The sequence below is a fragment of the Gavia stellata genome, chromosome 2 (genome assembly GCF_030936135.1).
Source record: "Gavia stellata isolate bGavSte3 chromosome 2, bGavSte3.hap2, whole genome shotgun sequence".
Taxonomy (NCBI): domain Eukaryota; kingdom Metazoa; phylum Chordata; class Aves; order Gaviiformes; family Gaviidae; genus Gavia; species Gavia stellata.
Genome location: NC_082595.1, coordinates 107,821,267 through 107,892,257, shown reverse-complemented (window position 1 = coordinate 107,892,257; position 70,991 = coordinate 107,821,267). Strand labels below are relative to the sequence as shown.

General features: G+C 42.0%; 4 protein-coding genes across 4 annotated transcripts; 1 reads left to right on the top strand and 3 right to left on the bottom strand.

Moving 5' to 3' along the window:
- Window positions 1-4,418: 4,418 nt before the first annotated feature.
- On the bottom strand, window positions 4,419-10,033 carry GLYATL3 (glycine-N-acyltransferase like 3). Its single transcript, XM_059831943.1, is given in 5 exon segments — window positions 4,419-4,845; window positions 5,737-5,863; window positions 8,031-8,157; window positions 9,404-9,511; window positions 9,956-10,033. Coding segments are annotated over 5 exon segments (867 nt in total).
- A 6,475-nt stretch (window positions 10,034-16,508) lies between these two features.
- On the bottom strand, window positions 16,509-21,402 carry CENPQ (centromere protein Q). Its single transcript, XM_009816168.2, has 8 exons — window positions 21,250-21,402; window positions 20,462-20,519; window positions 19,620-19,734; window positions 19,287-19,355; window positions 17,929-18,058; window positions 17,533-17,652; window positions 17,197-17,274; window positions 16,509-16,743 (listed from the first exon to the last, which is right to left on the bottom strand). The coding sequence occupies exons 1-8, from the start codon at window positions 21,400-21,402 to the stop codon at window positions 16,615-16,617; spliced, it is 852 nt and encodes a 283-aa protein (XP_009814470.1). The 3' UTR covers window positions 16,509-16,614.
- A 1,222-nt stretch (window positions 21,403-22,624) lies between these two features.
- MMUT (methylmalonyl-CoA mutase) lies at window positions 22,625-45,732 on the top strand. The gene is made up of 13 exons (XM_059830994.1): window positions 22,625-22,649; window positions 24,095-24,506; window positions 26,650-27,017; window positions 27,776-27,933; window positions 29,317-29,488; window positions 31,123-31,371; window positions 32,618-32,729; window positions 34,107-34,222; window positions 34,890-35,005; window positions 41,184-41,315; window positions 43,576-43,723; window positions 43,839-44,006; window positions 45,310-45,732. Exons 2-13 carry the CDS (start codon window positions 24,128-24,130, stop codon window positions 45,436-45,438), a joined length of 2,247 nt encoding a protein of 748 aa, XP_059686977.1. The 5' UTR covers window positions 22,625-22,649; window positions 24,095-24,127; the 3' UTR covers window positions 45,439-45,732.
- Window positions 45,733-51,385: 5,653 nt separating this feature from the next.
- LOC104255625 (opsin-5) lies at window positions 51,386-57,086 on the bottom strand. Its single transcript, XM_009809744.2, has 4 exons — window positions 56,987-57,086; window positions 53,477-53,770; window positions 52,543-52,874; window positions 51,386-51,733 (listed from the first exon to the last, which is right to left on the bottom strand). The coding sequence occupies exons 1-4, from the start codon at window positions 57,057-57,059 to the stop codon at window positions 51,386-51,388; spliced, it is 1,047 nt and encodes a 348-aa protein (XP_009808046.2). The 5' UTR covers window positions 57,060-57,086.
- Between the last annotated feature and the right edge of the window lie 13,905 nt (window positions 57,087-70,991).

The window sequence follows — 70,991 nt, the reverse complement described above, 5'->3', positions numbered from 1 at the left end:
AATTCAAAATCCTTTGTGCCCTAAAAGGACATGGGCCTCCTACTCTGCTCCAGGCATGTATTTAGCAATGGGAGGTGCCTGCCATTAATATCTCCCCATCAGGTACACACTGCAAGTCAAATCACCCTGGAATTAGCCCATGAATGTGTGGAGCATCACCTCCTTGACGACCTGCAGGCATCCGTCCTTCCAATGGTCTATGCACATAAACTATTTACCCTTCTCACTCACCCGGGGTTGTTAGTTAACCCATTAGATTGCATTGTTAGTGATGCCAAAGGATGCAAGGAAGAAAACGAGCAAGCCAAACAGTTGGGTACTGTGTGAAGCTTTGAAACTAGGTGAAGCCAGAGCTCATATTATTTGACTTTTTAGCAGATTGACAGCTGCCGTTCAGAGGCTCCCTGGCAGCTGTTTGGCCAGCAATACGGCACTGCGATGCTTCTCGTCCGCATTGTCTGAATCAAAGGAGATCGGAGTGACAGTGTTGACATAAGTCAAGCCAGCAGCTTAGAGGACAGGCAAACCTTGGAGGAAGAAACAGCCTCTTGGGTATTAACCAATCTACTTTTTTACTTGCATCTGTGTAGAATGCATTTTTTCCTCTCTTACTTTCTATAATACATCTCCTGGGCATATGCTGTTTGCATTAAACCTTCACAGTAATGGAGCCAATTACTTAGCTTTCACATAGGACCAAGGACACCCTTGCTGTCAGTATCAGAAGAAATAGAAAACATAATAAACAGGCCTGTGGTTCCTTCCCAGTCCCTTCAGAGCCTTTCTGTAGGCTTGGTTCTCTAAGGTCCTTTCCCTGAAGCTCATAGCTCATTCTCTCAAGTAGAGACACTGACCTAACCTTGTTTCTCAAATGGGCTAACCCCTCAAATCTTCTTTCCCATCCCCCCACGGCTTGTCTCTCTCTTTCACTCTTTTGCTCTGTTTCCCAGACAAATCCAGGAATGAATCTGATACCAAAGACTTAAACAAATTAGTTAGCATACAAAAAACCCAGATGCCTTTGTGCAAACTTTGTACAGATGAGTTAAGATGATACTGCGTCGCACAAACTGAAATATGCATTAGTTTTCCCGGAAACAGGCTGGCTGTGGCGATTAGCTCTATTGGGTTATGTTAATGTTGTCTACCTGGAGACAAAAGTAGACCTAGCACCTGATATAGCCTCTGGGTCTCCTGATAATGGCCGATATGCAAACTTGAGACTTGGCCAAACAGCCAAGTCAGTGAAATGCCCCAAATGGGTGCCCTAAGGTTGACCTACCTCATTATACTGTTAAAACCCACACCTCCTAGCTAGAAAAGCCCCCAACCCAAATAAGCCCCCTACTCTCTGGACATGCGTAGTGAATTAAAAGAGAACTGTATCTTTAAGATGAAGTAAGAAAGATCCTAACCAATAGTTAGCTACGGGGTGGGACCAGAAGGCGTAACTAACTTTGTTAACTGTTTAAATACCTGTCATGATTTCAACTGGGTGTGCATGCTAGGAGAAAGGATCCCCCATGCACCCAGCGCTGCAATAAACCAATGTCGGCTTTCTAAACTATCATTTGGTTTGGAGAGTTTTCTTGGTTACGATTTTCGGTAACAAATCTGCACAGCTTTACAGGGTCCCCTTCCAGCACCTGCACTCTTTGTTCTGCCTCTGTCTGTCCTCCTTTCTGCTCTCCTTCCTTTGCCAGACAGGACTGCCCAAACTGGCTCTCACTCAGGCTTTAGTTAATCCCCTTTTCAAAAGGAAATAGGACTCCTTTTATTCTGGACCTGACTCCTGTGAGGTGCTGCAATCATGGCCCCTTTCAGTTCAGTAGATAAACACAAGCTTAAGGCTAAATCTTAATAGTCCTCATTAATTATTTAATTCAGGTCTGTGAGGGACCTTACCAGCAGTGCTGGGTACATGTTTGCATGGAGATATCTACAAAATACTAGATATGCACAGCAAATTCACCAGAAAGCAGTACCTGTAGACACACATCCCCTTCATAGCCACATCCCGCCTCCAGTCACACCCATTCAAATCCAAAAGGTGAAGTTGTGGTGCAAAACAGGAATGCCAGTCGATTCACAGGCTCACAGGACTGCAGGATAATTCACGTTGGAAGGGACTGCAGGAGGTCAATGCAGAGTCAGTCATGAGGTCAGACCAGACTGCGCAGGGCTTTATCCAATCTGATTTTGAATCCAGATGGATCCAAATACAGTTTTGGACCTACATAGGTGTAACAGAAAGTACAATACCTCTCTGGGTCAAAGTTAAATGCCAATAATATAATAAGCCTCCCACTGTTCTATTTTCCAGTGGCGATCTGATTTTGGTACACTTCTCAGGCTGAGATCCAGGCTCTTTAGATGAGCTTGCATGGCATGATGCTTACTGCTCTATTTTGCCATAAGCAGAAGGCACTGATGCATTGTTGTGGAAGTACTCTCCACAACAGTGACAAATTGCTCACAAGGCAAATTATCACTAGAAGGCCACCACTGCATTATCACTTTGCTTTTCTCTGGAGATATACTGGAAAATCTACATGCTGTAACATGGAAAACTAAGAAATACTGACTAAATAACAAAGTCTATTGATTCTTAAAATGTAAAAGAGAATCAGTGTACTGGCTCTGTGAAACAAAAGTCCTCCCATTTTAAACTATCTTCTGCAAGGTGCTGGAAGAGGTGGTCCAGACTAGTAATTTATACCAGCAACCAACAGAAATACTAAAAGTTATGAATGTCCTCTGGAATCAACTGCCTTGATTAGCAAAGGATGGTGACCTCCAGCAAGAAAAATTTTCAGAGCTGCTCTTCCCACACTACTGTGTTGGCAGTACCTCAAGACACATGCTGTTAGGTAAAAGCACATGCAATTGGCAGGATTCAGCTACACACTCAGACGTGTAAATTTAGATGTCTGACCATAATTGTCTATATGTGCCCTTGTGACTTAATTCAGTTGTCTAGATTTTGAGTGTTGTTTGAGATGCTTTATGACAGCTGATGTCCAGTGAGTAGCCCAGAAGAGTGTTAGTCTCCCATTGGGCCTCTGAACATCAGGAAGGTGTCTCAAATATTCTAAGATGCCTGAAGTTGGACTAGATGCCCATGCGTAGGCAAGTAAGCAGAGGTTTCATCTACATTGCTAGTATTCAATGGAGATCTCCTGAATACAGTCAGTGGAGCCTGGACAGTGATTTGAGTTAACCTAAACACTTAGGTCTGTTCAGCAGTAATTGAACCCTGCCTTTAGTGTCACTTCAGACACCGTGCAGCATTGCAGATACCTGCACAGAGTTAACAAATGTGACATATGGGAGATTTGTTACCTTCTGGATCAGCAGCTGCAGATCAGGAAGGGTACCCTAGGGCACTGATTGCCTTCAGCCAACCTAACAGAGCTCCTGTTGTATTTTGTATATCATAGGCAACCTGTCTTTGATAGCTGTGCTGCTCAAGGAACAACCTCTTAGTCATGTCATTGTTCTAGTGGGCTCCTGTGCAAAAGCCTTATCAGCTTTGGCATATACAAGACTTCCTCCCACGGCCTTCAGTGATAGCATCTTCATTGTTGCTGCCAATACGCATCTATACTTGGACACTTGACTGAGAGACAAGGTAGATAACTCACAGCTGCTGTCTGCCAAATTTTAAGTGAGGTTTAGACTGGTGTGAAAACAGGGAGACTTACTTCCACTCCCAGAAAGAACATTTGCAAAGCATTTGGAGTTATTTACTGATAGAATTGATGGAAATTACTTCTAGCAAGCCCTCCTGACTTGTGCTAAAACACCTATGTGTTGAAGTTAAAATCTGCAAGACTTTTTATCCAGCCTTCGCATGTTTAGCTCTACCATGAGTAGATGAAAGATAGACAGATTTATCTTGAGCATAAAGGAGACACACAGTAGAAAGGAAACAGACTTGTTTCTGTATTAGACATTAAAAGACTTCTTTATAAAGTTTTTCTTTAATTCAGGCTGCTCCTTGCAGGTTTCTCTACTTCTTAATTTCACATACTAATGTCTTCAGGCCACGTTAAAGAAAGGAGAGGCTTTAGGATTTACACCAAGACAGACAGACGGGGTTAGATATGTCCAAGGATCCTGCTGTAGATATCCCAGAAAATTATTATACAGAAGGAATAGTTCTTCAGTCAGAAGCAGTACAATTACAGTTGAATTACAACAAAGCTATTAAACTTACAACCATTCCTAAGTCTTCTGGATTTGCCATGAGCGGTTTTCCCTGAGCAGAGAAGTCATGAGCAGTTAATACCTTCAATTCTATGCTTACACAGGAAACTCCTGTATGATTTCTGATCTCACCTAAATTATTAAATTCCAACAAAGTGCTCCTGCAGTGCACAAAAGTTGATCTGAACGTAGAGGTTTGTGAGGTTTGGCTATAAGTGAGATTTAGCTAAAAAATGAAAAGGTGTATGAATCACTCTGAAAAATGAGCAGGGAAGAAATTGGGCATTCATGCTTTTCAGCAATTTTATTGATGGTATATTTGTCTCCAGGACATTACCCTGTGCTGGAAAGCCACAGCTATGTAATTTCTTCACTAAAGTGGTAGCCACAAGCCTGCCATAACCCTTCCTCCGATGCTCTGGAAGAGTATAACCATGAATCACGGTGGCAAACTGGTCTGTCAGGCTCCAAGAGAGGGGATACCCATTGTCATCCAAGACACAGACACTGGGGAAGCAGCAAACGAGCTTAGCAAGGTATTTCTGGCATCTTGGGTTGCCTCCCCGTGACCAGGTTTTGCTGAGCAGGCTGGCATGGGAGATGTCCCGGTAAGCCAACGTTAATTTAGGGTTCATCCTAAGAGACAGTACAGAAAGTGTATTAGGCAGAAAGCTGTGCCTCATTCTCCAAGCAACCGCACTAGATTTAAAGCTGTCTTCTCTAGCCAAATAGATTTCCCGGTCTATATCAGAGGGGGGAATCAAAGTGAGCTAAGTTCATTAGGCTGGAGGTTTGAGAATAATTACAGAGGGCAGCACCTCTCTGTTTTAGGTTTTTGTTTACATAAGCTCCTGAGTCCATACAACACACTCCAGAGGTGCCTTATTCCTTACAGGAAGGATGGAGAATACGTTAAGGAAGGCAAGGAGCCTCAGTGACATATTAGGTGGCATAGGGGAGTGGAAAGGATTTGATTTCCAGTCCCTCATCCTCCAAGACTGATAAGATTCTCTCTGGATTTCTAATCCTCTGTGGAGAAATATATTCCAGGAAAAATGGAGCCTTTGGTTCCCCCACTCTTCTGCTCTGATGTCAGATAGATATCTTGCCAGCAGAGGCATGTTAGAAAACTTAGAAGGCTTCAAGCAGCTGTGTAAAGCCTCCTTGTGAAAAACAAGCATTGCGGGAGTCTCAGATCCATCTATCAAATCTAAGGAGCTTTGACACAGGAAAGTCAAAGGAGATGGAAAGCAGACCTGTGGATCCCATGTACACAGGATGAGAGGAGGGGATGGAGACTATTTTGGAACACAAAAATACAAGTGTGATAAACTGATTAAAGAAAAATCTTGGTAAGTATTTAAGGTGATAATTCCTTCCTCAGCAAGTAATTCCTCAGTCAGGTTTTTGACACAGTCACAGAGAAAGCCTGGCAGTCTTCCTGATATTTTTGATTTAAATGTACTTTCAGGAAATATATTGCTATGGGAATGACATCAACAAATGACATGGAGTGCTTAGACATACTGAAGTTTGACATCTGGCAGTGTGTCCAGGTCTGAATGGATAACCATCTGGGAAGAGGATGTTTTCACATCTACCTGCTTAGATAAAGCCACAGTTCTGGATATTTCGTATATTCCATCCTGAAGCCCTGTGTATACAAAGATAAATACCAAGGCACTTTAAAAAGAAAGTTGGGTTTTTTGGAAAATAAAGTCCAATAGTACACCTGTAATGGAACTAACCAGGCATTTGAAATCTCAAAAATTATTAACTAGGTTCCCTCCACACTCTGGCTATAGTTTTACATACGTGAAGGTCAGAAGGCACCACACTTTTCAGCTAATCCAATCACCAGAACAATGAGGACACACTCTCTCCAGGTGACCTCCCCATCTAACTTCTACCCTCAGTTTGAGCCACAGTAAATTACCCAGTCCTAATACAAGGATTTCAATCATGGAGGAATCACCTATTCCATAAGCAAGTTCTTCTACTAATTGGTCACCTTCACCATTGAAAATGTGTATATTATTTCCCACTTAGGTCTTGTTCAGCTTTCAAACACTGGCACCCACTAAGCCCCTAATTACTGCATTAGGTCAGCAAACGTGACGCCCATCTTCAGGAAGGGCCAGAAGGAGGATCTGGGGAACTACAGACCTGTCAGCCTGACCTCGGTGCCAGGGAAGGTTATGGAGCAGATCATCTTGAGTGCCATTACATGGCATGTACAGGACAACCAGGCGATCAGGCCCAGTCAGCATGGGTTTATGAAAGGCAGGTCCTGCCTGGCTAACCTGATGTCCTTCTATGACCAGGTGACCTGCTTAGTGAATGAGGGAAGGGCTGTGGATATAGTCTACCTAGACTTTAGTAAAGCCTTTGACACTGTTTCCCACAGCATTCTCCTGGAGAAACTGACTGCTCATGGCTTGAACGGGCGCACTCTTTGCTGGGTGAAATCTGTCTGGATGGCCGGACCCAGAAAGTTGTGGTGAATGGGCTTAAATCCAATTGGTGGACAGTCACAAGCGGAGTCCCCCAGGGCTCAGCTTTGGGGCCGGTCTTGTTTAATATCTTTATTGATGATCTGGATGAGGGGGTTGAGTGCACCCTCAGCAAGTTTGCAGATGACACCAATTGGGCGGGAGTGTTGATCTGCTCGAGGGTAGGAAGGCTCTGCAGAGGGATCTGGACAGGCTGGATGGATGGGCCCAGGCCAATTGTATGAGGTTCAACAAGGCCAAGTGCCGGGTCCCGCACTTGGGTCACAACAACCCCGTGCAATGCTACAGGCTTGGGGACGAGTGGCTGGAAAGCTGCCCCGCAGAAAAGGACCTGGGGGTGTTGGTCGACAGCCGGCTGAAGATGAGCCAGCAGTGTGCCCAGGTGGCCAAGAAGGCCAACGGCATCCTGGCCTGTATCAGAAATAGTGTGGCCAGCAGGAGTAGGGAGGGGATCGTGCCCCTGTACTCGGCACTGGTGAGGCCGCACCTCGAATGCTGTGTTCAGTTTTGGGCCCCTCACTACAAGAAGGGCATTGAGGTGCTGGAGCGTGTCCAGAGAAGGGCGACGAAGCTGGTGAGGGGTCTGGAGCACAAGTCTGATGAGGAGCGGCTGAGGGAGCTGGGGTTGTTCAGTCTGGAGAAGAGGAGGCTGAGGGGAGACCTCATCGCTCTCTACAACTCCCTGAAAGGGGGTTGCAGAGAGGTGGGTGTTGGTCTCTTCTCCCAAGTGACTAGCGACAGGACAAGAGGAAATGGCCTCAAGTTGCACCAGGGGAGGTTTAGATTGGATATTAGGAAAAGTGTCTTCACTGAAAGTGTTGTCAGACACTGGAACAGGCTGCCCAGGGAAGTGGTGGAGTCACCAACCCCAGAGGTATTTAAAAGATGTGTGGACAAGGCTTTTAGGGACATGGTTCAGTGGTGGACTTAGCAGTGTTAGGTTTATGGTTGGACTTGATGATCTTAAAGGTCTTTTCCAACCTAAACCAGTCTATGATTCTATGATTAACTACTGCTTAGCTCAGTCTATGTGTTCTCTACAGGATCCTATGGCCAGTAGCAAAATTAAACATAAATAAACATGCCTTCCTGACAAGGTAATAGCTTCATCTAATTGAAAGCAGAAGTTGAAATGGTAACAGTGGATATGTTACGGATGAAATTCAAAAGCTAGAAAAGTCATATCCTAGATCTTGTGTTTTACTTAAGTATAAAAAAACCTTTCTACAGAGCAGAATGGCAGGGTCTACACTCCATGAAGACTTTATCTATTCTGTTTCCTCTAAAGCAAGTAAGGCTGGACTGTACCTTGTATCTGAAAAATTTGACCCCAGTTGATGACATTTGTGTTTTCCAGTAGCTCCCGGTAAGCCTGTAACTCCTTGTAGAAAACTGCATGTGCATTGGTATAAGGGTCAAAGTCATCCGTCTCATTCTGGGGAGAAAAAATATGGAAGAATTAAAAATTCTCCCCCTTCCCACTCACCCGTCTTTCACATTGGAATCAAAACTCCCTGAAAGGCAGTCCCAGATCTAGAAAATGTTTTGAGCTTCAGGGTGGCTTCTTTTAGGACATTTTCAGTAGCAACTCTCAAGCAAGACAGTAGAAATATCTGTTGCTTTCCACAGTGTCATATTAGCAGAAAGCAGCAATGGTAGCAAGTCCTCATGTACCAAAGGCACAGTATCCCAAACCTGCTGGCAGTTTCTTGAAACTCTTGCCTAATTCATTGTTCAAAGTTCACCTCTACTACTGGTTGTCCCAAAAACCATGCTGTGTTATTTGGTTGCCAAGGTCAACATGTTTAGACCGCATCTCTTCTGGTAAACAAAATAGTACCAATGCTTGTTCTCTGCCCCAGAGCTGAAATAGCAGCCTGGCCTCGTCAATACTATTAAACTCTCTCAGTCTCCAAAACAGGTTGGAAACATCCAGACTGCCAGTTGGGGATTGTCCATGTCCGGTGCCGACTCCTGCATTGCTGGCCTAGGAGAGCTGGTTGTCCCAGAGACCATGCCAAGGATTTAATTGTATCCCATATGAGCCTACACCAACAGGGGCTTGTCTCCTAGCCTGGAGTTGAGGAAGCACCCACAGATTCATGCAACTCAGAGACTGCTTTGTCAAGGTGGACAGAGGGGGTTAAGGCAATGCCCCCTCCCAGCTTCTCTTTAGCACTGCCTGTTAAGGACCAAAAGACTGCAGAAGGACCCTTCTTTCACCTTGTAGCCACATCTGCTCCATCACAAGATCGCTAAGGCTCTTTTTTCTGTCTGTCTATACAAAGGATAGAAAGACCAAAGAATCCTTGGAAAGTTAGGTCAAGTGGCATGAGTGCAGATAAAAAATGTGTCTCTGCACAAGCTATGCAAGTTAATCTTCAGTCGGTGCGATCAGTATAACTACAATCAGTTAGAGCATCTACTTCATAAATAGGTTTGGTTATGCTATAATCACTAGGCAGAATGTTTCAGGAAAGAGCAGCACTCCCTATAGCGGGTTTTGTGCCTGGCACCCACTGGGATGTCCTATTGCACTTTATGGTTCCCATCTACCCCCTGTTACACAATTCCCAGCTAAAGCTAGCCCCATCTGCAAAGCTCTCAGAAAGCTGACAGGAAGGCCCCGGTCACATTGAATCCACCTCTCAGAAACACAGATAAAAACCAAGTCAATCTACCTCCTTCTGCAGCCGAGTGACAACAGCTTTGAAGTCTGGCCATGAGTCCACCACCACTTCCTTCCTGAAGGGGTTCCCTCAGTTGATGTTCATCACAGCTCCATAAACCTGCAGGATGAAGAGCCAAGAGAAGACAGACAGTTTGAGACATGCTAACGTGGCACCTGTGTTACAAACCAGAGGCTGAACCAGCAACATGGAGCTGAAAGCACACATTTAGTTTTTCATAAACACACATACACACCACATAGGTTGATACCTACACACTCATCAGTAAGGCATATTACCATGAAGATAAACCATTGTCTAATTATGGCAACCCTAATTACTTTGGAAAGGTGGTGGAACGGTTTGCTTCTTTCTTTTCTTAAGTATGTGGATTTGGGTTAGTAAGAAGGGCCAAATGCATATCTCAGATGTAGTCATCTAAACAGCAAATATAAGTCAGTCCAGAAGAAGCACAACCCTCTCCTCACAGCTTTGATTCCCCGACAAACGTCCTGATTCACCAATAGAAATACCACAGAAAACAACAGGTCAGCACTGTGTTACCTTGAGGAACTCAGGGAAACTCCACCTTAACGTTTTCTCCAGCATCTGCAGCTTCACGGAGCAGTTGAGCACCAGCATCTTCCTTGCTGGGAACACAAACAATGAGAGTCACTCAGAAAAGCAATAACATGGAGGAACCGAGTGGCAAAATTGCTAATTTCATAAAATACAGTAAATCCCACAAATGCCCTGTTTCAGCATTTTCCTATGGAAAGCGTTTTGGGAATAATTTTTTTTTTTTTTTCAATAGATGGTTGCGCAGAGAACAGCAAGATGGGATGGTGTTTGGCAGACCAAGTTGGAGTCAGAAAATCCTGGGCTTAATTTGTTACTCTACACCAGGTTTCTTGCGCAACATCAGGCAGGTCACTTACAGATAGGTTCAAAAAGAGAGCTTTCTCATGTCTGCCCCAAAAAATCATGTTAGTTTTTGCTGGTAGAAACTGTAAAAATAAATTCTTCCCACCAAATTCTTTAAGCCTAGATACAACTGACCTCTCTTACTGGTTACTAACAAGTAATTTGTACTATGTTAATTCAGCCTTTAACTTTTTAGGCTATGATTTGGACAGTTCATCCCCCAGGGTAAATTCTTCATTTGAGAAAGTACTGCAAGAATGACAGACACAAATCTTATTTGTGAAACAGCTGCCTTGCCTTGGTTTTTTTTTTTTTTTCTTTCTTTCCACCTTCACTGTAAATCCAAACTATCCCATCCAAAACAACATAGCTATATTCTGTCAAAAAAAAAAAATTCAAAAAACCCCCACCCCAAATAAACAAAAAACCCCTGAGAAGCAATAAAAGCGTATCTTCATTTAAGAAGTCTACAGAAAGAATTCAAAACCTAAGGTTTCTCAGAAGTACCACGTCCTTCATCCTTTCTTTTACCTCTTAAATGTGCACCAATTAATCTTAAAAGCATTTCCCTTTGCTGCAGTTCATTATAAATCTTAACATACCTTACAAATTATGGCAGCCATCAAGTATCCACCTTACTACTAACAAACATGTTTAAGCAGCCACCTCTCAGGATCAGAGATGGAGCAATAAATCCTGTAGCAGGGGGCTAGGTGGTCCATCCATCCTCACCTCCCATGTCTGCTTATTAGACACTATATGGCTACTACAAAGGTACTGATCCAACAGACAGATCACAAGTATGACAACAATCAGATGTTACTCAATCTGATTTTCCTGTTTTTAAAGGAAATAAAAAGCACCTGCATCCTACAAATGTTGAAGGGTCTTAGCATTGATGACTTATCATGTCAGCACTATATATTAACCATATTGTTGTTGTTCTACTACAAGTTAGTCAAGGAGTCTTTCCAAGATCACTGCTCTGACTGATCTGTTACCCAGAGAAAAAGGCTTCTATTCACTTATTCTTAATACAATGTGACAATCTGGCCATTTTCTTATTTTGTTTAATTCTACAGATTGCATAGCATGTATTTTTTTCTAAAGGCTATTGCATCTCATAACTTGAATCTTCCTTCCAGGCTATGTTTAGGTTTCAAACATTTAGTCCAGTTTCCAAGTGAGGAGGCTTTGTTTAACAGAGACACAAGACAGCAGTCAGCACTAATTGCCTCTTGTTGTCCTCAGCAGACAGATTAGGGGTTGAATAAAGCACAGCATTAAGCAACACACTTACACAGGCAATTTGCTCCCAAGGTCAGGGTAGAGATACATGAACAGAGCAAGATGGTGAAGCTCAGGCTGCCCCACTAAGACACCTGTGCCTTAGATGAGAAAGTATCTTCCAGCATCCATGGGATCCACCATCAGCCTCAAGCCCTCCTGTTACAAATTTGTAATATAAAAACTCATCTACACAATGTATGTAGGTGAGCAGGCACTTGTTTATTGCAGCGCCGGACGCACAGGGAATCACTCCACCTGGTGTGCGTGCTTAGCTTCGCTGCTACAAAAGTTATATACAATCAAAGTATACATATTCATCATATTTCCAAGAAACAATTAACATAGTCATACAATTTCCGAGAACTCATTAATATATGTAAATGCTCGTGACGCATGAGCCTCCAGGTACACAGGTGGTCGTCTAAGGTCCTCTGGTGGTTGTCCATAGACTTCCTCATGGTGTCCTCTAGTTGAACCCAATCTTTGCGCATGCTCAGCTTAGTTGCAAAATTCCATTCTTGGAATCTTCTTAAGTTTTCCTCAGTCTACTGACCAGGCCTACAACTTATCATTCTCTTGACAAGCAAACTCTACCTATTCACAGTGCTACATTGTTCAACAGTTAGTTTATGATTAAATCACAGATAAATCATACCTAGTTACCTTCACACAGAATACATAGTTAAATTTTTCATTAATCGCTCTCTGGATTATACCATTCTATCAATATCCATACTTAAAATAATCAATGGTTATTTCTATTAATATCTATTGATTGGCATTCTTGATATTCGAATCAATGATGGGAAAGGTAAGGAATTTTCCAAGCAGCATCACTGGTGCATATCAGGTCACATTGTTACAGGACTCAAACAAAACTTCTCTATTCATTTCTTCATCATTCCATCTTGTTACGATTAGTTCCTCAATACGGAACAGTAACTACCTGGTGAGGTTCCTATGGTTATTGTTTCAAACTTAACAATCCTAACTTACGCATTTATATTTTATTATTTTATTTATTAATCAAACTTAACCTTTCTATATGATCAAGTCTTGATTATTTAAAAATCAGAGTATTTGCAACACTTCCCTTGCTTCACCAAACCTTTCTATGACCACATGTGCTATATTTGCCTTTCTTGAAGCTTATACTCCATTTTCTCACCATTTTCAAGCGGAAAATTGCCTCTGGGTCACAGCGCAGCAGTACACATGCAACTATATCTAAAGATGGCATTGATACGTGTTTGAACACACAGCTACTTTTACTTAAGGACAGTTCTTACACCTCTGTGCCTGGAAGTACTTTCAGATTGAAAACAAGTATTGCACCAATAGACCACTTGATCGCTTACCTGCTTTCAGTCTTGTAGCTCGTCCTTCCAAATTGCAATAAGCTTGAAGTTAGGAGACAATACAATGCATCCACTTTGTGGCTGCTTCTGCATGAGGAACGACGAGAGTCCTTGTCCAGAATCCTGAAATGATAAAATATAATTTTATTGATCAAAATTGTTCCAAACTGGTATATTGTTCCTAAAAGCTTTATTCTTTCTTTCCTTTGGGGAGTATGGAGATAAAAGCCAGAGCCAGCCACACCTTCGGAGGAGGAGGGACTCTGTAAGCAGAGTTAATGAAGTGTCAAAAGGCTTGTTCACGAGTATAGACTCTAGTAAGAACCTTTAATCTTTTCATTAAGACATTTAATCTCTTTGCATTCAGACCAGTGAGTGTTCTGCTTTGCCTATACTTACAATTACCCTTTTTCTTTTCAGTGGTAGTGAAATCAGCCAATTTTCATTCTCAGTGCCAAGCTTCATACCATGAGGGAATTAAGAGTCTGAGATAAACTGAGACATGTTCTGCCAAAGAGGAAACCAACCCAGCTAAGCAACCCTGAACATCGTTTTGAGGTAGCAGCCCTGTTCACCGTTTGCCTGATTTCTCAGTTGTCCCTGCCAGTCCAGTTTGATGATGCTAACCCATATTGTTCTTTTGATTTGCACTTGATATCCTACGCACAAGGCAGAAGAGTCAACAGAGAAGGAACGTCAAAGTGTTATCAGAGAGCACATGCCGCAAGATGCTTTATTTGAATGTGAGGAAGGGTTGGTACGGGATATGAATTGATATTCCTGCTATATCTTAAGAAATCTGTGGCCTGTAACTTACCTACTTTAAGCCAAGGTTTGTGAAACTGAAGAGTTTCAGATGCTCCCAGGTCAAATCACAGAAGTTCACAGCTCCCTGCACACTACTCAACAGTGAATCTTCTCCTAGAAGAGTCCTCTAATCTCATCAGAAACCAAAATCTGATCCTTCTGCAACTCTGCCCAAGGGTATCCATCATCAAATAACTTGAGCTAACACCACCTCCTGAAAGTCTGGATTTATGTCCATGTGTACATGACAACCCCAAAGTAACAACATCCACAGCCAGCCAGCTTACCATAAATCACCCAATGTCAGGAAAAAAAAAAAAAAGAAATTAAAATAATTACAGCTTGCTTCTGTGACTATCTAGCCCTGTAATGCAGTACCTCCACTGCCAGTGACAGCTTTGCACTGCATTTACAAGGCCTCATGACTGAGGCTTATCAGGTGCTCTTGGAGCGTTTTACTTAGTTGTGTAATTTAGCATTTCCTCTAATTGACCAGGTGTCTATGAATAATTATTTTATTTTTGTTATCTTTGTATGGTACAACCACAGTTTTATACAGAAAGCAGTAGAAAGCAGTTATTCTGTGTCAAATGAGATATTTACGACTAATATAATGACACAGATAGAGAAATATAGGCAGACTATGATAGCTGAGGCCTTGAAAAATGGAGGTAGCGGATGCAGTGCAGAGAAGTACAGGGAAGGGGTGATAAGTGATGGGGCACGGCAAAACCGTGAGGATGATAAGAGATGAGGCTTTGTATGGGAGACCCCTCAGCTACAAACAGCTCACCAACAATCAGCTCAGGAAATACAGACCCGGAGCTGGACAAAGCTGGTTTCAGGAGTAACAAAGGAATAGCACCTAACATACATAAAAGGTATTATATGCTCCGCCCCAAGGACTGCTTCCTCTTTGCATTCAAACACTATTTTGAGCATAACACACTACAATCTAAACAACTAGATTTGGAAGGAAGGGAAGAGGCCACAAAACTCAAGTCTAGGAGCTGACTACATAGGAATAATTGAAAAAGGTCTTGTGATTACAGCCTTTCTTGGGGAAATATAGGAAATGCTGCAAATAGCTAAGCAAAAAAATCACCCTACTTCAGTACCCCTTCAGAGTGTCAGCATGTATGATCAAAAGTACATCAACAATGTATCGCTACCTTGTCCAAACCATTTAATTGTCTCCGATGGACACACGCTTCATAGATGTTTACTTCTTTTTCACACCTATTTATACACTTTGGCTTACACAGAATCTTCTGGCACTGTTACACAGAGTACATTACTTTAGGAACTTGCTGTCTACCACCACACTGGCTACTCCTTCATTCCTACATTGTAAAAAGCAGCGAGTAACCAATCCCTACTCAATGCTTTCATGAAACACTTTACATCTTTAATATTTGTTTCTTCAGTTACTGCTATTTCAACTTTCCCTGTATGGAAGCTATATCGTATCTCTGACACCTACTTACTGCCCTTCCCCACACATTCTTTTATTTAAAAAAAAAAAAAAAAAAAAAGAAAAAAGGTATCTATGTGGTTCATGAAATTCAAAACCCACACAGTAAATTGCTCACAAGTAGATCACCCTTAATGAAAGCAAAGGAGTGTATCTTTACATAACAAAAATTAAGATAACTGGCATGCAGAAAAATCATTAACCCATAAAATGGATTAAATTATTGACATAACCACTACCCCAAAGTAAGTGCTCCATTTGTCGAGTGATCAAAAATTTGAGAAATATTTCTGACTATTTATATACTTTTTCATGTGACTCAGTACAAAGCAAGCAAGTACTTAGTCTCATTTTCCTGATCTTACATGTAGCAACTACAGAGAGGCTTTTAGTCTCCCATAGGAGAAAGAGATAGTTAGCTCATGTCACATTAAGAATAGCACCAGCTTGTAAACAAAAGGACAAGTCAATGTAAAGAGCACTGCTGTCTTCTAGCTGATAATTTGACTGGAGAAGCACTTCATAACAACAATCTTAAGGGAGAAGCTTTATCACAGAAAAAAAAAATAGAGGAGAGATTGAAGTGCGTGGGAAAATAGACTTTTGCCTTCCTTTTCTTTCTCTAACCTGAATAATATCTGACACTTAATGAAATAAGGCGTGTATGCAACTCTGAGATTAGAGCTTTGCTCTACAATGTTCTTACCTGCTTTCCCCAACCATCTGGATAAACCAGGTGTGAATGTCTTCTTTTAAAATTTAAACAGTGAACGCGAAGATGTAAAAAAAGTCCTGTACATTTGATAAAAATTATTCAGTTTCCTGCCATGGAGGGTTTTTAATAAAAAATGGTAAGAAAGTTGAAAAGGGGACTTGGAACTGAACATTAGATAAGCATGTTTTTACCACATGTTTCAGGTTTAAAGAGGATTTAACTCCAAAACAAAAGTTAGTTTGGTAAGAGATACTGCTTTCCCTCATTTACAGATGATATAAGGGGATATAAAAGTCCAAATATAATGGGATAGGTTGCCTTATTCTATAAAAATGCCCAAATAAACCCAGGATTCATTTCCCTCCCTTCTCCTAAAACAGTATATATCATCATTAGAAGTCATCACAGGTCCAGAAAAAAAACCCAAAACCCACACCCAAAATACCTTGATTGATCCCTAGAGTCCCAGAATGAGTTTACAGATTTATATACCAATATTCATAGAAAATGTTTTAACAGAAATTCAGCAGTCACAACAGTAAAGCCATTAGGAAGAAAACTCCGTTTCCTTGACCAGCATCCTGCTGCTCTACATTAACACAGAGTGCGGGCCTAGGTTATCTTCTTCGAAGGAGACTCCCTAAATTTCAGTTTCTCAAAGCAAGTCCACCTTCTCATAGGTCTTTTCAATGAGGGTTAACATGTTCTTCAAGTCAGCTGACTGCTGAATAGTGTTCATATCCTTTAAAAGACCTTTCTGATTTTTTATCTTCAAAATTTCTTCCTAAAGAAGGAAAGAAAGAATAATAAACAACAAATAAAAAACAGCTTTCATTGAGACCAACAGAAATTTCACTTTCATGCAGCTTAGCTGTATCTAAATACAGCTAAAATAAAAAAGATTCAAAAAGACACAGAATGAGACAGTCTTCCTTCCATCAGTTACACAGAGAAACATTCCAGAAATGATTAAAGGTTCCCTAGGACCATAGGGTTCCTAGGAAAAGACATGTGATCCTTTAAATGGCAGGTTTTCCAGGGTTTTGTCATATTTTTAAAATGTAAGCATATAGTTCTCAATACAAAGAAAAAAAAAAAAAAAAGAAAAAAGAGAAAACTTTCAGATATTTCAGAATTACCCCCTCCGGCAGTGATAAAAGAGTTAAGTGATAAAAGCACATTTTGTTGCCTTCCTTCTTATAGCCAAGGTGTCTCTGAAAATATATTCCATGCTCACCTGCAAAGTGGGTGCCTGTAAACTGCGCTTGGGGAGTTCTGGAAGGTGGAGTGCTCCACTGCCATTTTCCTGGAATACCTAGAAGGCGAAAACAAGGGGGGGGGAAACAAACAAACATCAGGCACACAAATAGGAAAATAAACTGGCTGTCATTATCCAACTTCTGAAAACTAAATTTCTTAATTTTGCAACTGAAGTTGGAAAGATTGAAAAGATACATTCCCAAAGGCAAATAAGGGCTTCCTTATATGATGGTCTCTGCAGAAACAGCTTGGGTGCAGTAGCTCTGGAACCGCATTCTCCTTAGAGGAATGTAGCAACATCCGTTGGAAATACCTTCCTGGCCTTTTTTTCATCTTCCTCTAACTGGTTCTTCAGCACCTGGATTTTGTACTGCAGTTGCTGTATAGTTTCTTCAATGCGTTCTGCTGATCGCTCAGCTTCATTTATTTCTTCCTAAGACAAAATAGACGCAAAACTAGAACAAAATTTACTTTAGAACTGGTGAGCATTTTGCATAGCTGATGATGATTATCAGCATCAGCTGAGTCACTGAAAAACCATCCAAAGAGATACACTGCTTTGTAGCAAAGGTGGGTGACAATGATGAACAGTGGACAACTCCTCCACAACAGCACAGGCATAGACAGCAGTCTGTCTACTAAAAAGTTACAACACACTGAGCAGCAGCAGATGGCTAAGATATTTTCTTCTGTTCCTTGCCTTTCATACCTGCAATTGTACCAAAGACTCTTCATTTGTCTCAAGCATTTGTTTCTCTGCCATTTGAAGGCTCGGGACATTCTTCAGGTTGCCCAGCTTCCCTGGAGGCACCTTTAACGTCTTGAAAAATCTCAGCACCCTTTATTATAGAAAAAGGAAAGCATGACTTGCTTGGAGTTCTTTACAAAACAAGAAGAAAACTGACTAATGACTTCTCTGGGGAAAAACTAAACTCAGTTTAGCCCAATTGCTGCCAGTGAAGTAAAAGGATCCAGGCAGGAAGGAAAGCTGTCCTGAATTGTTTTCCAAAACCATGTGGAATAGATGTCTAAGGAAGGAACTGGGAACAAGAAATCCCACCATTCTAACCTTTGCTATTACACTGACGTTGTGTGGTGCCTATCCCCCAGGCTCCCTGCCTGTAAACTGACATTAACTAGTATTTCCCCAGTTCTAACCTTTCTGCTTTTCAAAGTAAAACTAAGTTCTAAATTCAGCATTTTTAACTGCTTCCAAACAAAGATCATTTTAGTAAAATCCATAAATGCTTTTTGTGAACCATGATATGTAGTTTTATGCCAGAGGCAGAGTTTTAGCTTGCTCTCAAAGGTCCTTCTGATTCTGAGGAAGACTTGAATTCTTCTAGGTTGGATCTGTCTGTTAGATACACTAAACTGCCACAACTTCCATGTATCTCAAATGAGATTGCAGGAGTTTGGCAACTCAGAAATGAAACATGTCACAAATTAAACATTAAAAAAACCCAACCAAACCATTTATGAAAAACTAGCTCCTAATGTTTTAATCTTGAGGTACTATAAGAACAAAGAAGGCAACATATAGGCTCAGGCTCGATGTTGATAAGAGCCTAGTATACCAACACACATGCATACAAAAATTCTCAGACACCCAAGCATACATAATTATTCCCACAATGACATAAAAAGGCTGCAAGTTATGCCCCAACAAAAAATTTTAATTCTCTTTGAAGCAACTTCAATGGTCAGAAAATTTAGCTATAACTACTCCTGCCACTGTCATAAAACAGTAACAAAATAAATAGCTGCCCACAAATTTAATCCCTGTATAAATACAAAGCTGATTAAAGGAGCTCTTAAGAATACCTCCTAGGTTGTTACTCATATAGAAGTAGTTAAAGTGGGTCTTCCAACAACACTTGCTTGTCCACTTCAGTCAATGTACCATCAAGATAATTCCCTCCTTGATTTTGCATCAACTCTCCCTTCCAAGATTTCCTAAATGTGATTGCTCCCAGGAGCAATTCTGTAAGCATGGTACAAAAAAACTGGGTAAACTAAATCCCTTCTCGCCCTCTTTTTTTTTTTTTTTTAATTATAACTTCTTACCTTCCTTTCAGTAAATTGAGGTGCTTCTGAACATCATCTTTTCTCTCACGTTGTTGGCACAAAACAGATCTGGAAAGAAAATAAAGGTAGAATTTTCATTGCAAAGCCTGCAAGCACAGAGCACACATCAAGTGAAGTGAACGCAGTCAGAACTTCTCTAGCTAAAAATTTCCAACTTCAGATAGAAAGTGTTACATTATACCAGACAAAATATACACAGTCAGCCATATTGCCCAAAAAAGCGCCAAAGCTTTTTCAGTTCAAGCAATATTATTATTTTTACTTTATTTCTTGTGGAAACAGAGAAGAATCACCAGGATATTTGGCACTTACAGTATTACTGAATCCATTACAGCTTCCAGAAACTGCCTGCTGCTCTCTGAGAGAGTCTGCCAAGATCCTACTTTAGCACTGGTTAGTTTCACCTTTTTTGAAGAACCTTTTTCTCCTGTTAACACAAAGGAAAAAAGGAAAAGATATGATTTGTCAAACCTTGATAGACAGCTTTGTGACTCAATTCAGTCAGATCATAGTCAAAGGTATAACAGTTAAGATTTTTCCATCTCTCAAAACTGTCAGGTCAAATCTATCCACATTCGGTGGTACTTATTATTTGCAAGTCACAAGTTGCTTAAAAAGCACAAAATAGAAAAGGTTCTTTCTTACAGCAGTTTCATTCTAAACAGATACTTTCCCAAAATCATTGGTGATCGAAGTGAGAAAACCCAGAATGAAATAAAAAAAAAAAAAAAAGAGTGGGAATAAACATAAGCACGAAACTTAACGCAGCAGGGCCCTCATCTCATTTGTATGTTCAACACAACGCATGCCAGTCTTAAGACAGAAGGTTAACAGAGAAGACAATGACCTGTGAAGAGGAAGTTAAAATGTTCTGGGTGCTTGTGGTGGAATTTTACAAGAGAACACTACTTGCAAACAAAAGCATATGATTAATAATATATGTGCATATACAACACATATGATACGAATGCAGACTGGTAAGACTGTATTGCAAATACTCACTGTTACTGTTCAGAAAGAAAACTTTGAAACTTGTTTCAGTGACATCTCAGACACATATGATTTCAACATAGCAGTTACTACTTTTACTTTCAGTGTTTTTTCAAAACACTGAATTTGCATGAGACAAACATGAGGAAAAAATACAATCCTACCTGCAGGGGAACAGTCCCCATGTTCCTTATCTTTCCTTCTGACCGTCTGCATGACCTGCTGAAAAGAAAAGTTTACAGCAAATATGGTAATTTGGAAACATCCTCTGCTGTGCAATCATTCATCTACTACTAGCAACCCACTATAAAAAGGCTGTGAAACCACTTCAGTGCTTGACAGAGGTCTGTTGTTATTGACCACGAAAAAGGCTTTTTGAATGGTGAAACAGTAATTCATCTCAAGCAAGTTAAGAAAAGCAATTGACTCTTGTTAGTTCCTCCCATCCAAAGAATGAGGTCATGAAATAAGAAATGCACAAGATGTTTGGCTATCCAGCTGCACCTTAAGATCATGCCATTCATAAGTTAAGTGGTTAAGCAAGCTCTCTTCAACAGAAAGCTGCCTAGGCCAATCCTGAGACATGCAGAGAATATTTTCCAGAACCGAATAAATGTCACCTGAGCTGCATGAACTCTCATTTTATCACTCTGTTCAAACAGATGCTATGCAGCTGTTCAAAACTGCACAGCCAGCTTGCCTTTTTATTAATCATCAGGCAATGTTTCCGTCTATTTGTCACAGGCACAGTAGCACGCCACTAGAAATTCTGGAAATCAGGGAACAGCTATGGCAGTGGGTCTCAAAAGAGCTGTGCACACTGGACATTTCCTCAAGAAGACTACATTTAGTTAATGAAATATTCTCTATAAATTCCAGTAAAAAATGGGCAAAAATGCCTCTTTTTTTCTTTGGTTCTGTCCTAATTTGTTTGATCCAAAATAATTATTACCTTTCTTTTTTGATCTTGTTTTCTTCCTTCTCCATCTGTTCCCTTCTTTTTGCTAGAAGGCCCTTGTTGATTTTGTGATTTAAACGGTTTTTTTGCTGATCCCCCACCAGTGGTCTCTCCCATTTTACTGGAAGATGCATGGCGGCGTTTCATTATCTGTAAACCAAATGGAAGAGGAGGAAACAAAACCAAAATTAAAATCCAGCAATCATAATCCATACAGTACAAACCACACATTAACAAGCAAAACAATGGAAATACCTAGTACTAAATGAGCCCAAACGTTTGCATATTTGCTAACCCAAAGCCTAAATCTTGTACATTTAAGTAAGTGCAGGACCACTAAAAAAGCATCCCCGTTTGCCTCTTAGAGAAGTCTTTGCATGTTCCACATGTCTTTCTAAACTTAAAAGCCAGCACACCTGAATACCAAAGAGCAGCAATGGCAATGCAAAGGTAACTGCACTGAGAACACTCTAATTTTGTTCTTAAAGGCTTCCGACAAGAGAAATCCTTTACCTTTCTAATGCAGTTCAGTGCAGTCATCCTATTACCAGAACTTTTTACCTCAGCACCTAACCATAATGTTCCTCGCTGCGGTTTAAACCTGTAGTTTCTTTTCTTACTCACTCCAGAGATAGAGGAAAAAGCAGTCACACAGAAGAGAGTAATCACTACACCCCACCAGCCTTCTCTTTTCTAAGCACAACGACTCAGACGTATTCAGTTTGTCTTACATCCCCTCAGACCACTTTTTCCCTCCCACAGAAGCCCCGTCACGGCTCGCCAGGCGACAGTCGCGCCCGACACCACATAAATAAGCCCTGCCTCTCCCCCCCCACCCGTACCATAATACGGAGGCCGTGGTCTGCTTCTCAGGGCGCACCTCAATGGGCAGTGCGACGCCTCGGCATGTCGCCGTGTCGCGACAGCGTCCGGACGCGACTCGGCTGGCACAGCATTAGCAGCATACCTCAGGGTGCGAGGCGCGGACTACAACTCCCGGCATGCAACACGGTGTACCACACTATGACACTGGCGCACTGAGCGAAGAGCATGCTGGGAGTTGTAGTTTCACTACCCGTGCCCCCCGTACCCCCAAACTCCTGCTCCCCGTTGCTGCCGGATAACACCTCGGGAACCTCCACAAAACCTCCCACCAGCTCAGCCCGCCCCGAGACTCACCGCCCCGGCGCCTACTCAACGCTCCGCCGATTCCGCGTTAGACAGCAGAGCCGTTAGCAAACCGTTTTCCCCGCGCGACCGGACGCATGCGCACTGCTAGTCCCCGCCTACTGAGCGGTTAGTGCGCGGCGTGGCCCTGTGCGCATGCGCTAGGCGTCAAGGTGCATGCGCACTGCTGCGCGGGTTTTGGGTGCCGGCGGAGGGGCCAACAGCAGGTAGCGGGGGGCCGGGGCCGGGGCCGGGGCCTATCCTAAGCCCGCAGCCCGCCCAGCGCTCCTGTCCCTCTGGCGGGCAGGGCCGCGACCCCCCGGGGCAGCCCCCATCCGGTGCCCCGTCCCTATTGGCCGCCGAGGGGGCGTGTTGGGGGCGGGCTGTGGCGGCGGGGGCTGCCGGCCGCTCGGCGCTGCGCACAGGCGGGCCTGTCAGGGCGGTGCGGAGCTGGCAGGCCAGGCCAGGCCGGACCGGACCGTGAACGGTGCTTTCTGGTCGCTGCCCTCCTCCGGCTGTGGGTGCTGTGGTGTGAGGGGTGGAGGGAGAGGTGCGGAGGGGGGTGACGGCACATTTCACAGAATCACTGCGGTTGGAAAAGACCTGTAAGATCGTCAAGTCCAAATTGTGGTTCCTTCGCGGTACGGGGCCGGGGGGATCGCGGTGGCACCCGTGCAGCAGCGGAGGCAGAGGTTGCCTCCCATCCTGGCTGCAGGATCACGTCTCTGCAGGGAACTCAGTGCTCCTCTGATGCTCCTTTGTGCTTATCAAATTATATGTGTACCACACGCAGCATATATATTATTAAACCACTTGTGTGGAGCGTGTTGCTGCAGCACAACAGTGATAGAGATGCTTTTAGTTTTATGCAGACTTTCTCGTAAAGGTGTGAGGGCAGTGTGTGTTTCCAGGGAGTTGTGAAGGAGATGAGGCAGACAGGAGGTGACTGGCCCTTGGAGCCAAGCTGCAAAGGTTTTGCCTTGGGGAGGAAGTGCAGGCACAGGGTACGGAGACCAGAAGCAGAGAAGCGTACAGCTTTCAGGAGTTACTGAACTTATCCACCATCTCAATCTCGTGCATGATGAGACGAGCTCTGCAGCTTGTATTATCGCTGTGTTCTTGCATACAGCATTTTTTGCTCCTTTCTTCCTTAGTACAGCTCTGATTTTCATCCAGCCCAAGCCACCTTTTCCAAAGTGTATGACGTATCAGCAGGTTTCTGACAGTCCGCTTCCTTCGGACTGTCTCTTTGATACTGAAGGTCCCTCTTTCACATAAAGGAATTTGTAGATGAGAGGGAGATGGGAAGATGAGAAGGTAGCTAGGCATGCCATCTTCATGCATAACACTGGCTTTTCAGTGACTGATAAATGATGGTGCTGCTTAGGGACTGAAATAAGTTCCACGTTTTATACACGGATGTAGATGAGTTGTAGGAATGTTTTCCTTAGCTAGACGAAAATGTGGAATTTTTCCTGAACTCTATTTTATGCATTGTCTGGTTGAAAGGCAAGGGGAGGGGGTGTCTGTCAAATGAGTGAGTGCTTAAATACACTTGTTTTTTTCCTGAGTAATTGTTTTGGCTTTAGCACTCTGCTTGACCTCTTCTTGCTCACCTCTCCCATGTCGGATTTATATGATAATGCAAAATACATGTTTTTATTTTCTTCAGCTTACCCCATACTCGCCAACCAGTGGAGCAGACATGCTAAGAGCCAAGGATGCTCTCCTGCGCCTGCGGCCCCACCACTGCGGATGCCTGGCCCAACTTCCAGCCTGCAGACTCGTGTGGCGTTCGCTGCATGGGCAGCCGCTGCACCCCGAGTGGGCTGCCCTTGCTGAAAAGCAGCTGAAGGGCAAGAATCCAAAGGATTTAATTTGGCACACCCCAGAGGGGATCGACATCAAGCCCTTGTACTCCAAAAGGGACACGAAAGACCTCGCTGAGGAGCTGCCAGGGGTGAAACCTTTCACTCGAGGACCCTACCCAACCATGTACACATACAGGCCGTGGACTATCCGCCAGTATGCTGGCTTCAGTACAGTGGAGGAGAGCAACAAGTTCTACAAGGACAACATTAAAGGTAAGACAGCTGATTTGGGAAACAACATTGCCTTGTGAAGCAATGGGGAGCGTTCATATGGTGAACTACATGCAAACGTGATTATTCTGCCGTGTGAGTTTTGATTGCTGATAGGCCTTTCCCAGTGATGCTGTATTTCTTTAGGACTGGGAAATTGGATCATTTCTGAAACTGTCCTTGCTTCATTTTGCTATTGAGGTGGGAAAATGAATGCCTTAAATGCTATTTTTAGTTATTCTGCCTTGACACTGACAGAGACAAAATTTGGCTGCATCTCAGGGTCCAACCAGCAGAGATCATAGAGCACTTTACACTCATTTTGTGACCATGAGGGAAGATTATAGTGGAAAAATCTGTTGAACTTTGTCACTTAGCACTCCTGGTGTTAGTGCATTCTGACATTTTGAGTTTCCATGTCACGTTATAAATTTTAAATGAACTCATATAAATACATATCAATAGTGTCGTTCATGGTGTACTAGTAAAGCCAGCTTCCTAAAAGTATTGGCATTTTCCTTATTTGAGAGTGGTTTTCCCAATATTTCTGCAGAGTATTGTGCTTCGCAGCAATTTGTTTAGCTAATAGCCAGAGTGTCATCATAATATATTATTGAGTTAGGCATTGTAAAACCAAACTAAAAAGTTGTTCTTGATAGACCGAAGCATTAGTTTTACACCAGCTGTACATCTTAGCAATTGTTTGAAGCTAATTATAACCTTACCAGTCAAAACAACAGACCACTGAAATTTGCCTTCAGAGTAATACATCTGTGATGCCTTTATTTCCCACTTTACAGGCCTTCCTACTCAACACATCACTGCTTAGGGCAGGGGAGAAGAGTTGTTTGGGGATTTTTACCTCTTGCTGTATCATGGTTAGCTAATATGAAGCAATATTAGCTGCTGCAGTGTTCTTGCAAGTATTCTTGATTCTTTCCATTTATAAAACTCTCAGTAAATTAAGAAATTATAAATACAGGGTATTAGAGGTTTGCAAACAAACATTTCAGTAGAAAGATTGTTCTGAATATACTCTGTGTTACTGCTGAACGTTGCTGCTGAAGCAGAAGTGCTAACACTTGGGTTAGCTGGTAGGACAGCTCAATTACTCAAGAATGTTTGCTGCCAGGAATTTTTCATCTTTATTCAAGTTTTGACATTGTGATATTGTAATTTTATCTCTGTTGTTGTGTTAGTGGTTGTATTAATATTATTTAGCATAGCTTCTGAATCTGACCTATTTGTAAAGCATTTTTAATAATTCAATTAAAATCTCTCTGTAATTTGAAGAATGCTGAAAAATTATTAATTATCAGTTCTCATAATTGCTGAAATTTCTATTGCTTGAACTAGGCAGAAATTTAAATTTTTGTCATTGTGCTTCAGAGCTAACACCTAGCTTTTTACATCAAAGACAATAGCTGGTATCTGACAATTAAGAGCTCTGCTGATGTTGAGAAGCAGACTTGCAAATGCAGTAGATATAATTACTTCAGGAACAGCAGTGCTGGTCAGAGGGTGAATGCCTGGGGTTAGCAGAGTTTCAGAGACTGCTTTCAGGTTGGAGCAGCAAGTCTGTCAAGAGCTCCAACTGTCCTGTTCCCTGCTTTATATAAGTAATTTTCTCTTACCGCAGATTTAGTAATACATCACTTCACTTTAGGAATAAAAAACGTATGTCAGTAGAGCCAGGATAACGATCAGTGTGTGTGTGTTTAATTTGTGATAAAGAGAAGGTAACGTGACGTAGTTTATCACACCTTTGTTTCCAGCTAAGCTAAGTAGAGTTTCTGTATATAAATGCTGATACTGTCTGACTATGCACATTTGTAACTTGTGGCTAAAGTGGTATGCACTAATTTGTTAAGCATGGTCAGCTGATTGTGTGGCTGAACTTAGAAGTATTACGATTTTTTTTTTCTCAGTTAAAAGCTTTTTCATTTAAAGTTTAAGACTAGAAGACCTTGGACAAGTTTCATGAGGGAACAGCATTTAACATCAAAAATTGGTTTGTCATCCAAACCTGGATGACTGGATGATGTAAAATAAAATTAATAAATTTAGATCCAGTCCTAATGCAAATTTTCTAACACTTCTGAGTCTCTCTCTTTGTTGTTTTGGTTTTTTTTCCTTGTTCATTTAGCTGGCCAGCAGGGATTATCTGTTGCTTTTGATTTAGCCACCCATCGTGGTTATGATTCAGACAATCCACGAGTTCGAGGAGACGTTGGAATGGCTGGAGTTGCCATTGATACAGTGGAAGACACCAAAATACTTTTTGATGGAATTCCTTTAGAGAAAATGTCGGTTTCTATGACAATGAACGGGGCAGTTATTCCTGTGTTGGCAACATTCATTGTAACTGGAGAAGAACAGGGAGTGCCTCAGGCCAAGCTGACAGGGACAATCCAAAATGACATCTTGAAGGAGTTCATGGTCCGAAATACGTACATTTTCCCCCCAGAACCATCCATGCGGATTATTGCTGACATCTTCCAGTACACCTCAAAGGTATTCATTGCTTAAATGTATTTACTTCTGCTATTACATCTAGTTAACTATTTATGAGGCACTTTGGAGAACAAAGCAGAAGACGGGGAGACCTGTTGTAGTGAAGAATGATGTGGTTGTGGAAAGGGCCAGGAGGAGAAGTTGAGATCCCAAATCACTCTATGGCATAAATTTTAAGATTTTTAAGTCAATCCAAATCAAAGTCAAATTAAGATGAGCCTAAGCCTGAAAGGATGGCAGGAAGATTGGAGACGAGGAACAGACAGGCTGTTCTTTGCATAGAAAGTAAGAAGCCACGTATTTAAGAAGCATTATACAGCTGTAAGCAGGAGTGAAGAGGTAAGAAATCTTGAAGGACTTCTGCTGTGAAATTGAGCATGAGAAGCAGATAATGAAAGGAGTGAAGTACTGAACTAATGAGTGGAAGTTCAGTACTACCAGTTGTTTTCTTAGCTGCATTTTCATTGGAGAGGTGGAACAGGCTGTGTTCCTGAGAAAGAGACTTATCATGGTGGGTGATAGTTTAAGCACAATGAACAGTGCAAAAAGGTAAAAGCATGTAAAGTTTAATAGAGATGGGTTGTATTCACAATCTACAAAGAATGGATTGTTTGTGAATGTTGGTAGAACAATTATCTGATCCTCCCCTCTTCTGCTGTCATAGAATCATAGAATGGTTTGGGTGGGAAGGGACCATTAAAGGTCATCTAGTCCAACCCCTCTGCAATGTCGTACCATATTGTGTTTTATTTTTGCAGTATATGCCAAAATTTAATTCCATTTCAATCAGCGGATACCATATGCAAGAGGCAGGAGCTGATACCATTCTGGAATTAGCTTATACTATAGCAGATGGCTTGGAGTACTGCAGAACTGGACTTAAAGCTGGCCTTACCATTGATGAATTTGCACCAAGGTAAGCTAAAGAAATTTTCAAGTATAAAACTCTTGGTAAAACCTCTAGTATCAAATTCAGTATTTTTACACATACAAGCAATATTAGCAATGCTCACATTGCAGATAGGTTTTGTTTTGTTTTTGTTACATAGTTTCAGCAGTAAGAAAATGTCTGGTCTGACAGACTCCTAGACTACATCTATGCTAATAAACTGAATAAAGCTCATGTACAAGCCCAAGCATTGTCAAGATCTGTTGTGACAGTTGGTCTCTGGGTCAGAGAAACGATCCCTAAGCTGTTACATCTAATACAGTTGTAGCGTTAGGACTGCAGAATGCAGCAAAAGCTCTCACAGTTCTTTTATACTGTAGTATTATTGAATTTTTGTCCATTACTTTTATTTTGAAATATTTGGGAAAGAATGCTTAACAAGGGGAAGTTCAGGTAGTTCAATTTTCAGTTGCAAATTTCCTAAAAATAAAATTTAATTTTAAGTAGAATATCATATTTGTGTATAGTTACTGCCAAACTAAGCAGAATCGCAGTTTCAGTGGTCTAGTTGATTTACAGATTCCCTAACTATATGGTGAGTCTAAAAAACAAAAGGCGTGGTTCACGTAGCTTGTTGCACATTCAAACTATAGGAGTCAGCTGAATTAACCTGTTCCCAAGATCTGTGGCAAAATCAAACTGCATCACACAGAAAAAGATACAGCCTTATTTTCAGATTTTCTAGTGATGGAGAATCTGTAAGAGCCTTTGGCAAATTGTTTTAGTAGCTAATTCACTGTTAAAAGGTGCATCTTTAGTGAGTTTTACTGGCTTTAACTATGCATGTTTACATTTATAAATCACAGAAGCTGTAAGTAGGAAAAAGTAGATCAATCAGTCTGTTCCCCGATACGCTATCCAGTATTGAACTGATGTTTGATTTGGATTTTCATTAAAATCGTCAGGAAAAGGATGAAAGCATGCTTATAATATGTAATGTCTTCTCATTATAAGTCGTTTGCGAGCATAACTACACTAGTAGATTGTGTCCAAGAGCGTTCCCTGGCACTAGAGTGTCACTGTCTTTATCAGTGACTTGCTGGAGCACTGCTTGACCTAGGGCTCCCCCAAAACAGTCCCTGGGGACAATTTAGCAGTTCCAGGGACCATCGTCACTGGCAGTTTGCCTGCAGTCACATTGTTTGGAGGCTGAGACAGTTTAGTGGTGTAAATGTGTATCATTCCGTAGCAGTTGGCATCAGTGTCCAGGAACATTCCCATCATCTTACGCCTGGGTTATATCTGTAAAAGTGCATTAATCAGACACCTTGCTGTAGGACTTCTCCTTTACTGAAACAGAGTTATTAGGATGGTTTAATGTTTTATCCTGTTCATGTGCTCTTATTACAGGCTTTCCTTCTTCTGGGGAATTGGCATGAACTTCTATATGGAAATAGCTAAGCTGAGAGCTGGGAGGCGGCTGTGGGCTCACTTGATAGAGAAAATGTTTAAGCCCAAGGATCCCAAATCCCTTCTGCTGAGAGCTCATTGTCAGACTTCGGGCTGGTCACTCACTGAGCAGGTTAGAAATTGGACTCTCATCAACTTCCTCATTTAAATACGTTCTCATGGTGTATATCTTACAGGGGGCTGCTGGTTTTACTCATTAAGATGCAGCTTTCTGAAGGAGACAACCTGTCCTACTCTCATTCTTTTTTTCAGAGCAAATGTAATGTGTACTTATATTACAGGAATGCAGTAAAACTAAAACAATGGCATTTTTTGAACTGCAGCCTTTGCGGGTCCTCCAATTTAAAGTATTGTATGAGTGCAAAATATTAATATTAGCAAAAAGATGATCAACTGTCTTCCAGTGTCCAGTGTAAATATATCTCTGGCTGGATCATAACCCCTTTTTCCTGTCTAAACATTGTTTATCTTCATATAGCTCCTCGGTGTGCAGTGTTTGCTCCTTATAGGTTTCAGAGGGCAAAAATATTTTCTGTTGGCCTGCCTTTAGATAGGTAGCCACTCATAAATTAGGTTTTACGTTCTTGTTCATCCAAGTCACATTTTTCTGTAGTTCTTTAAATGGAATACTTGAACCAGAGATAGATAGACTCCAGTGTGGGTAGAATTACCGTGTCCTTGTAAAATAGTAGTATTAATTCCATTTCTTTATGGAAAAAAATTTAATTCACAGATCTCATGATTCCTTTTGCCTTCTTGAAGGTCATATTACATTGGTAGCTCTTAATTATTTTGGATACGTTTCATCCCAACTAAGCATGTCAAGAATCAGGAATGCAATCTGAGCTGATTATTAAGTTCCCTCAATAGTCAAATAAAATAAGATGAGCAAATGCAGTGGGTGAATCTTCACTCCATCGCAAAACACAAGGCAAACCCTGGACATCATGGTAACTCTTCTTTGACTGTAAAGGCACATACACTCAACTACCTAGGTGTATTAAAAGAGCAGATAAATATTTTGACCTAAAGGCTGAGATTATATTCTGTAATACTGACTCTATTTCTATACCTTGTACTCCAGATTATCTGTTTGTTTTGGTTAATGTCCCAGTTCTTCCATAGATATCTTTCAATTTTATAGCACCAGGAAATTCCAACAGTAATTCCTACCTTTGTGTAACGCTGTCATTAATGAAAATGTTAAGCACATTTAGTTCCAAAATGCATCTTGACTAGTAACCTGTCTGCCAGATGTGCTGTTCACTGCTCTGAGACTGTATCCTCTCCAACTTGGATACATTAAGTTCTTTGAAACACCACTAAATGTCACACAGAATCACAGAATCATTAAGGTTGGAAAAGACCTGTAAGATGATCAAGTCCAACCATCAGCCCAACACCACCATGCCCACTAAACCATGTCCCGCAAGTCAGGCTTTGCTTTGTTACTCATACACTGATATTTTTGGCTTTCTTCATGGAAGAATATTTTTATGGATTAATCTTTCTACAGATTAATCTATTTCTTTATGGATTAATCTTTTTGTCCAAGATATTGATAAGTGATATATCAATTTGATTGGATGTTTATTATTGACTGTTTTCTTTTTCAGCTTTTGATATGATTACAGTATTTCTACTGGGAATCTTGCATTCATTTCATTGCAGTAGTATGTGTGTGACTAATCTGCCTCAGCCCCGTGGCAGAACCGCTGAGCTTCAGAGCTCTCCTTTTCCTTCCAGGATCCCTTTAACAATGTTATCCGTACTACAATTGAAGCAATGGCTGCAGTGTTTGGAGGTACACAGTCTTTGCATACAAATTCATTTGATGAAGCCTTGGGTTTGCCTACAGTGAAGAGTGCTCGCATTGCTCGGAACACACAGATCATAATTCAAGAGGAGTCAGGTATTCCTAAAGTGGCGGACCCCTGGGGAGGATCTTACCTCATGGAGTGCCTCACCAACGATGTCTATGAAGCTGCTTTAAAGGTCAGTTTGCATAACCGTTTATGTGTTGTGGGAAAATTTTAGGTGTAGGAGTTCTGAGAAATGTCTTTAAGGGACTATTTGATATGTTGGTAACTTTTAAAGAGGGAATGATTTTACACTTACGCTTCAGTGATTTCTTTGTAAATGAACTTTACTAAAATACAGTGTGTATTTAAAGAGAGACTTCAGCCTTCTAGTAGACTACATTCAAAAGGGAAATATCCCAGTGTGGAACAAATAATCAAGCCCTGCAAAGTACCTTGCACACTGAAGACTGCCAATTTGCTGGGATCGCTGTTTTATGTGTAGGAAAAAAAGGGTTCAACAGAAGAAAGAGTCAAAGCTTGAGACTTTAAAGCTAGGGGTTATTGAAATCAAAGTTTTATAGCCAAACATGTAGGCAGACAATTGTCTGGCCATACTTGAGTATTATGCGTAATTTAGGAGACATTTTTCTTTTGGATCAGAATAGTTTTTTAATAATGTTTTTAGCTGCCAGTCATTACTTGCATGTGAAAAGTACTGTGCAGGAGTAGTCTTACTGGTGGCAATCCTGCGTGAAGATATATGCCTACATGTCTACCCTACAGCTAAACCCAGTGATTCTCCTTTTGAGCAAATTATTCCTTTTATGCAGTCCCAAATTAATAAGCTAATAGAGGCCCAAACATTAGCCTGGGACTGTACAGACACTGTTAGCACGTTGTCTGACGTGTTTTTTAGGTCCTTGTCAACTAGGAGGCTTCTAGACAGTGCCAGGCATGGCCATTTTCAGTAGGCAGGTAGAATGCAGTCACCATGTTTTGGAGCCAAATAGGCTTCTGCTGTGTGAGGGCTGAATGATTCCATGCTACTTGTCTTCAGGATCAGAGAACTGACCCTGGCTTTTTTCAATTTACTTGTATTTGTATACATGTAACCATAAGAGCTGGTTGGCAGGCAGAAGTCAGTGCAGAGTCAAGGTCTCAAGTTTTAAGCCTTTCCATCCATGGGTGTTACCTGTTAAACAATATGCCATGCACTGCTATTGAATTCATGGATTTTTGGTAATAAAAATGCTCTTTTGTTTGAGATGTCCTTTAATTTATACCGAAACCTGTAGTCAGAGACACGGAGATAGGAGACACACTTTTAGAGCGCAAGACTGTATATATAGTTATAATGAAAATTTGGATGGTATACAGGAGCAAAACTCGTTTTGTGAACCTTGCTACTACTCACTTTCGCAATCCTCTTGATTTCTCAGCTTGTTGAGGAGATAGAAGAAATGGGTGGAATGGCCAAAGCTGTTGCTGAGGGGATTCCCAAACTTCGTATTGAAGAGTGTGCAGCTCGAAGACAAGCCAGGATTGACTCTGGTAGGGAGCAGGGAGATGAAGGAAAGGAAAACTGCCAATAGAATACCTTTGTATAAAGGTTTTTTACACACATTTTCATTGGGTTTTTTTCTTCTTAGTTTAGGAATAGCAGATTGTGAGTGATAAAATGGTATATAGTTTTATGTCAGTGAAAGCTTCTGAAAAGAGATATCAGTATGTATGAAATACAGTACCAGTATGAAAACAGTCTTGCTTGACATACTTAAGACTAGATTTTATGGTTGGACTTGATGATCTTACAGGTCTTTTCCAGCCTTAGTGATTCTGTGATTCTGTAAAGAAAGCACTCGGAAGACTATTTTAAAGGAGCATTTTGGGCCTTCAGTTGTTAATCGCTTAATTTCTGACAGTATCTTTGAACTGTGATTCCTGAATTTAAAAATGTGACCGTCAGCAGATGGCGATGTTGAATGTATCTGGCCAAATTCCTGGTTTTGCTTGAGAACTGCCCATCTTTCCTGAAGACCAGAAAAAATGCAGTCATCTCAGATTAGAGGATGATGCAGTTCTTTGGTTGTGATATATATGTATGTGTATAAGCATATGTACACATACAGTAAATATATGTGGAGATGCGTATACATGTGTGCTTATAGCTTTATTCAGCTTTTTGTAGTCTGCATTCCAGTAGCAGTCCAGTAACAGAAACTAGGGATAACTCGAACATGAAAGAAGTTATATGAACTTTTTTGTTTGGAGGATAAATTTGAAGCAGGTCTGTAATTAAGACCAATAAGGCATAATCACTAAAGTTCTGCGTTTTCTCTCCCAAGGTAAATTATTTCATGTTTCTTTGAAGAGTGTAGTAATGTTACCAGGCACTGCAAATAAAAATAGTTGTTAAGTCCATACTGGCTGAAAGCTAAAATAGTTTTCCAATGTGATAAATTGATTTTTATTCACATGGAGTAGTTTTAGGTAGGAATTTCACTTTCTTATTTATCTGGTAAATTAGAAAAGTAAATGCAGAGCACTGCAAGAGACCAGCACTTCTGCTTAATTCTGTAAGATTCAGTTATGTAAGCTTAAAAAGAGAAAAATAGCTAATGTATATTAGTGACTTATTACTAAATCAGTTTGTAAGATAAGTATTGTTCTATTTCAAATCTTTTTTTCTGGCCCAGTATTCACTGAGTTGAATGTTCATGCATCTAATTCATCTCTCATCCTAAAATATGGAAAATACAGACTTAAGTCCTTCCTATAACAACAAATTTTAAGTATTTGAAATGTATATAGTTGTAAAGCAAAGTACTGCATTACAATGCTCAAAATTTTCTTGTCCTATTAATATTGTGTCTTTTCACAGTAGTTTGCAAATGTATTCTGAGTTTCTGGTGTTTCCACTGGAAATAGGGTCTGAAGTAATTGTTGGAGTAAACAAGCATCAGCTAGAAAAAGAGGAGACAGTCGAAGTTCTGGCTATTGATAATACTTCAGTCCGTAGCAAGCAGATCGAAAAGATTAATAAGGTGAGAACTACCTTCTTAAGAATGAAAGTTCTTGTAATTGCAGATAGAGCTTGAGTAAAGGTGGCTTGCCAGGAACTTGACCCTCAAATTTCTGAGAATCCACTCTAGTCTTCAGCGTAGAAGCTAGATTTCTGTTCAACTTCAGGGGAGGCTGATGGAAAATCCCATGAAACACAGTGTTAGAATCCAAACGAAAACGTTTTTGTTACATTGATTTGGTTTTAATCATTGTATTTCAGATAGTCTCGTGAATATGTCTAAACTTTCAACATTGCGAACTTTACATTTTCTGAAAATAAGATAGAAAATAGCTATGCAATATTTTTCTCTAAAAGTATGTAACATTACTTAATCACTCAGACTATTTGGTGCACCTTGTCAGGTGCTATTAAGGGACAGGGTTATGGAACCAGGATCTGCATCCACTTTCATAATTAGTAAAAACGTAGATAAAATGGTTTTAGACTTATTTTATGGACTTGTACACATCGTTTAAGGTCTGAGATGCTTTTTTACTTCTAATCTTGTTGAAATATATAGCATATATTGACAATTGACAATTCCATGCCTCCAGAATTAATATTTGAAATCAGAAAGTCTTACACACTTGACTTCCCAGTTGACTTTGTAGTTTGTTTTAGCTTAATGTTCTTCTCCCCCACTTCAGGTGAAGGCTAGTAGAGATCAAGCAGCAGCCCAGCAATGTCTTGCTGCTCTAACACAGTGTGCTGCGACTGGGGAAGGCAACTTACTTGCACTTGCAGTGGAAGCAGCACGTTCAAGGTATTGGGGGTGGGGGTGAATATCCAACTGCTGTTTAAAAATCGATTGTTCATTTTCACCTTTTAGCTGTTTTTGGGTATGGTGTCAGTGAGGTTGTTGTCTTGAGATGTTTTGGGTTTTTCTTCAGAGGTGGAAGTAAAAGATGGCTGCAGTAAAAGATGGCTGCAGTTTGACATTGGAAGATAGACTATTACATTATATACATAAAGGCTATGCTTTAATTTCTCACAAAGAACAATACGGATTCAAAGAATCTCATATGAAATGATGTTGTTCATACACATTGTGTTGTTTACAACTCAGACTCTTACCAGTTTCAGGACGTAACTAGGTTTCTCTGTCACCCTGCTGTTTCATAGGTCAGGGAGCTGAAGAAGTGTGTGAGATGTGAAAATGGATATTCACAATCTCATCATGGTCTGTTGCTTCATCCTTCCTTGCACCACAGATTGGTGTGAAAACATTTTTTGATTGAAGGAGAAATAAGTTTGCTTAGTCAGGCAAAGATGGAAAAGATGATCTTGAGTAGAGCAGTGAGGCATCCTTTCGAGTCCAGTGGAACATTTACTTTTTTCACCTAAGGCGCTTTTAAGACTATTTTCATTCCTGCTTCAAAGTAAGCGTCAGTCTCCAGAATAGATCCTATTTGTCTGTTCGTTAATTGACTAAATGCCCCAAAAATGAGCAAATCAAATTCACTCCTAATTGGGGTGCTGTCCTATTTTTACTGTAATGTCTCAAATTCCTTCATTCCCTTTCCTTGAACACTTAAAAGCCGTATTTTGAATACATTTTCTCCCACAGAGAGCTTCTCACAATTCTCCAGCAATATGTCTACACTTGTCTTTGAACTGCAAAGGTCAGAGGAGGATAGTGTTGGATTTACCAGGGATTCATATCTTCTGTACCAAAATTGGCCAGTTAACTGCTAGTTTTTCTCCTTGGTGACCTTGTTTTTATTATTTGTAAAAGCATTAATGGGCTGCAGATCCACTTTGTAAGTTGCGAACACAAAACTTACCTCTGCCCCAAAACTACATATGCAATGTGTCCACAGAAAGAACTTGTCATGGCATCTGATGAAGAGTGTTTGAAGGAGGATTATGAGCTCTGTGAACATTTACGAGGAGCCCTTCTGTTAGGGGCAACATGGGAAAAGATTTTTCAAGTGATCATGTTCATCCTTTACAAGCAGTAGACAAGTAGGCCAGTATGACCAGCATGTTAGTGACAGATGCCTGTTTCCTACTGAACGGAAAATGACGGGTTTTGGTCATGAAGACAGGTAATGTAATTCAATTGGAATAAAAGGAGCAGCACAGAATTTTCAGCGTTGAACTATGGAAAAGAATCCATGGACTAATATGGAGATTTCAGTGCTGACAAGCACAAGTAGAAAAGTAATTTTATTACTGTAACCAAAGTAATAAGGCAGGCCAAAGGTGATAGGGAATGGGAGCAGTACTGCCTCTCTTCTGTGCCTCATTTCTCATGAGAAGCCATGTTACAGGAAAATGGGTGTAGTTAGGTAGGGCCATGAGACAGGTGGTGCTTAAATTCTTTCTCATCTCCTTCATCTGCGGTGCTGTTTTTCTGTCACTCTCCAGACATGCGGTTCCTCCTGTGCCAGCTATCAGTGATGGAAAAGAAAGACATGAAGTGCAGTGTAGCGTGTAGTGCTGCTTCTTTGTCTGCCCAGTCTGCGTCCTCATGGTCCTTTGTCACCTGATTACACAGTGCTGCCTCTCATTACTGGTGAAATGCAGAGAGGCAGCGGCAGTAGTGTGAGACTGAACAGACAGAAGGTGACAATCCTAACAGGCACATTACGGTCATTGACTTTCTTCAGATTCATATTTGTGCAGCATAGCCTCTACAGCTGGTTGTGAACCACTGGGAGAGACTCAGAGCACGAATTGCTAAATGAGGTAGATCCTGTGCCTGATAGGACTGAGTTGAACAATACCCTCTCTGGCCATCACAGTTGTGGTTGTATTTCATCCCATTGACCTTATTGAATTGTCCAAAAGCTTAGCGAAGAGCCAAGCTCCTCCTATTTGTAATCCTTTGCTTTTGAGGAGGCTCAGGGAATCTCTGAGCATTTGAGGGCTCTGATACGGCACAGTTGGTCAACAGTAATTCTGAGCAGTGCGGAAGTTCATAGGATGCAGGCTACACTTTAGCTACAAACATGCTGTCCTTGCCACAAGACACGTTGTAAAGGCTATAGGCTAATAAAACACAAAACGGAAAAAATAGCTATCTTTTGGTCTCCACTTCAAAATTTTAAGTTTACTTAAAACCGAAGATTAGATTGTAAATTACCTGCTATCCCAAAACAAAAGGGTGCTGCCAAAACATGCAGTTCCAGAGGAGGCAAATGTGAATGACAGTCATATGCAGGAAACACAAATTAATACAATAAAGGCAAAGTGACTTCTGTTCAGTCAGTTTTGCATAATTGTCTAGTAGGTTTTTATCAGCATGCATTGAAAAAACTGTAAATTAATAATAAGAATTGTTGCTTATTGTACTTAAATTTTATAATAGTGAGCTGAAAACAGTTGTCTCCAGAACAAAATTTTGCTGTAAAGATAAACAGAAATGGGAGGGGTTTTATACATCCAGACTGTAAAGAACTTGTCCGATGTTATGACTAGCTGATTAAAGAAAAGTGTAATCGTCATTAAAAATATGCTTTTCCTCTCCTGTTAAGAAGAGAGGCTGTATTCCTGGCTCCAGACAGAGCTATTCCACTGTGAATGCATAGATGGCACCCACCGATGCAGCAGGACTGAGAACTAAATAGAGATTTTTTTAAAAAATGTTCATTGGTAAATAGTAGGAAAACATTCCTGAGTAGTTTAAAAGCCAAACTACTATTATTACTTAGGAACTTCAGATTTAAAGTGTTGCAGAGCCTTGGGGCAGAATTTTCAAAATACTCTAAAGGGATTTCAGAAGCAGTATTTACAGAAAAAAGAAACGTATTTCATTTTTTTGTACAGTACACAAAAAACTTCGTCCCAGCTACCAGATTATACTTCAATAAAATTGATAGTCCAAACCATTTATTTTTCACTTGTTACAGGAAACTTTCATTCACACTTTCACACAGTAAGAACAGAAAAGCAGACCACAACTATATCTACACATTCTGTGCTTTGATTTAATACTGAAGTTATACTCAGATGCTGCCTCTGCAAAAGAGAAGGAGGAGAAAGATTTGTCTAAACTTACAGTTTTCTCTAGAAGAAAAGATGCGTGTTATGCCACTGTAAGTCTTCAGCAAACAGCCAGTGTTTACACAGGCATAAGTTGTCCATGTTTATGCATGGGATGTATCTGTATCAGGCTGCAATCTGTGGTGTCTAGCGCTCTGAGAGGGAGTCAGTATTTATAGGTACTATATACTGCAAACTTGCTTTTTAACCTTGGGGAAGTCACTTAATCCAGCGCTTATGCAGTTTACTTTTCAGTAATATTGATAAGATTATTTAGATGTCCTGAAAAACAAGAATATGATTATATAGTGAGTGAGGTCTGAGAACTATTGTAACTCCAGGAGGGCTTGCTAAGTTTTCTGAGATCTTACAGGTGCTGTAAAAATTTAAGACTATTAGATAGTGATCTCAATGGTTTCTGATGCAATTGTGGACAGTTTGCTTTATAACTAATGCTTTCTAAATCATTACTAATAAATAAATCCAAAGAAAATATCAGGCTAAGTCCCATTCACACATAGCCATACAGATACAAGAAAGACATTGAGGTGCTGGAGCGTGTCCAGAGAAGGGCGATGAAGCTGGTGAAGGGTCTGGAGCACAAGTCTGATGAGGAGCGGCTGAGGGAGCTGGGGTTGTTCAGTCTGGAGAAGAGGAGGCTGAGGGGAGACCTCATCGCTCTCTACAACTCCCTGAAAGGGGGTTGCAGAGAGGTGGGTGTTGGTCTCTTCTCCCAAGTGACTAGCGACAGGACAAGAGGAAGTGGCCACAAGTTGGACCAAGGGAGGTGTAGATTGGATATTAGGAAAAACTTCTTCAAAGGGTTGTCAGACACTGGAACAGGCTGCCCAGGGAGGTGGTTGAGTCACCATCCCTGGAGGTATTTAAAAGATGTGTGGATGAGGCGCTTAGGGACATGGTTTAGTGGTGGACTTGGCAGTATGAGGTTTATGGTTGGACTTGATGATCTTAAGGGTCTTTTCCAACCTAAACGATTCTATGATTCTATAAATTTGATATTACTTTGCATTAGCTGCTTTTCTAGACTATGATCCTCGTAAATCCAGATATGAACTCCTTAGTGTGCTGAGGAAGAAAATGGATAAAAGCAGAGAACTTCAAAAATACAATTCCAGAAAGCCGGGGGAGGGGAGATGACAAGAAGTGGCCAAGACTGTGTCAGTAACGTGGCACAGTCTTAAAAATTTGTGTTCGAGCATGATACAGTCTTCTAGACAAAGCAGGCCAGCTGTGAAGAGTGATACCTAGAGATAAGAGGCCAGCTTCGGGCATATGTATTATACAGATCTTGCCCATATGCTTGAGATAGGATTTCTGCCATTTTACATTAGCAAGGTTACGGTTTATATCTAGGGTTAATTTTGCTGAGTATAAAAACCAGGAGCTAGCAAAAGAGCAAAATAGCTGTGGGGGGGTCACAGGAAGTAAAATATCTCTCTGAAATTTACTGAAGGGTTCAGTTAATACAGCAGAAATCCATCTTCTGTTACATTGGATGCGTGGCAGATTGCATACAGTAGGAATCAGATCATAGCTACTGAAACTGCAAACAGCAGAAGGAAAACTGGGTACGATTCATTTGGCCATCCCCTTCTAAAAGTATGTGGACAAGAAGTTGCATCTTGTCCAAACATCCTTTGAGCATTTTATCTAAAAGCTTTAGAGGATGCTTAACCTAATTTTGCCTCAGAGTAGCTTATAGTTAAATGCAATATGACAGGAGAAAATGTGAGTTCCAGGGGTTTGAAACATGCTTAGCAGTAGCTGAATGGATGGGGTTTGGTCTCTGTATTTGTAAGCATACTTTTACAGTGTTTTATAAGAGTAGTATTTTTCTATCTTCCCTTCGACAAAGTTTGCAGCAAGTTGTATTCATTTCTTAGTATACACAAATTCTCTAGTCTTTTCCTATTCAAGTATAAACTAAAATATTTTCATCAAAGTATTTTTGATGAAAGATTTCATCAATAGCTCAGTAGCATACCTTCAAAATTGTTACACAGTACCGAATCCTGGTTAACTTCATACCAGAAGAAGCTTGCTGTGATGAAGCTATTAGCTGAACTGCTCTTTCTCCACAGATGAGTTGTTTTTCCCTTCTAAGTAGGTTCCTTTCATCAAGTATTTCGTTGTGGGCTCAACTGTAATTAGAGCAGAGCATTGGTTTATTTGGTACAGTCTGCATTATAGCTTTTACACAGAAAGGTGGAGTCCATTAAGCATGAGATTTTTAAATGCTTTGAGACAGAGGCTGTTATTTCTGATGTTTGTACAAGAAGACAGCTAGTTTGCTTCTAGCACTTGTGCTACAGCAGTAAAATGTGTGTTATTTTGAACATGCACAGCGTCTCCAGTAGCAAACAAAGCTTTTAACTTGCATGTAAATGAATTTCTCAGATTTTTCTGCATCTCATTGGATAAAGGAGCCATGTCAGGAGTAGAGAAGAAGAATAAAAAATACTAAAACGTAAACATTGAGGGAAAGGCAAACAAATTCCAGTTAAAAAGTTAGGCTTCAGTCTTTTCTGTGTGTTCTTCCTTTTTTTTTTTTCCCTCTTGATTTATATTTTGAATTTTATGATGAGTCCAAATGCAAGATCTTGCAGTCTGAGCCCCAAAAAATTCCCAGTTGAGAAAATTTGATTTAATTTCCTGAAATATTTTGTCGTGCAGTGGTCCGCTTTGCCTTGTCACTTGTAAAATCACTTCTCACATCAGCAGAACAGTATTTTCTTAAAAATACTCTTTCATGTTCTATTAGTGAATGACAGTGGGGTGAGTCAGATGTTCAGAGTTGTAGCACTAAAGGGGAAATGAGTGTAAGTGAATTTGTCCTGCAGCAAGGCAAATAGTTGGGCCACTGCCAGTGATTTCTGTATTCTGTTTTCATAGAAGCCTCCTGATAGCATTAATACTTTGTTTCTGTATCTTAGGTGCACTGTTGGAGAAATAACAGATGCAATGAAGAAGGTGTTTGGGGAGCATAAAGCCAGTGATCGAATGGTGAGTGGAGCTTATCGCCAGGAGTTCGGAGAGAGTGATGAAATTCTTCATGCCATCAATAGGTGAGAATAGCTTCCCAGGAAGCCAAACACAGTCTCACATTTAATCCATTAGATACATCTGCTACTCACTGTGCCCTAAAAAAGCATTCCCAAAACCTGAGTGACATCCCCAGAACAAAACAAAGACCTGCACAGTCATCCTCATGCTTGTAAGCAAGTAAGCAGAATGAGAAGAAATAAGTGCAATAAGAGAATAGTCAAAACTTAATTGAACTTGTATTTGCTTGCAAACAAAATCCACTGAGGTGATGTTATGATTTGAGGATTTTTTTCAAATAGACTAGGCAGCCATAAGATTAAGAGCTGAGAAACATTGCCTGAAATCCCCGTACATTGGATTGCTTCTTTTGAAGACTCTGTAATAGTAATCTCTACAAATATTTCCAGCAATTCATATTTGCAAAACCTGGTTTTGGTCTGCCCGTAAGGTGTCCCTGCAGCTTCACTCTTACTGTTCCTAAAATTGTAAGGCTAAAATCTGCCTGGATATCCACATACAACTTGCAATCTACGGGTGTTACTTACTCATATCACGAGGGAGAAAACATCAGAAGATGGTAGTATGTGTGAAAACAGTGCCCATTTGTGCCTTTTGTCAGCTTCTGCCTTTGCTGCAGTCCTTTTGGGTGAAGAGACTGAATTCCTATAGTGAGTGGTGATTTAATATGAATCGATGTTCATAAGTCCCTGCTGTGTTGGGGCTGATACATGAAAGAGTTACAGGATGGATCTGTTAAAAGGGAATTACTTGATGGCTTCACAATGGTGATGTTTAGCCTGACTTGAAAGTAGTTGTGCTGGGGGATGTCACCATCATTTTTTATTTCAAATATTTATTTTAAATTTAAATATCTGTAATTATGCATTTACATGAAACTGAACTGAACTGATTCCTTGAGAATCAAGATGTAGTTCCCTTTTTTACATACCTGCCTTTCTGTCCAAGTTCATATGTACCAGTTAGTAAACATAGTAATGAAACTGGATTTACTATGTGTTACCTTTGCACAGGCCTTCAAAAATGTCATTTCGCACTTGCCCCAAACTTAAACCAAGCCCTGAGTTGCAGTGACTCAGGTGGTCTTAGCCTGGCAGGCTTGGAGCACCTAGAGCTGGTTGTGTTGGGAGGGAGCCTGTGGGTGGGGAAGTAATAAAACAAGAATATGGAAACAGAGAACAATACAGAGAAAAGGATTTTAGGATATCACAAATCAATTCAGTATCTACTTCACTGATATTGTTAGCAGTCCTTAGGGATAAAGAAGGCAGGCCCAGCTCCTATACCTCCTCAAACAGAAGCTTTGTCAGTCTGCTTCTTCAGGCTTTTGTGACATAATTCCATTTTAAGCTGTCCAGGTTCTTATTTTTTCCCTCTTCCATGATGCATTTTGCTAGAATCCTAGAATCATCTCCTAAGGCTGTTCAAATCTGTGCCAATAAATGCTTTACCTAGAGTCATTCTTTTTGCCATCCTAAGCCACTGGATTCATATAGTGATCATCCCAGCCAGCTCAGCATATGGTTTCAAGGTGCACCAAATCCGTACAACTCCATCATTAACAGAATGCTCAGAACGGTACAATATTAAAGCAAAAACTAAAAAAACTTCTATTTCTGAGAAGTGGTAGTCTTAGTGTCCCACTCAAGGACAGATACTGGTGATACATGGATAATGAGCAGTAAGATAAAAAATTAAACTGTCAGGCTGTGGTTACACAGTCACTTTAATACGACAGAAATATGAACTGCCACTGAAAAAGGGAGGCACTGGAATGAGTGCACAGAATGGGGGATACAGTAATTCTTTTCTGCACAGACTTGTGCCCAGTTGAATGATGCACAGCATGACGTCTAGGACCCATGTCTATAGCCTGTGTGCCATGCAAGTACTTTTGAAATAAATGGTCATAATTATTCTTAAAATCTAAAAATTGTGGTTTAGTTAGTTGTAATTCAGCTCATTAAACCCTCAGAGAATTCAGTATTTTGTCCATTAGAAAGCAGAAAAGTAGTGGAGGGGTTTTCTTTAAAAAAGAACGTTTTATTGTTGAGGCTAGTAAATACAAGAAATCAGTTAGTAATCATATAACATGAATATTAACATAGTATGCCGACTACATAGACAAACCACGGCTTAGAAGATCTTTTTATTTGATGTACAGAAATGATGCTACAGTTGCAGCCAGTGCTTTTTTCTCTGTGGAAATACTTCTAATGAATCTCACTGTCTTAAAATGATACAATCTGTGTTTTCAATCAGAGTTAACAAGTTCATGGATCGTGAGGGTCGCAGGCCTCGTATACTTGTTGCAAAGATGGGTCAGGATGGCCATGACAGAGGAGCTAAAGTTATTGCTACAGGATTTGCAGACATTGGCTTTGATGTGGACATAGGTCCCCTCTTCCAGGTATGACTGACTGAGCGGTGTCCTATGTATTTTAAATGCAGCAATTTTCCCTCTAACACTTGTTCAGCAACCAGCCTGGAGCTATGACTTGTCACGTAATCCTCTTTCCATATAGACCCCTCGAGAAGTGGCCCAGCAGGCAGTTGATGCAGATGTGCACTGTGTTGGTGTGAGCACACTTGCAGCAGGTCATAAAACTCTTGTGCCTGAACTCATCAAAGAACTCAACGCCCTTGGCCGGCCAGACATTCTTGTCATATGTGGAGGTGTCATCCCACCTCAGGTATGGGTCAACATCATTTCCATCAAGACTAGGAGAATGCTTTATTTCTGTCTGTGCTGTTTTTAGCTATTTCCTATATTTTGTTAATGTCAGAGGTGATTTACAGCACTGATGACCAGGGTCAGCACAGATCTGCAGGATGGTCGCAGAGTGCTGTCAGGTCTCATTGATCTGGTTTTCTGTACACCATGTTCTAGTTTAACTTACAGTGTTTGTTGGATGGAATATGAAGTTGTATTGTGAAAAGATTAGCCTCAGGAAGATGTTCTTTATGCTCTGTTGTTTCCAATTACCAGTACCCTGCATATTACTGATAAAGGCTAGCTCCTCTCTTAAGAGACCTTATGATTTCCAATAATAGTTCGGAAGAGCCACAGCAAGTGACTAAGACATGTGGCAGGTCCCAACACCTACAGGCTACACACCTCATTCACTGTTTAGCCGCTCCTCATGTTCCCTGTCATCAGGCCTCGGTGTTGTCTCTCATTCCCTCTGCTTTCTCCTGAACTATGGAACAGCTTGTTGGATTCCCTTGCAGTTAGGTCCGTGCCTTTGTCTCAAAACTTTCCTTAGCTCACCCACAATGTGCCTGGCTGTATTACCTTTAGGGTTGTCTTCTGTCTAAGAGAGATTCAAACTGATTTTGCATATAAATCTACTGTTACTCCCTTTTCCCAGACTTCTTCCTTTTCTTGCCAATTAGGTAAGTGTTCAGGAGTGACAAACTTTTAAATTGAACAAACAAAACTCGTAGTATTTTTCTAAGAGACAAATTGAGTTCTGTCCTGTATCTCTCAATGGGATGCTACTAACCTGTGGTTGGAAAAGGTATAATATATCCTATATAGAAGTGAGAGAGACTACATAACTGCTTCCCTGGTCTTTTTGAAATTTCAGGACAATCATAAAATTAGAGTAACTTAGATTGCAAGAGACCACTGGCAGTCATCTGGTCCAAGCCCTTGTTTAAAGCAGTATTTTCAAAATTAGAAGTTAGATCAAATTTAGATTAGGTTATTCAGGGTCACATCCAGTTGACTTCTGAATATTTTCCAAGGATCTGACATGAGTCTGATGCTAAACAAATACAACCTTTCCCATGGATGTTTTTTTAATATTTCTTTTTTACCTCCTAACTACCGTATTTTTCCCATTTCCCTTGATGCTGTGCTGCCTCTCTCTGAGACTTGTTGCATGTGCTTTCTCAGGCCCAGCATACAGGACAGAACATACACCAATTATAAATCAATTATCATTTTTCTGTTGCACTATTAACTACAGAACTTAAATTTCTTTCTGACAGGATTACGACTTCCTGTATGAAGCTGGCGTTACCAATGTGTTTGGTCCAGGGACTCGTATTCCAAAAGCAGCTGTCCAAGTGTTGGATGATATTGAGAAGTGCCTGGAGAAGAGGCAGCAATCTATGTAATGCTGAAATGTCACACAACGCAACCAGCCTTAGACTAATCGCTTACGGAATGTAATCATCAGAAAGGGATGGCCAGCCACATACCTTTGGTTCCACTGCCCTGTGGCCTGGTGTTTTGTGCTTTCTAAGAAAGTTTTAAATTCTCTGCTTGTTCTGTTTGAGGATTATTTATATATGTACCCACAAAAAAATTTTATCTCTGGAACTATGACTTCAGGGAATGAAGGGAATTCAGTAGGTGGGTTTGGGGTTTTTTTCCAGATATACCGATAAATAAAATATCCGTTCCAGCTTTTTGGTTGATCTTTTTTGCATGCAGAGAACTTCTTTTGAATTTTTTGGCAGGCATTGTAGACCTAGAAGTCTTCAGGCAAAATCATTAAAGTTCAGCAGAGATGTGATTAAATCCAGCAGCACTTTGATGTTAACGTTAATCTGACTTAACTCTCTTTAGAAACGTGTAAGTAGATAAACCATAATTTTTCAAAGTTCATGATTCGTTTATTAAGATACAAATCCTGTATCTGACAGTAACCCGTATAGGACCAGCTGTGCACCTCTATTCTGTCTACATCACTGCTTTTCCCCGATACTTCACTATTTCTCAAACGACGTTCATTTCAATGCTCATTCTCCCTTACTTAGTTCTCTATTTTTGTCCTGTATTGTTCTTGCTATCCATGTCTATTTAGCAGCTGGACTTTCTTCAGGTAGATTGATCCTAAATTCTCACCATTTTTGTCTCCTCTCCAGAAGGAATTTGATTTGTACATGTGAACAGTCCTTTGTGGAATCCATACAGGGCAAATGTGGTGTGAGGGTCCTTTGGGGGACAGTCCCTGGCATTATGGCCCTGTCCCACTTAATTTTGCCTTGCTGCTCATCGCATCCCATCATAAAATGAGGCTACAGCCTCCCTGGGATAACGCTTGTATCTGCGGGGTGGTGGAAGGGGCTGTAGCACACTTCTAAGAGCTTCAGCACCATCATACTTTATTCAAAGTGAGATTTTCTGCAGTTGGCCTGAAATTGCAGATCTGGTTAATAGCATTGTATCCTCACTTAAAAGATTGCAGTTGATGAGAACTTTACTTAGAGTAAGCTTGTTTCATGGGGCACGTGCCTGTAGTCTCACACTGCTCAGAAATAAGGAGGTTAACTGACTTTCTGTTTTCTTCTCTCTGTCTTTCTAATTAAGGTTTAAAGCATTGATCCCAAACCAGACCTTTGCCTTGAAAACTCTTTGGGGGTTTAACCTCAACTATTTATAAGTATCAGATTCCCTCCAAGAAAGATTGGGATGGTTCAAACCAGGGTATACAGAAAATAACAACAATAAAAACACTCCGTTATGTCTTTTCACAAGCCTTCTTGCCTGCCAGCTGGAATAAAACATAGTGTTGGCGACCTCTAAACTTTATAATGACACTGGTTTCATTCACTTGCTGTCTATGGTTTCTCTGCTCTTTGACAAGGGAGTCGTCTTTTTTTTTTTTTTTTTAACTCTCATGATCTTTAAAATAGGCATCTTGTTCCCTTTGAATTCAAGAAAAAACTCCCCACCAGCTTCAGCTGGAATCGCTCCAGGCCTTCGGTGCTTGAAGGAGAGCCCTTTAAAGCTCTAGACTAGGACTGACTAACGTACTTGATTCTCACTTGTCATATCAAGGTTGGAAAACAAAATGGTGAGTCTAGGGAAAGAATGGTTTTCTCACCCGGCACACAGTGTTTGTATTTTGCTTGTGTTTGTTCCCTTTAAGGAAAGAAAATACTCAAGTGAAGAGACTTTCCTCCAAGCTTGTCATCAGTTTGCTGCCTAAGTAGAGATGCCTTATGGGATGACAAGCTAGATGGAACATGCTTTTCCCATATGTTCTCTGCTGCTGGAGCCACACATCAATGAACGTAGTGCTTACTGACAAGTTGATGTCAGGCTGTCAGCCCTCATTGATAACGGTGAATGGGTACCAACTAAAATCTCAGATGCTGCACACGCTCCTCATCAACGTGGCTGCTTTAAAACTGCACTGGTGTTCAGGCTAGTGAGAATTTGGGTTAGTGTAAAATCAAGTAGGTACTCTGCAAATATACTGAAACATTTTGTTTCAATGTGAGTATTTTTGGCATATTCCAGGACAGAATGCTAACTATAAACCATGGAACTATACACTCGGGCCTTTCCAGTAGGAATGAGCAGGGTAGCAGCAGGTTACTGCATGGTTAAGTCATTTCCCTTAGGAAGTTCCAAAGTAGTAGATCTTTTTTCACGTGTAAGACATTTTCTGTTTTGCAAAGATGGAAGGAATGCAGATAGGACAAAGGGCTGGAGATCTGGAGATCCTAATTTACACATAGGAATCGACCTACGGCAATGCATTGTCTTTGATGAAAGAAGCTATGATAAAGCAAGAACTTGAGCATAGCACCAAGTCCCAGGCCAGTGCCCTAGCTGCGAAACAAACTTTCCTCTTGACGTTCAGTTGTAAAGTAACCTCCCGAGCATGGCAGATGGAGCCTATGGAAGACAAATTTCTATAAGGGAGTGGCAATCCATCTTCCATTCTGAGTGTTTCACAACCTTCAGGATTGGTGCTTTTGCACTTAAGTTGTTCATCAAACAGCTGGTGCTTTACAATGATGAGCAGCAAGACTGTCTCTCCTGTGTGGATAAGAGAAGAACCCAAGGCCAAGTTTAAGGGATTTCCCCAAAGTCGCACAGTATAACGGGCAAAGTAATGGGGTGGAACCCAGGCCTCTGCAGTGTTTGCCTCATGCTCTTAACTGCTAGAACAATGTTCTCCCTCAAATAACTGATCTTTGTTCTGCAATGGGTCACATTTAATGTTACAGATGGAACATTGACCATTAATAGAAGTGATGTAGTTCTGTAAGTTACTCCTGTGCTGAGACAGACAAACTGCCTAGGAGGTTTTTCAAAAAGTAAGGCACTGAATTCCAATTTATTTTAATGCAAATCAGGGTGGCAGTTGTGTTATTTAACTTCGTAAATCATCATCTGAGCAGGGAGCCCAATAAAAAGAAAAGAGCCGAAGGCGGCTCGCTCAGATGTGGATGTCTGCATTGGAAGTTTGGTGAGATAACTCCTAGTATGTCAGCAGGTTAGATGCTCTTGGAGTTTTTACCTTAAATATTTGTATCGGGATGACTGCGCTGGTGATTGCAAACATAAGATGCCCGGATTTGCTCCTGAGCTAAGTGCTTACATTCTGCTTCAGTGTCTTAGAAGATCACTTAGTTGAGAACACAGTCCAGGGCTGGGCAGGAAATACCATGAAATTAAAGTTACAATTTGACAATAAATCAACTTCATGAAACTTAAGAAAAAGCAGCTAGTCCTCTATATAGTATGCTACAATTTCTTTCCTAGTTCTCTGGTCAAGGGCAGCCCTGCTTTTTAAATTTTCTGTATATAATATAAACCCATCTAAAATTCAGTCTCTACAGGGGAAGTTTTGATTTGCTTCTCACTGAGTCTGCAAAATCAAAAAGAGATTTGAGCTGTATTTGATACACAAACACCTGGACTTCGATTTTTAAAACTTAAGTACATAAACAGGTAATAAATCAGGCTATTAAAGTATTATACTTTATACAGATCTTTTTGTTTCACGGTGATTTTGTCTGTATTTTTTGTATTACATACACTTTAAAAGCATTTACAAGTGGATGTGGACCTGTTCTGCACCTAAATTTTTCCCAGAGGAAGCTCACGTTACATTACATTATTAATGTTCCGTTCACAAATCTGCAATTAGCAGATGGAAATATGTATTTATTTTAAACATCAAGCAACTGAGCAAATGAAAGCAAAAACTCTGAGGTGGAAGTTGATTATTAAAATAGGTTCATTTTCCTAGTAGGTTATTTTTTAAAAGCTGAAAAAATGCTGATAATTGACATTTACCATAACGAGTCCCCTTCCAGCACGTTAACATTTTCTCCACCCGCTGACCCCTCTTGTTTTACGCTATTGTCCTTCCTGCATTTCCCTCTGCCATCTCCTCACCCTCCTCACACTTGCAGAACGCTCTCCTCTTCCTCCGCTTCTCCTCTTCCCAAGTATTTTCCTTCAGCTTTCACAAGTTCCCCTCCCAGTTACTGGTGTTTTCTCCTGCTCCCCACATTCCTATTCCCTTTTCCCATTTTCCTGTGCCATGGGCTGTCGGAGGTGACTGTTTCCCAGAGGATGCTTCACCTGTTCGTATTTGGGAGAGACGACAGAGCGCAGTCTCATTCCGTATGGAGCCTCTGTGCGTGACAACCCAGGACAAGATAACGTCGCCCTGGAGGCCAACTTAATTTAGGAATTTTTCACAACTTTTTACAAATAAACCTAGTTTAATCTAGTGGAATATTTATGAGAGTTGGTGACACTGCCAGTGGCAGGAGATCAGGGGAAGGCAAACTCCTTAAAGTTTCCTAACCCCCGACTTAGTAATTAATTTGTGTCTTGGTGGATGTTACAGCTCATGCCTTATTTTGCTTGTTCTTTTGTAATCCACACTCCACAGTAACAGAATTTCTCATAGCCACAGAAGTGTTTAAGCCTATCTTTTAATGCTGTTCTTGGCCTTAGCTGTAGTTTATAAAATGAAGCTAATTATTAGGGTTTGAGTGTGGTAGAAGTTTTCAAGAACTCAAAAGACCATTCACTATTGTTTTAAATTGTCATTTAAAATCTGTGCCAAATCTGCCTGTGATTTAACTCTTCTTGTCTTCACCGAACCTAATGCAAAGACAGATGTGGTCAGCTGAGCAAGCAGGGGAAGCAAGAACTGCTGCAGCTATCAAGCCGTATTTTGTACAACATTTCAAACCCTAAAGATAGGTGTTTATGACGTCCTTTAAAATCACAAACAGTAAGTCAGAGAGAGAGAGATTTAAACTGTAGGAGCTCATCACCTCCACCTCAGAGTCTCTGTTGGCTAGCAGGATGATGTTACGGTTGTACGTATGCTTTAAATTGGATCAGCAAACTCTGTTCTCAGTTGCAATTGTGTCAGTGCTCCAGCCGGTGGGGAACTCGGTATCTCAGGAGCTCCCACTGAGGTGACAAGAGCTGGGACTGCATCTGCGGGATTGCTCACTGCCGGGCGGGTTATCCTGGGGATGTCTTTTGGCACGCTATACAGAGCGCTCCTCCGGAAAACAAATGCTCCAACAGCTGTAATGGTGGAAGCGCTGTTACACCTCAGCGAGTACCAGCCTAAAAGCGCCCAGTTCCTTTAGCTAAGAGATTCCTTCACTTCTCATTGGGCTATCTGTGATAGGCAGAAGGCATCCTTCGCCGACTGCTGCATTCCCACCTAACCTCTTCCGAGGAAGGCTGCTTGATTCCTGTTCGAACTTGTGTTTTCAGGAGCTGGCACTGTACCTCTGACAGAGCAAGGAACTGTGGATCTCTATAAGACATTTTGATAGCAGCCACTTTATCATCTTCTCCTGGCAGTGAATATTTCTTGCTACCCATACGGTTTTCTGTCTGTATTGCTGGGAAGCTACACTCTCAGCTGTATTTATTTGGCAACATTTTGTGTTCAACCTACGGTTTTCTCTGATGGCTGTTTTACTGATAAAGCCAAGAGTTTGCAGACAGATTGCATTAAAAATTTGAAAGTATAAGAAAAAAAAAATAAATCCTCTCTTAATTATAGCTGGTTCCCTGAAAATAAGTTTAGTTTACATGTTTTTACGTTTAGTACATAAATCTATCTATTTCCTCTAAAGTGGAAATTCTTGAAAAAATAGCAGGTTTTTTTGTTGTGTAGCTTAAAGACAGTATTTGACAGCTGCTTAAAAATATATACTTAAACCTCTGCATTTGACATAAGATACGCAGTGACAACCCCCCGTGCTGCTTGCTTACTCATTTGGACCCATGAGTGAGCCCAAGTTTTGACCTATGTTGTGAAACCAGCACTGCATTTCAGCGAGTTGCAGCTCCCTGGTTCTCCACCTTTGCAGCTGAAGAGAGACGTATGTTGTCTCTCCCACTCCACATCATCGACACAGGATTTTCAGCAGAGTTGTCGGTGCTGAAGAAATGAACCCGCCAGCCACAGCAACACTGCAGTTGTTTAATTTCACGACGGAAAGTTTTGCTGAAGATGTAGTAAATAAAAGGGTTATACGCTGTTGAAGATTTGGCAAAGAGACAGGGCAGCAGTGTAACAATGGGCTGTAGGGAATCCCTGGAATTAAATATGGACCAGAAGCTGGCTGCTGCATACGGTGTCCACGAGCTCAGGAACCCGACCGAGATGAGCACAGCCATCTGAAAGGGAAACAGGGCTTCAGTTCTCAGCTTGCACCGGCTGGGTCTGATACGTGGTGTGTGGATGAAACCACACCTGAACCAGCTGAGATACCTGAAACTGTACTTTTGCTATATTGTGACATGAGCACAGGTAACACTGGACAGCGCATATACACTTTTATTCCCACCTAGCAGATCTACACTGTGGGTTTCTTACGAGGCAGTTGTTGTTTTCATCTCCTTCCCCGACTCTGGCTGCAATATGTCATGGGAGACACAGCCCAACCAGACAGTAGAGCCTATCAACAGACTGGCCTCTAGAAAGCTTGGGTCAATTCTGCTTTGCCACAAGAAATAGGCAACTGAAGTGCTCATTTGAAAAGAAAGTTATATTAAAAAATCCTGTTTCCATACAGAATTTCTGTGTAGCTCTCACTCAGGATAGCCACTCAGTCAATTAAAAACACCTAGGATGACAGAACAAGACCTTCACCCCACCTACAGCATGAATGGATTCAACAGCTATCCCAGCATGAATGGAAATCTATACATCCATGAAAATCTTGGCTGCAACTGCCTAAAGATTTAACAAGCTGCATTGTACCTATGATATATTATCCTAATCAAGCTACCGAAATGACAAGGATTCCAGGAGCCCCCTGCTCCTCTGAGGAGTGCAAAGTATGGGTGAGACTGGAACCACATCTCCCTCTTTGGTCAATACTAGACAAAAGCAATGAAGGGTCATCACGAGCCATGCATGAGCAGAGCCAGTTCTCTGCAAGCTCGTGATTACTGCAGACCCTTCTCATCACTGGGTAACTCACCAACGTCAGCTTCTTCTCCAGTTTAGCTGCATTAGGGATCCTGTCAATATTCTGGATCTCTTGGTATGCTTTATGAACCTTCCAGGCAATTCCCAAGTAACAGGCAACGATGGTCAGTGCAGGCAGGACTGTGCACAGGAGGAACATGCTTAGGATGAATGAAAAGCCATTGGAGGAGTTGTGGAACTTGCTCCAGGCTATTGTACAGGAGATGCCAAATGGCTCAGGACCATAATAGCCCCAGCCTACCAAGGGCAGAATGGCCCAGAGCAAGGAGTAGAGCCAGATGAAAGTAATCAAGACGCGAACAGTGTTCTTGGTGATTTTGTTACCTGCAACAAAGAGGAAGAGCAAGCATATATGGACCTCATCTCAGCAACATGGGTTTTGCCATAACTTCTCCAACAGAAGGCTAGTGGCTACAAATATGCCTGGGCTGCTGCTGCAGTTCCCTAACCTTTGGTCTTCTTGAGAAACATAACAGAGAGTATCCATGGATTGGGTGAGACCTGAGCGCAGTCCTCAGTGCTGATCTAAAGTTTGGTAAGTCAGGCAGCTTTACAAGATCAAGTTGACCCAAAATGTACCATGCTCCCAGCCCAGGAATGCCAGTAGAACACTCCTTCCTCTCAAGTTTCAGTATGTCTGCTTGCACATAAATAGGAAGATAAGACAGACTGGTCCAGCAAAAAATTTGGGCTCTGCACCCTCAGGTAGTTTCACTTGGTATTACTGAGAAGTGAGAACCCTCTCTGTTAAAAGGAATTTAATCAGATCCTGCTAGGAACATTAGAGTCTTGATATCGGACTAAAAGTTGAGGCTTATTCCTACAGTTATTGAACTGATACTCCATGCCATATTCAGCAAAGTATCTCGCTGACCATAATAGTCCAAACGCACCACTACAAGACTACCAGAAACATAATTACTTACTGTTAGATTTGGATGAATTGGTAACAAGGAATCGAATCACAGCCATGGCACACAGGGTCATCATGCTGCAGACACCAAAAAGGAAACCCATCAGGGCATAATATATGCAGGACGCATCTCCTCCCAGCCAAGCGTGGTTCCAGGCGGATGCAATGGCCAGCGGATACATGCTGATTGCCATTCCAATATCTGCTACTGCCAAATTGACTGTAAGCAGCTCTGGTGACTTCAGGAGGGAAGAGCGCTTCACGGCTGTAGCAAGGACGGCTGAATTTCCAAGGATTGTCAGGATGGCTGAAAGAGAGGAATCAGCACGGACAGTAATATCACATAGTTGGCACACCTGTGAAATGCTTATCTATACATAGGATGTGAAAAATGCCAGTTGTTAGCCTGGGACTAAGGTCTAGAAGACAGGACAGACTGGGACACTAGCCAGAATTCAGCACCTCCCAGGCCAACACTATGTTGTGCCGATGCTTTGAAAACACGCCGTTGTGTATCTGCTATGCCCTGCTACGAAACCTTGTTCTTCAGCTCATGGCGAGGAAACTTGTTCTCTGAGATAGCGGATAGGCAATGCCACCTGGATGGCATTTCTGAGAGCTGCTAGAGAGCTCAGCATCCTCACAGCATCCATGTTTTGCTTCAGCCAGCTCTTGAGTTTCAATTCCTGCCTCCCTGCTAGACAGGGTTTTCCCAGTCAGGCTGTTTCCACTACGGACCTGCTAGAGCAAAGAGCGCTTCAGATTTCTGTTCGCAGCCTCCGGTAGTGCTGGCCAGCCTTACTGCCGGGGGGAAATTTTGTCATATGACTAGTAGACCATATCTCGCCCCTTCCTATCACCACACTACAGCTCTTCACTGCCATGGCACATTCCCCTCTCCATGCACTATATCCCACCTATTCCCCTGAGGCTCCTATCACGTGAATAGCCCACACCCATTCGCTCCACTCTCCTACAGTATCTTGCACAACATACTATCAAGTAAAATGGGTCTATCCACCTTCATTTTTCCCTGGTTATATCCCCACTTACTTCTCCTTCCTCCTGAAGAGCAATAGCTGTCCTGCCTGCTTGTCCCCTCCTCTCATCTGGTGTTCCCCACTTCCCAAAGCCTTCCCTCTTTGCAATGTATCTTCCACTGGAGCCCCAGCACAAACCTCCTGGACTCTGAGCTGCCTTGATAGTCGACACGTGCTGGCTGGGCAGCTCAGGGTCCTCGCTGGTCAAGCAGCTGAGAATCACTATGTGCCGCCGTTCAGACACCCACATTATTCTTGTCGTCTCAGTGCAGTGAGACGGACCACGGAAACTCTTTAGCCAGAGGCATGCAACAGACCAGAGATTGTTTGCAAAAGGACCTGTCAGACATGCGTTATTCAGATATGCCATAGGGCTTCAAAGCGTTCATGACAACAGTGTCAAAGGTACACGTAGCAAAAACCTCACTTTCTCTTTTCTTTCAAGTGAACATTGTGCTGGAGTTACATTTTGATCAAAGGTTTTCCTGAGAAGGTGTCCTCTAAAGTCAGAAGTGAAGTAGGGAAACAGGAAAAGATTCTGTCGTGTTCCCTTGTCGTTGTGAAAGCAAAAAGGCTGCATTTGCTCACAGATACCCCATAATAAAGTGCCCACAGGGGAATTAATAAAGGCACATGCAACAAAATTGAATAAATAACATTGATGTAAATCCAAGGATGGGCAGAGATGCCAAGAGAAAGCCTTAAATAGAACAGAGATACAAATCTGAGCCCCTACATCCCTCAGTCATTCACTTTCTAACCACACATATTCACTTGGCACCTCTGGATGTGCTTGAAGAGTTCCCCGAGCTCTCAAAGCTGTATGTCTGCTCACTCAGCGATGCCCACGGTGGCTTGGCGTGGGACCGCTTGCTGACAGAGAGCAACCCGTGGCTTGGTGGGAAGAGCCCTCTCCGTTGGGACATCCTCAGGCTTCAGGAGGAAAATGAACCCAGTTCACTTTCTTCTGTGAGAGCCCTAACCACTACGCAAGAGGTAGGAAGGAGCTCTTGGTCTTACCACCGGGGGTGGACACCCAGGCCCACCCTTCCTTTTGCTTCCACAGGTGTCGTTCCCCTCCATCCCACTGCCTGTGAGGCTGCTGGGTGGCACGGGACAAAACGGTGCAAGTGTAGGCTAGTAATCAAATAGCAGAGAGGCTTGTGGAGAGTGCTGCAGCCCTGGCCTTGTTGTTTCCTAATGAAAACGTAATTTCAGGGGACAAACAGCCCATGCTGCAGCCCCCGGGGAGGTGGCAAAGCTACAGATAAATACAACACGGTTTCCAGGGAGGCTCACTGGTTCGTATACGGGATGTAGCGAGCCTGGCTGCCACACGGGACTCTTGATCCAATGCTGGAAGCTATGCCTGAAGCTTAGGTGCCTAAAAACCCTTTAGGAGAGGTGTGAGACTGTAGCATGGAGGCACAAGAGCAATATCAGCAAGGGGAGCTCCAGCCTCCAGCCCTTTGTTGCTGCCCCGTCCCATTACCTTAACTGCATCTACATATTTACCTTTGTGTGAGAAAGGAGCTGGCATCCTGACTTGGATTAAAAGAAAAACCTGTCACTGTTTTGCAGCTAGCAATTTCCCTCACCCTGAGTTGTACTCTCTGCTGTCAGCACAACTGGGGGGACAGCACGGTGCGGCGCAGCGCAGTGCCGGGAAAAGTGTGCGGGAACAGGGGTGAGATGCGAAATGCTGAAGCCCAGCATCGCTGCCCAAAGCCTCTCTATTAAAGCACGTAAAATTATATGCTTGTCTTTCTTGAATGCATCTCAACCAGGGTTTTCAAATGAGCTGAAGGGAGGAAGGTAATCGCATCTTAGCAAAATTCAGTTGGACTGCACGCCTAAACCAATTCCGCCCCTCTCCAATTCTACACCGACAGTAAACAAATCACCTGGGTACATGCAACAAACAGACAAGGAAGAAAATGCTTAGCTAAAGCCACGCTGGAGCAGACTGGTGCATATTCCCACTTGTATTTCATTGCAAATCTGCCTTCAGCAGGGCAAACAGGCCATTATAAAAAACAGAAGTGCTATTTGGAAGCTCTTTGCTATTTTATACCAGTTTTACTACCAAGACACAGCTGCTTTTCATGCATAATAAACTCCCCCCCCCGCAAGGATCAGACCAAAGTTGCTCTCCCCCGATCAGTCGCATGAAACGAGCTGCCTCATCTCTCAAGATGCCAGCATAAGCACTAGACAACTTATTTTGAATACTTGCGATGCCACGGAAGCAAACTTATGCTGGCAAGCCTTCAGCATCGAAACAAAAGATTGCAAATCTGAGAGCGGACATTAATCCTGCCATCCAAGCGACTCGAAGGCAATAAGCAGGAATCTGTGCGGAAACAGACTTTCTATCATTTCCCTCCAGCTTCCTCTGGCTGACGGCAGCACGGACGGGGCAGCCCCGGTGCGTCTGCTCCTAGGCTTGAAGCAAACAGGCAGGCTGTGAGGGCAGGACTCACCTATGATCAGAAGAAAGACCCCAGCTCCATAATCCACTACCGGGTGGAGTTTGGAAATGTATTGCTCCTCCATTGTCCCTTGTGGAAGTGGGTGAAGGTTTTAAATCAAAGGTGAAGTGACTGTCGGGGCAAAGAGACTCTTCCTCACGCCTTGCCTGCTGCAGATGTGAGCCGGGCAGTTGGGTGCTGTCAGTGTGAAGGGACCCTTCTGCCTTCTCCTCTCTCCCTCCCTCTGCGGGGCAGGGGAGAAGCCTGGAGTGAGAGGAAGGCTCCCTCCCCGGGGAGACAGAGTGAAAGCGAGGCAGAGGCACTGCCAGAGCGATCCCGCCTGCCTGGCTGGCAGAGCATCTCTCCACCCACCCCCTCCTCTCACACCGCTCTGCTCCTTGGCTCGTCAAGCGACCTCACAATGCAAATCCCCTCAGACTGCCATTGCTGAGCAAAAACAATTGTCCTTCAACCATCAGCAGCCTTGGGAAATAAATCCAGGCTGAGGGATCAGGCAGGGGAAGGAAGGTTGGGAGTTTTGTTTTCCAGCTTTATGGCTGTGTATGGGAAATCCGAGGCTGGGGGATCTCTATGTTGAAGTGTTAGAGGAAAGCTGTTTGCTGCAGGGGTTCAGAAGGGGCAAAGTCACGCCAGTGAAGGCAGGACTTTCAGAGCTGCTCCAGGGCAGAACTGGAGGATGCTCAGTCCGGCGTGCACAGCTGCAGAGCACCACAGCAGAACCAGCTCTGAGTTCACTCTAGTGACACTCGAGTGTTGTTACTTGGCAAGCAACGAGAGCAACGCCTCACATCCAAGTTTACCTTCTCCTTATAATATCTGAGCCTAAAATCATCATAATGCTCTCTCAATCTTCACAAACAATGCTAAGTTTTGCTCCAGGCTCCAAATATGTGTTACAGGCTCATCCATCAATTTACATATGCAGGTCTTGCTTTTGGTGCATGCAGTTTACAGGTCTGTAGTTGCAATGCCATTCAGTTGACTTTTAGCCTGGGCCATCCCCAGCCAGCACATTGAAGAGCTGATCTCTTCTAAATTATTTAATTCTAGTACCTGGATATGCTAAGCTGCATTAGCATCATTGCCTGCTTGGCCTATTTTACTCTGTTCAGACATCGGGAATTTTAAGATTCCCGAGAGCACGTAGGCATCTCATGTGCAATCTAGGTGGAATTTAGGCACCTAAGTATAGCAGTACTAGCTTAAATTCTGAAATCCTTAGGAATCTGAGAGATTTTAAAAGCTTTTGAGTTTCACCAGAAAGCAAAACTGGCCATGCACAGATATGCTCCCACCTCAGCTTTGCTGCATGTCTCTGTGCTTGTTCCCTGCTCAAGCTGTCTGGGATTTACACACCAGGGATCCCTGCACTGAAGACTTTGAGGAGTTTAATTCAGCAATCAAGTACATGCAACGTAACACATACCGCACAGGGCTCAGTAGCACTCACAGCCTTCTCAGAGCACTTTTGTCCTAAAAGCTTAGCCATCCTCTATGAAATGGAGAAATCAGTTCCTTCCTCTTATTTCAGAGACTCGAATGTATGTTTTTTCTGTAAGAGTGTTTTATCTTGTAAGAGTTTTATTCGGCAGGTCATAGACGCTTTGGGGTGAGGAAAATGGCATAACAGAGAGATGCTTTCCTCTTCACTTGAAGCTGGATTGTTCCACACCTAAGTCACAAGACTGGAGGGAGAAAAAACAAATGGTATCTATCTGACTCTCTAGTACGGTGCTGAAGGGAGCTCTTGCTCCCAAAGTTGTTAATATATTTTGCAATTAACAGCTATGGGATAAAAAAATTTCTGCAGGGGTCATGGTGGTTCAGTACTGACCATCAGCTACAGCTTCAGAATGAACCAATCTCACAGAGGTGCTGCTCAGGGTATTGTTATCACTTCAGAGAAACAAAATCCCTGTATCTGGGGCCGATTCCCCACTGTCAGTTTGCTGGGTGTTAATGAGTTTTGTTCTTAGTAAATCTGCCTCCACCACTGAACAGAGAACTTGGGTACCAAATTCAGCACTAATGCTGCTGTCACAGACACAAACCTTATTTTTAAAGGAGACTGAGCACTAGTAAGAGTTAGGTGGCTTCATTAGCCCACAGCAATGCTGCCAGGAGCTAAATGTAGGCAAGATATAGTGAAGGAGAGCAGAGAGGGACTATTTTTCCATCAGAGAATAGACACTGTAGCTCATAGTATTATCAGAATGGAGATTTCAAGAGATGCTACAACCCAGTGATTCCCATGCTCAGAAACCACTTCCCTGTGGTAAGCTACTTTTTGACTGAGGCTGGTTTATGTGCAGTCAGTGTTTCTGAAAAATTCCCCTAACCCATTCCACGTCGCTCCAAAGCCAGTAGAAGCACAATGGAGTCTGCATGTATTCATGGCACAGATAAGTATTAGGAGATGGAACCTAATCAGTTCTAATCAGTCCATCAGTTCTTCTCCAGAGCTTATACAATTCTAATTCAATGACAGAAATTGCTGGCCTGAAAAATCTGAACACATAAGACAAAAAGGTTGCGAGGTTCCTGTTTAAACTGGACAGCTAGGAAGGCATGAGTTATGGGTAGAGGGAAGAAAAAACAGGCAGGAGGGACTTGGACTCTTACCTGGGTGAAGAGAGACTGATGTTCCAAACCTGAATCCAATGAAAAAAGCACACAGAATCACAAAATCACTGAGGCTGGAAGTCATGTCTGAAGATCATCTAGTCCAAGCCTACTGCTCAGAACAGGATCAGCTACAGTATATTGCTCAAGGCTGTATCCGGTTGGGTTTTGTCTATGTCCAAGGATGGAGACTCCACAACAGGTGGAGCTCCTCCGTGAACAACTTGTTCCAGTGCCCCTTTGTGGTCTCATTCAAAGTCTCATACAGTTTTTGAATAAAGATACCACCTAACTCAAGAAATCAAGCACCTACTCAGTAGATGTTCAGTGCAGATGTCCTTCACCAAATGTTCCTTGGCAGCAGATACTCAGCTGAATGTGGTTGGTTGTTGCGATGCTTCTCAAGCCTTGGGTGTATAAGCAAGTGAGTATCAGTTTAGTCTAGGAAGGTAGGATATATACAATATTAATTATAAAAGGAAGCTCTTCTATCAGAAAAGGCTAAAAAAGGATAGATATGATGTCTCAAAAACATGCCTAGTAATGACAGTCTTAAATAGATTGATCAAATCTGTGTAGTCTGTTCAAGAAAGAAAGGTTACCATTTGATCCCAATTTGGGAAGAAATGTCTGCTAGAGTCAGCAAAAGACACAGTAAATCCTGTGACAGAAAGTAGAAAATTGCTGCATTCTGACAATTAATCCAGTATAGTGCACACAAACCCATAATATTGGTTAATTAAACAATGCCAGATCACCACAAAGATGCTGGAATTCAACTGTTCACCTTGCTAAATTCACAGAACGGTTGCTGGCACTGTTTTGGGCTGGGCCAGCTGACACTGTCCTAAGTCATTCCCAGGCACAAGTCAGCTAAAATGGGCCCAGGACCATTCCCAGTAGGCAATAAGGTCATCGGTTTTGAAGACAAAGTGACACTGTTTAGTTCCCTGGTACTTGTTGCCCATGGGTTTTGCTCTTATCGTGGGTGCAAACATTTAGGTGAGAAATAGATTCTCAAGGTGCAGTCATTAGATGAGAAGTGACTGTTTTAAACCATTGTTAATGCTCAAACAGAGCTTATAATTCTGATAAAGAAAATTCTTAGGAAAGTTTCCCGGCCTGTACTATGTAGTCAGCTCACCTGATGTTCTTTTTGGCCTTTCTCGGTGAAAACGTGACAGAAGGCTCAGTTCAGGGAGCCTGATGTCACCCAATACAAGCCAGATCTCCTGCTTTACCACTTGTTGCATGGTACATCCTCTCACTACTGAAATAAGATATTAAATTACTTCAAGCAAGCAAAGAGAAAACAGAGGCAAAATTAAAACATTTTGCTGAGAATTTAATTACTCCCTGGAGACCCCACTGGCTACATCAGGAGCCTAGTCCTCTTCCAACTTTTGTGGGCACCTTAGATTACACTGTGTGGATATTTCATGCTGGTTTAGATGGCATTTCATTTATTGTGAAACCCTGAACTTAGCATTCACATGGGGTAGGATTACATCAACAGTTCAGTTACGAAATGTAAGAAAAGAAAATAAATGATTAAAACCAGAAGAGTTGACTGATCCCAAACCCAGTGCATTATTCATGTGTCGTTTAACAATAGCAAGTTGTACCCACCATTATCTTTCTGCATGTCAGATCAATCTAGATTATCTGTTTACAACCAAAGCACAGTCAGAGTTTATATATCTTGACAGACCAAATTTTTGGGGATCATTATTTTAGAATTGTTTTGCAAAATTTCCCTTCAATTTAAGAAAATACTCTTTAAATTAGACAGATAGAAGAATAAAGTTGCTACCTCCTCACTTCTGAAAGGTTATGTGAAACTTCAAACAAAAAATGAACTCATCATGAAACCATATACATACAGAATCATAGAATCATAAAATCATTCAGGTTGGAAAAGACCTTTAAGATCACCAAATCCAACCGTAAACCTAACACTGCTAAGTCCACCACTGAACCACGTCCTGAAGCACCTTATCCACATGTCTTTTAAATACCTCCCTGGGCAGCCTGTTCCAATGTCTGACAACCCTTTCAGTGAAGATGTTTTTCCTAATAGCCAGTCTAAACCTCCCCTGGTGCAACTTGAAGCTGTTTCCTCTTGTCCTGTCGCTAGTCACTTGGGAGAAGAGACCAACACCCACCTCTCTGCAACCTCCTTTCAGGTAGTTGTAGAGAGCGATGAGGTCTCCCCTCAGCCTCCTCTTCTCCAGACTGAACAACCCCAGCTCCCTCAGCCGCTCCTCATCAGACTTGTGCTCCAGACCCCTCACCAGCTTCGTCGCCCTTCTCTGGACGCGCTCCAGCACCTCAATGTCCTTCTTGTAGAGAGGGGCCCAAACTGAACGCAGGATTAGAGGTCCGGCCTCACCAACAAGTTCCTATTGTTGATGTAAAACAGGATATGGGTTGAGTAATTACATGATGTTACCAAGTTAGAACATCCTACAACTTTATTCCTCCTTTCTACAGAAAAGAAAAAAACATTAATATTCTGAAGGCCTGAAAGTCTTTGAATCTGTAAGAGCAAAGGAATTGTTCTGAATTATCAGTTTGCCAGGATGTGGTAGTTCATTTTGCAGAGATAAACTGTCTCAAGGTTTGGAGCTGTTTCGGCCAAGAATATTGGGTTTGGTTTGGTATCATATATCAATATCGTTTATATCTCCTGATATCTGGAGAGAGCTACAAATCTATGTTCATACCTGCACAGAATCCATGTCTATCAAAAATAGTAATGTACCATTTAGAAAAGGAGCATGGCTTCGCTATTCCTGTTTATCTCTGGCTGCTCCATTCAGATGTTCAGATATTCTCCTCTATGAAGACTCCGAGATTTCAAGCTGAGCAGAGTACTGCAAACAGTCTACTTGGGCAGTCCTTTTTGGGTGCCTTCTCCCTGCTTCACATAATTCTGCCATGATGCAAACTCAAGCTTTTTCATTAACAAATCCCACCTTTTTCAAACTCCTTGGAGGAAACAACTTCATCATATTCTCCAGGAATTCCTACAACTTCCTTCCTTTTAACTATTAGGCTATTTCTGCAGCCTTAATTTTGGAAGCTCATCTTTGAGCTGAGACCTCTAGCTGAGCTTCTAGCTTTCACCTCCATTTATGAAAACCAGAATCAGCATTTCAGTTGAAGTCTCAGAGTCTGCTCATAAAGTTGTATGTTTTCAACAACCAAATCTTGTTTAAGCTGGTATTTGCAACCTCAAGCATAGTAATTTGTAAATTGTTTTCTTCTGGATGTCTGCACTGACTTGCATGTTATTGCCTGAGGGGTTGTTCACAAAGTCTAAATTTGGTCTAGGGACACTAACCTCCCCAGCTTCCCTCTGCAGTAACTGAAGGTAGCTGCCCCCTTGAAGAATCCAGTTTGGATCAATAAATTTGGCTCCTTCACTAAAACCATTTTTAGATATAATAATTGGCTGTTGGTTAACCCAGTCAAAGTGAGTACAGCTCTCCACCGTAGCAGTTAGAGACTCACCAGGAAGAACTGAGTTGCAGCTGTTATTCCAGTGAATGTTTGACTCCAGAGCAGAAAATGGACTCCAAACCCAAGACCATCTTGTACGCACAGGACTGAAAGATGATTTTAAGACTTTTTACATCACTTTTACTCTTCACTTTTAAGGTTAGTTCAATGCAGTTTGAAGTGAGAGTAAATAGCAGTTTAACACTAAATGAATGACCAGTGATTGAGGACATGAGGGAACAAAAACTTGTACAACTTCCACACTAGCACTAGTAAGTATATCACAGAATCACAGAATCACAGAATCACTAAGGTTGGAAAAGACCTGTAAGATCATCAAGTCCAACCATCAACCAAAAAAAACCCCCACCACCATGCCCATTAAGCCATGTCCCACAATGCCACGTTCATACGTTCCTTGAATACCTCCAGGGAGGGTGACTCCACCACTTCCCTGGGCAGTTTATTCCAGTGTGTCACCACTCTCTCAGGAAAGAAATTTTCCCTAATATCCAGTCTAAACCCCCCCTGGTGCAACTTGTGGCCATTTCCTCTTGTCCTGTCACTTGTCACTTGAGAGAAGAGACCAACACCCACCTCTCTGCAACCCCCTTTCAGGTAGTTGTAGAGAGCGATGAGGTCTCCCCTCAGCCTCCTCTTCTCCAGACTGAACACCCCAGCTCCCTCAGCCGTTCCTCATCAGACTTGTGCTCCAGACCCCTCACCAGCTTCGTTGCCCTTCTCTGGACACGCTCCAGCACCTCAATGTCCTTCTTGGAGTGAGGGGCCCAAAACTGAACACAGCATTCGAGGTGCGGCCTCACCAGCGCCGAGTACAGGGGCACGATCCCCTCCCTGCTCCTGCTGGCCACACTGTTTCTGATACAGGCCACGATGCCATTGGCCTTCTTGGCCACCTGGGCACACTGCTGGCTCATCTTCAGCCGGCTGTCGACCAACACCCCCAGGTCCTTTTCTGCGGGGCAGCTTTCCAGCCACTCATCCCCAAGCCTGCAGCGTTGCCTGGGGTTGTTGTGACCCAAGTGCAGGACCCGGCACTTGGCCTTGTTGAACCTCATACAATTGGCCTTGGCCCATCCATCCAGCCTGTCCAGATCCCTCTGCAGAGCCTTCCGACCTTCCAGCAGATCAACATTCCTGCCCAACTTGGTGTTGTCTGCAAACTTGCTGAGGGTGCACTCTATCCCCTCATCCAGATCATCGATAAAGATATTAAACAAGACCGGCCCCAAAACTGAGCCCTGGGGGACTCCGCTTGTGACCGGCCGCCAGCTGGATTTCACTCCATTCACCACGACTCTCTGGGCTCAGCCATCCAGACAGTTTTTTACCCAGCAAAGAGTGCACCTGGCCACGAGTTGCCAGCTTCTCCAGGAGAATGCTGTGGGAGATAGTATGTCATGGAACTAAAGCTAGAAGCTCACATTTATTAAACAAACAATGTTGTCATTTGTTTGCAGCGGGTAACCATTGATACTCATCCTGCATTGGTGAAAAGGAGATGACAAGACATACAGCTGTGAGGGAAGTCACATGTGGAGGAAAGATGTGTGGTGTCCCTGCCATGACAAGTCAGCTCTTTTCAACTGGGCAATAGGCTCCTCTCTCAGGGACAATTTTTTAAGTTTTTTTTCACAGTTCCCAAATATGAAATGAAAAGCACTAATCTGAGAATCAATATGAAAACAAGACAAAGCAGAAACATAGCATGAGGTGGGAAGGGGAAGATGGTAATGAGATACGAAAAGGTTAATTCAACATGCAAGTACGAAGCATATTATAGCTATTTCTTTCACAGGTGTGAGATGACAGACATTAATACACTATGAGTGGGAAGGAAATGGCACCAAAGGTGCTAACATAAAATTAAAACTACTATTACATCAGGAAAAGAGAAGAATAAAATGTATTGCCCATGGTGTGGAATTTGACAATGCAAACCTGCTCATATTTAATACGGTGACAGTGTTCCCAGACCTCAGTTTAACAGTAGTATGAATAGCACTAATCCTCTCATTTTCAAGGTTTCAAAGACAAATTCCTGTCCTGTTATGCCGGATATTGCACAAATAATCATGAGGGGACACTTGCTTGCAGTTTGAGTAATTTTTCAACCATTTATTGACAGTAGTTTTTGGTAGTAAGCTCCTCTGAGTTTTCCTTTGCATTTTGGTCTTGCACTCCATTTACTCATGGTTCCTCTGTGCCATTCAGACCATGGGAAAAAAAGTCAGACATTTTATAGAATGGACCACCCTGAACTCTACCACCACAAGAATATTCTTGTGCGGTAGCTCTGTATCATCATCCTCTGCACACCCCTAGGCAGACTGCATGCAGGAGTGCGGGTAAAGAGAAGGATGAACTGGGAAGCAATGCACTGCAGCCACTCTACACACCAAAAAGCCAGTGAACAGATTGAATGGTTTAAGACTCTCCAGTTCTGTGTAGCTGTAGCATGGTGGGAACAAAGACTTGACTGTCTGTGATCCTAAGCTCAGAAGTGTCCTGGAAGCGGCAAAATAGCGATCATGCCACTGGGAGTCAAACATCAGAAAGGGATCACAGTGTGTAGGGTTGGGACCATACCTGCCCAGATCCCTCCAGCAGCATTGGGAGCAAGAAGACCAGCTTTTCAGGAGTCTCCCAAGCTTCAAGACTAGTCCCAGCTCCGCTCCTCCTTTGTCTCTTTTTCATATGACCTAGTGCTGATTTGGACTCACTCCTTCTTCCTTTGAATGACAAAACGCAATTCTCTCGACTTTGTTGGGAAATCCGGAACGATGCTGAGAGGTAGCATCACTCCAACTGCACAGGTGAAACTGGTCCTTCTCCTTGTCCCTTAACTTTGGTAGCAGGACTAGGATCTGGCAAAATTGAGACAGGACAGAACAGGCTCTGGCAGCGATGGCCACAAATCGGGTTGTTTGGCACGCAGGGTCATATGGAATGGCAAACACTAGAAAGCCCTTTCAAACATAGGCATAAGGACAATAAAACCCTCCCAGTGCTGCCTCTGGTAGATTCCATTGATTGCATCCTTGCTTGTGTGGGTGTTGCATGCTTCACTGGAGGAGGGAAAGGGGAATTTGTTTTGAGGGGAGCTTGTTAGATTTATTTAAAGGTAGTCAGAGGAATGGTTATCAGAGTGGGGGACAACAAGGTATTTTTACTACCTTTGGGGACAGAGCTGAAGTATATACTGATATTCTTTACCCAAATGGTGTAACCTAGTTGTGTTGACACCATGGAGTCTCTGGACACTGGGTTTACAACCACTGTCTGCAGGACTGAAGCTGCAAGGTGCACCAGCCTCTGTTCCCTCTTCCAGTTTCTCCACAAAGGTAGGAATACAGCAGACCAAGGGTGTGATACCAAAGCAATCACGGCTGTTTATCCAGTGCAGACAGATAATGGAGAAGGGTTCAAGGGTGCAATCATACCACATGACAGATGAACTCAATGGTACTGCTCTGGCCCTGCTATTGCCTACTGTGTGACACTCATCAAGTCACTTCCTTCCTCTTTCTGCCTCTGATTTATCCACTGAGATCGTATGTTTGTCAAGTTCTGACTGATCTCCTACTATTTCTGCTCAGTGTCTGGTAACAGTGCGGTGCCATTATTGGCTTGTGCCTCTCAGCACCATTGTGATACAACAATAGTTTTAAGAAGGAGGCCAACTTCCTTTCATATTAGGATTTGGCTAATTTTACTCTTACTGATTTCTAAATGGACCCACACTGGGAATTCAGAAATGCCAGGATTACAACTTATTATTTAGAGAGACTTGGAACAGAAAAATAGCTGAGAGACTGAATCCTGCAAAAATACAGTGGAAAATATGAGTGGAAATTCATGGAGGTGCTTCTCTTGGATGGAAAAGAACAGGTTTCCTTGACCAATCTGGAACACAATGTTTAATGAAGGAAGAAGACAGAAAGATTGGGAAACAAAGGCACAACAGAGACTTGATGATAACAAATCTCTTATTAGGTAGAATGGGGAAGACAAAACTTCTGTTCTACAATAAGCTGTGGTGGTACCAACAGTACTTTTAAAATGACCCTGTTAAGGACAGCATTCAGCATAGCTGCCTGCCTAACTACTAATGCCACAACCCACTGCTAAGGCAGCTTCCCTGGATCTTCACTTCATGTGAAAGATACTGCTTGGCTGAGTGAGTTTAAGGGTCCTGAGCAGCAGGGATGGCACCAGAAACCTCATGTCAAGACTGTCTGTCGCTTATGAGGTCTTCATCAAGTTTGCAAAATCACGTTCAGGTCTCTTTTTCAGCCTCCAGATTATATATACTTATGTGAGAGAAGTCACAGCTATTCTGTCTTCACTTCCTTTCCATGGCCCTTTGGTCCTTTAAGCCAAGGAGTGTTTAATCCTCGCTATACAAAACTGCCAAGCTTCAAGCTGGCTGTAAATATGGCACAGAGTAGGACTGTGAGGCAAAGAAGAGAAACTACTATACTACTTTCTCGATATTATTAGAAATTAGACACTAGCTTTTTAATTGCTTGAGTTTTCCAAGTTAACTGAGCTGCAGCTACATGTTGCTTTCAGAGAGCATATCCCAACCTCTGTGTTAGGCGGTGCTTTAGGGTTTACTTCCTGGCACTTCACTCCCTCCTTGCACCTCAAAGCCTGTGTTCAGGTTTGGGCCCCTCACTCCAAGAAGGACATTGAGGTGCTGGAGCGTGTCCAGAGAAGGGCGACGGAGCTGGTGAGGGGTCTGGAACACAAGTCTGATGAGGAGCGGCTGAGGGAACTGGGGTTGTTCAGTCTGGAGAAGAGGAGGCTGAGGGGAGACCTCATCGCTCTCTACAACTACCTGAAAGGGGGTTGCAGAGAGGTGGGTGTTGGTCTGTTCTCCCAAGTGACAAGTGATAGGACAAGAGGAAATGGCCTCAAGTTGCACCAGGGGAGGTTCAGGCTGGATAATAGGAAAAAGTTCTTTACTGAGAGAGTAGTGAAACATTGGAACAGGCTGCCCAGGGAGGTGGTGGAGTCACCATCCCTGGAGGTTTTTAAAAGACGTCTGGACGAGGCACTTCAGGACATGGTTTAGTGGTGGACTTGGCAGTATTAGGTTTATGGTTGGACTCGATGATCTTAAAGGTCTTTTCCAACCTTAATGACTCTGTGATTCTGTGGTGTAAAATGCCCTTTGCAGTTATATAAGAGATCATCTAAGCTGCAAAAAATAATTCCCACAAGTGTTATTAACTTGCAGTCAGGTGCTCTGCTCATTGCTCTTGATACTTGACAGGAGACACAAGTGGGATCAGCAGGTAAGTTAAATTTTTAGTGGATATTCCCTGTATTTGCACAGAGAAACTTTCAGCTGTTTCCTCCACGTTTAAACAGTGCTCAGTTATGCTTTGCTAATATTGAGTTATCCCTCTGATTACCTTCCAAGGACTACTTTACAGTGAAAAAATAGTAAGAAGACAAAAGGCCTGAGAAAAGCTGTGCATCACTGCAGGTTCTGTTTCTCTGGGTAGGTATGACACAAATTCCTTTGATGCTTAAGTAGTCTGCTGTACATTAGAAAAATTATTGTCTCACTTTGAAGACACTGGTTCAGATTATTCTGTAATAGACTGTGCTTAAAAACAGCGACTGTGAATACTTTCTGCACTCAATTACACCGAAAAACCAGAGATGAACCTAGACTCGGAAAAAAACCCAGAACAGTCTTGTGGTGAGGGCCCTGGGGAGTGCTGGGTTCAGTTCCTTGCCTTGCCACAGTCTTCCTGTCTGCTTTTTGGCAAGTGATTAAATCTTGCTGTGCCTTAACGCCCCAAAATTAAACTATGGATGTCAATAAAGCTTTCTTCTTCTTCTTTATACCCTTTAAATTGCTAGCACACTTTGTGGCAGAGTTCTGGCCTGTGCAAATCAGCATTCTCTCAGGCTATGTCTGGGCACGATTCAAAGGAAAACAGTGTGCCAGGGACCATTCCTGGTGGGCAGTTTCCCTCCCGTGTTGGGAGGGAAGAAGGTTCAGGGACGTAGACGTGAGCTGTGCTGCACACCTGACCTGCTGCTCAGAGCACAGTTGATGGCTTGTTTTACTCACATAAGCACAGAGCTTCGGGGCAAAAGGGGCTTGTTGGGGGGGGCTTGTTGAACTCACATCAGCACATGGGGGCAAAGCCCCCCCCGGCACACTTTGGCTTATCTGGAAGTAGAAATGCTTGTCACTTGGAGAATCCCTCCCCAAGTGCATTTTCTATTCAGTCTGTGTTGCAAACATGTTTGTTTGTTTGTTTGTAGACTCCATTTCCTCATTAGGAGAGAATCTCTGTATTCAGAAGGGAAAATTCTAGGCCATCTTTATCCATTATGGCTATTTAGAAAAACTCTGTCAGCATGAATACAACAGGCACAAAAAACATGAGGTAAGTAAAGAACCATAATTATGATGCTTTTTTCACTCATCGTTTCTGTGATACTGACTTGTGACCACTTTAATCCGTGGAGTTGACAGGATAATATTAATCTATTTTTGCCTGTAACTGAATATATTAAAATATTTGTCCGTCACATGTACTTAGGATTTTATAACCCTAACATTAGAAGCAAAACTTATTTATTGGCTTGTAACTGAATATATTAAAATCTGTCACATGTACTTAAATGGATTTTACAACCCTAACATTAGAACAGAATTTATTTTGGCTAAATAAAACCATTTAAAAGTTTCAGATACGGTTTTAACTGGTCATCCAGGCTTCTTCTAGAGTCAATGGTGAAAGACAGGCACTCTTGGTGGAGAAATATGCACCTTATCTGAATGAGATCAGTTGCCATTTGGAAGTGCCTAATTGACGTTACAGGGAGCCCAGAGAGGTGTCTTAAACAAGCCACCCAGTTTGAGGTGGCTAGATTTGGTTGAGCTGAATCCTGTCCCGACAGACTTATTCTAGGCAACACAAGAAACCTATAGGAAAGGATGAACAGGAGCCTAGGTGTCTCAGATCTTGAGTTAAGGCTTTAAACTTTGCATATATTTACCTTGTTTCCATTACTACCAAAATCTGAAATTCCTCAGACCATGCAACAGCCATGTTCCTGCTTGCTATTGAAAATGAACTTTAACATTATTTTCCCTAAAGTTTTAAATTACCAGTTTCTTCCTGTAGAAACACAATTAGGACAATGATGTTATTAGTATTTGAATGCTCACAGGTTGACTGTGAAAGTCATATCACACTGACCTGGGCAACAGGGGGAACACGAGTTTGCCACTTTGTTGTTGCAGAAAATTGTTGGTACCTGCTAGGCTCTGCTAGTAAGGCAATAGCATGTTCTCTGAGGCATTCTCCAGGCACAAAAGAGTAATCGTTCCCAGAAACTGAAAAGGAAGATTGGAGCAGTGGGGCGAGTAAAAGTGTAAGTATTGCAAAAGCACCCACAATGCCACAAAAATAAGACAAATCCGTAAACCCTCATATTTTCTCTCCAAAGTCTTCACTTGCCCCAAAAGCTACGATGTCCTTCCTTTCATGTTACTTACTGTTGATTAATGAAGCTTCAGGCTTCAGTAGTACAGTTCAATAATGTATTTCCTTATCAGTTCTCCCTCATATAAGCAATATCTCTGCCTGTCTGGCAGAGAGGAAGAACATGCAGTTTTATCCCAAAAGTTTTGTCTACCTTGAATTCTTATCAAAGGTACTTCCAGTCCCCTCATCCCCAGAGGTAGTTTGTTTCATCCACCAAACTTGCTACTGAGATGTAGGCTTCAAGATGGTCAAATGATGAAAGGGTAGAGATTGTATGTCAGGGAAACAGTTATTGATTGATTCACATTCTGGCTACAGTCCTGTAA

What these genes read in the sequence shown, in the direction of transcription:
- CENPQ (XM_009816168.2), bottom strand. Translation starts at nt 21,402, where the DNA reads ATGAAACGCCGCCATGCATCTTCCAGTAAAATGGGAGAGACCACTGGT. An exon ending in AGTCTTTGGTACAATTGCAG is followed by an intron (nt 17,653 to 17,928) that starts GTATGAAAGGCA and finishes ATTTTGTCTTAG; the next exon opens with GAAGAAATAAATGAAGCTGA. An exon ending in TACAGGCACCCACTTTGCAG is followed by an intron (nt 16,744 to 17,196) that starts GTGAGCATGGAA and finishes TTCCTTCTTTAG; the next exon opens with GAAGAAATTTTGAAGATAAA.
- MMUT (XM_059830994.1), top strand. Translation starts at nt 24,128, where the DNA reads ATGCTAAGAGCCAAGGATGCTCTCCTGCGCCTGCGGCCCCACCACTGC. An exon ending in ATTCTTCATGCCATCAATAG is followed by an intron (nt 41,316 to 43,575) that starts GTGAGAATAGCT and finishes GTTTTCAATCAG; the next exon opens with AGTTAACAAGTTCATGGATC. An exon ending in ACATAGGTCCCCTCTTCCAG is followed by an intron (nt 43,724 to 43,838) that starts GTATGACTGACT and finishes CTTTCCATATAG; the next exon opens with ACCCCTCGAGAAGTGGCCCA.
- LOC104255625 (XM_009809744.2), bottom strand. Translation starts at nt 57,059, where the DNA reads ATGGAGGAGCAATACATTTCCAAACTCCACCCGGTAGTGGATTATGGA. An exon ending in CAATTCATCCAAATCTAACA is followed by an intron (nt 52,875 to 53,476) that starts GTAAGTAATTAT and finishes TCTTTGTTGCAG; the next exon opens with GTAACAAAATCACCAAGAAC. An exon ending in TGGAGAAGAAGCTGACGTTG is followed by an intron (nt 51,734 to 52,542) that starts GTGAGTTACCCA and finishes TTTCCCTTTCAG; the next exon opens with ATGGCTGTGCTCATCTCGGT.